Source organism: Benincasa hispida, chromosome 1, assembly GCF_027475165.1.
Source record: "Benincasa hispida cultivar pf3 chromosome 1, pf3_genome.v1.1, whole genome shotgun sequence".
Taxonomy (NCBI): Eukaryota; Viridiplantae; Streptophyta; class Magnoliopsida; order Cucurbitales; family Cucurbitaceae; genus Benincasa; species Benincasa hispida.
The window spans coordinates 78,180,968-78,253,056 of NC_143478.1; the positions used below are offsets into that span (position 1 = coordinate 78,180,968).

Genomic DNA, 72,089 nt, shown 5'->3' on the forward strand with positions numbered 1-72,089 from the left:
ATGCTTAACCAAATTTCAAAAATAAAAAATAAATTTACTTTTTGTAGTTCTCAAAATTTAGCTTTGTTTTTTAAATTGAAAAGTAGATAACAAATGAAGAAATTGGATGTGAAAGTAGTGTCTATAGGTTTAATTTTCAAAAACAAAAATAAAATGAAATGATTACCAAATCGAACCTAACTTATTTATTTATTTTATGATCTGATTTGCTTTAGCAAATTCTCTTTTATAAAATTATTATTAAATTTCAAAAACTAAAAATGATAACTAATAGAGTACTCTTTAATAATCATTTGGCTTTTGAAAATTAAGTTTACAAACCTTATTTATATCTATAGATTTTTCTTCGATGTATTTTCAAAATCCAATATAAATTTTTTAGTTTTTTAAAAATATTAGTAAAAATGGAAAATAAAACATAAAAACTCATGGGTAGGAACAGTATTAATCGGCTTGATTTTTAAAATAAAAAACCAATAAAGGAAAAAAGAAATTGAGTGGCAGATGGACTAAATAAACTACCATGCGCTCATTTAGGTCTCAATTTTATTGATGCATGAATGAAAGTATTGATAAATGGTTGTGATTGAAAGATATTTTTGAAACAGCTATATATATTAAAAAAATAGAAAAAAAATATTTTTGGTCCTAGGTTTCAAAATGTTATATATTTAGTTCTTAAATTTTAATTTTGATTTCAATTTAGTTCCTAATTTTCAAAATATTATAATTTTACTCCTAAAATTTGAATTTTGTTTCAATTAGTCTCTAAATTTCAAGATTTTATACTTTTAGCATCAAATTTTCACTAAATACTCACTACTCTCTAGTGTTAATAGTCTATTAGTTAATTTAAAAAATTATAATTAATTAGGCATCGTTTGGTAACCATTTGAATTTAAAATTGAGCCTTGTTAGCACTCAGATCTCACACACGTACATTGTTACCGGGAGCCCCTTGTGGGTTTGACCTCCAGCCTGCTTTTACCGGACTAGTATCACTTTATAAGCTGACTTATGTGAAAGATCCTCGCACCGGCATATTGCCAAATCTACCACACTCTCATGCCTAAGTTAGTACAAATAGTCTATAATTCGATCAAGCACACAAAAAGTAAGGGCATGACTCTCTTTTGGAGATTATTTACACGTTTCCTTTGGGGTCATCGAATGAGTTTATTTGTAATGTTTGACAGTCGTTTGTGGTTATGTGTAACTTTGGCGATGTTAGGGTTATTTCCAATGCTTGAGGTTGCAAGGTGCCAGATTGAGTGCAACTCGCTTATTTCTCGATTGGTATATGTTTATCGAATTGGCTGATCCCCGAAACTTTAAAGATTTGACCTTTTCCTTTTGGGACGCTAGTTCCCCTATGCATCCTCTTGGTTCCCTTTGGGCTTTGGGCTTTGCCTTGGGCAACACTCAACAAGTCTATTTCCTCTCAATTTCTTATAATAACTTGCATCATTTTTAAATAAATTAGTTGAATTTTTAGCCAAATTCTAAAAAGAAAAACAAGTTTTTAACTTTTTTTAGTCTTCAAAATCTGACTTGATTTTTAAAAACATTAATAAAAAATAACAAAACAAGAAATCTAATGTTGAAGGGGTGTTTATAAACTTAATTTTCAAAAAACTAAAAATCAAATGGTTATCCGACAAGGCCTTAAGTTTCAATATTATTTCATCACTTGTAAAATTAACTTTAAAAGTTTCAATTCATAATTATTTTAAACTAATTAACAGACCTTAACATCAAAGAGTGAAGAGTGTATTTAGTGAAAAATCAAAGTTAAAAGTGTAAATTTTGAAACCTATGGTCTAAATTGAAAATAATTCAACGAAGGTAAAATAGTAACATTCTGAAACTTAAAGATAAATTGAGGTCAAACTCAAAACTTAAATACTAAAAATGTAACACTATACAATTTAAAGACCAAATATGAATTATACCCAAAATCTAGGTTTTATCTGAAAATTATCGATTTTGACCCAAAAAGTTTTTTCTAATTCAAAAGTAACCTTATTTTTAAAATCTACTTTTTTTTTTTACCTCATTTTCCATCTTTTCAGACTTTAAGTGGGGGAACCCACCACGTCAAAATATCATTTTGCCCTCAATAAAAATCAATCTATTCATCTTCCCATGAAAACTTCAACCATTGTTGGACTCTCTTCTCGCAAAGAAGACCCATCTTTCATGGTCATTGGACGTATTTTGTTTTCCTTTCATTCGATTCCGATTTTGACAAAAGGTACACAAGTACCTTTTCCATTTTCTTTCTTTCTAAATGATTAATCAATTTCATTGTTTATATAGGGGGAGTCTGTGTGATTTCTGGTAGGAATCTGTAGTGAAAAACCCAAAATCCTTTTTCATCCTTTAAACTTTAACAAACTTAAAAGAACTTTATGAGACAAATATCCTATGTGGGGTAAGGAAGTAAATGTTTATCTGAGTTTGATTTTGCATTTTTTAGGGTGTATTGAACTTTATGAGACAAATATCTCGTGAAGTTGTTGTGAATATTTGTCTCATGAAGGTACTCGCAACAGTGGGAAGTTTGTAAAATAGCTTGAAAACTCTTTGTCGTTTGTCTCGTAATATTATAAGTTTGTCTTGCGAAGTTACTTCATGAGAAAAACGATAGACTATCTTATTTGTCTCGTGATATTATAAGTTTATCTTGTGAAGTTACTTCACAAGACAAAAAACTTACTTATGAACTCAACTTTACGAAACAAAAGACAGTCTATAATCTCATAAAGTTGAGTTCATTTTAGTCTTTTGTCTCGTGAAGACGTTATGTCTCCTGGTTTCTTTCTCATGAAGTTCATCCCTTTTAAGGGTCTTTTCTTTCACTAAAGATTTTAACATTGTACCATGTTTTGTGGCACGTATAGGTAATTATTATGGAGCCAAGGATTAAGCCAGTAGGATTCTTTAAGGCTTCATTATCTTCGTGTTCTCATATGGCTAAGACCTGTATGGTAATCCGTATGAAGTTAATGGAGGTCTAGTTAGACATGTTTAGGCATAACGTATATGGATAGAATGTATAACAGGATCTAAAAAAATCAGCCATATTAAGACCTATCTTAAATAGTACTCTCTCCCTCATGGACAACTAATACATCACCTAGACCAAACATAATTTCCTTTCATTCGTTTGGGTCTAGGGTGTCATTTAGTAAGGATGAGTTTGACCACATCACTAGGTTTAAGGTACGGACGCGAGTGGTAAGGAATAATCCTAAACCTATCAGGCTTAGAAACCTATACTTTAACAATAGGCCTAGATTGAAATAGACTCAAGCTGAAGAACATTTTCTTTCTATGAACTTTAGAAGTGACGAGGATGCAGTAAAAGTGGTGCCTGCCTATTTCATAGAGTTGGTCATGATAGGGAGGGAGAAGAAACAGACTTTTTACTATACCATCCTCGATATTATGGATGATTGGGAGATTTTTTGCAACTACGACTAGGGTAGTGTGATTTTTTAAAAGACAATTAGCAGCCTTAAGAGAGCTCTCACTGGTGCTATTGATCAAGGAGAACCCGAGACGTTAGCTAGATATAGCCAGTATGGATTCCCATTCACCTTTCAAGTTAGTTCACATACATATTCTACAGTGTTTCCTTCTCCATTATCTTCAATTGTTTTTTCATGATTTGATTCTACCTTCCTATTTATAGGTGTGGGTGTATGAGATGATTTCTACGCTCAAAAACCTCGTGGCAACTCATATTAATGAGATAACCATTCCACGTTTATCTCGATGGGAAAGTAGGAAAAACCCAACATACGCCTTACTGCATATAGATATTTTCAATCGACGATGGTAATGGATGTAAAATTCTTTTGATTTATTGTTGTAAGTTTATGTTGCTTATTACCCTAGGTTGTCACATGTATGGAAACCCCTTTATAACGGTACGACTGGTACCAACCAAGGACGATGTAGCTCACATGCACCGCATAGTTCCTACCCCTGAAGTATGTGTCCTCCCAACGCTTCCTGTTCGTGAGGGTGACGATTTTCGTGCTGAGGGTGATGCTGCCACGATCATGGTGATGCTAGCCATAATCATGGTGATTCTACCCAAGATCATGGTAATGCTGCCCACAATCATCGCGATGAAGGTGGGGGTCGTCACAACGAGGGTGATCATGACATCTACCATGAGGGTGATCACGGTGATGATGAGGTAATCATGGACACGATGGCCCTCATAAGTAGAATTGAACAAAAGAAGATCCCTCCCGTCCAAACATCGATGTTGACAATTCTCCACATTCGACACGTTGTAGAATATCAGATACCCAGGTGAGGAATGAGCTCAAATGGCTTCACACATATATAGATATATTTGAGGTTTGCGATCGATGCCTTGAAATCGGCATCTGAAGCTGTGGGAGAGATAAGATGATTGGAGGGTCGCTTGGATCGGTTTGAGGCCAGTGTTAAGTCCGAGTTCGATACCCTCCATTTCAAGGTCATTGATGTATAGCGGGATGTCTCTACTATGATGTGATATCTAAGGCAACTACTGAAGGTATGATTTCGATTGAACATATATGCTCTTTACAATTTGGTACGATTGCTTATAGTTTCTTTAACGCGCCTATAGGGAAAATATGTTGCGCTGTCTGATGATGTGGATGTAGAACCCGAAACTGATTTGTCTCATATCGTGACTGAGGATATTGGTGGTGTTGGGTTTTATGCCTTAAAACTCGTAGATAGATAATGTTATTAATTGGTTGTCATCAATAAAGAGTTATTGATGCTAATTCAATAAATGTTATTGCTTAAGTTGTATTCTATTTTGTCACCCTAAATTCAATAAACTAACATCCAAGATTGTCCTATGAGTCTTGAAATATATGTGGAGACATATAGAGATCAATGTTTAAGATACAACATAAAGGTGTCTATAGTATAAGGATAAGGCTGGATATCTTAACTTGGTGACACTATGGATACGACCCAATTTGTATTTGATACAAACGCAAGGATCCAATGCGTTCGCGTAGGTGACATGTGAGTGGAGGTATCCTATACAATGAGTTTTCATAAGACCGGACCGCAAAATAATAACCATTAGATGTAACACCGTTAACTAATTAGATTTCTATTTCAATTGGATGACCTAGGCAACTTAGTCTTAATCCTGAGTGTATTATGAACTCCTGTTCACGAGGGATCGTCCTTTGATTTGTATGGGTGATAATGGCCAGTTTGCTGACTTGATAAGCCTACCATTTTGGGGACAAGACTGAGTAGGGAGCTAGGAACTTAATAATACAAGATGGAATTCATTCCTTTTCGACTTCAGGGTAAGTAGATGAATGTTCCCTTAAGTGGTGTCTCTGAGACTTGAACAAAAAATCCTACCCTCTCTTTTGCCCGAGATGGATTTCTATTTATTGGTTGGACCATACATAGATTGTTCATTAGAGGAGCACTGGTACTTAAGAATATAGAGATAACCCAAGGGTAAAGTGTTAATTTGATCTAGTTGGTGTTATGGACACTCATGAAGAACTAACTTACTGTTATTGGTCTATAACCGTGGACATATAAATATATCTGTAGTGAGAAGAGTGTAACTGTGGATCTTTAATGGAGTGTACCCATAGTTAACGAATATTGATTAATTTGGTTAATGAATTTAACCATTTAATCTCATATTGTTGGAGCTTTTAGTCTGCAGGTCCACCAGGTCCCCTTGTTAGCTCACTAAAGGATATTAAAGAAAAATTATTTGAATTATTCATATCAATTTGAGGAAATTGTATATTAATGTGATTAATATGTAAGTGATTATGGATGTGATCAATAATTTAAATTAAGTTAGTGAGAAATATCTGAATGAGATTCAAATATTTAATTCAAGTGAATTAGATTTATAAAGAATTAATTAATTAAATTAATAGGCAGGTTATGCATATAAACATATGGTGTTTAATTAAATATATATGTTAAATTGGATTTAATGTAAATTTTTTTTAATTAATGTGCTAATTAATTAAATCAAAGTTATTTAATTAATTAAGCACAAGGATAAATAGGGAAAGACTTGGAGAAGGGGTTAACCCTTCTCCATATAAATTCTACCTTATGACCCTTTTAGGGCAAGATTTTCATTTTGGTGAGATTTACCCTACCACCAAAATACAAATTCTCTCTTTACTTTCTAAGAGAAATCTCTTTACCTCTTCCTCTTAGAATTAGTTTGATACCACCTACCATTCTATTGAAATCCTTGAGAATAACAAGGTTATTCTTGTGGTTGTGTTCAAGTTCGATTGAGAAGAAGTTTGTGCCAAGATCAAGAGGATTTTTCGTGGAGCTCGAGAATCTTCAAAGGTAAGAATGGTTCTCTCTTAGTTTCCCTTCTCCATCTCATGTTATTTCATATGTTTATCCTTCATATGTTCTGTTTTAGAACACTTCTTTTGTTTCTTCAAAAATCAATTTTCGAGATGCAAGGCATTCACATGCTTCTGCTCGGGATTCGATCCCTACACGTTAAATTATGGAGTCTCTCCAGAAGATGCTTGGACAACCGCCCATTCAGATCCGACATGAGGCCCTTAAGTACATTTACAATGCATGCATTAAGGAAGGCCAATCAGTGAGAGAATATATTCTCAACCTGATGGTCCAGTTCAATGTCATCAAAATGAACAATGCGATCATCAATGAGCATAGTCGGATGTCATTTATTTTAGAATCTTTTTTGAAGAGTTTTCTTCAATTTTGCAGCAGTGTGGTTATGAATAAGATACAATACACCATAACTATCTTCTTGAATGAGTTATAGACTTATCAGTCCTTTATGAAAGGTAAAAGACCAGTAGAAGGAGAGGAAAATGTTGCCCATTCCAAAAAGTTCCACAAGGGTTCATCTTCATGAACGAAGTCTACTCACTCATCTTCTGGTTGTAAGAAGATAAAAATAAAAAAATAAAAAAAAATAAAAAAAGGAAGGAAGGAAGGGAAAGGCTTCTGCTGCTGGAAAATGCAAGGGTAAGACCAAGGTGGCTGACAAGGGTAAATTCTTCCATTACAATGTGGATGGTCACTGGAAATCTAATTACCCCAAGTACCTCACCGAGAAGAGAAAAAAAAGGAAGGTAAATATGATTTACTAGTTCTAAAAATTTGTTTAGTGAAAAATGACCATAATGTCTGGATGCTTGATTCGGGAGTCACTAACCACATTTGTTCTTCTTTACAGGAAATTAATTCCTTCCAGCAACTCGAGGAAGGTGAAATGACGCTCAAGGTTGGAACGAGAGACACAATTTCAGCTCGTGCAATGAGAGCTGCTAAGTTATTTTTTGAGAATAGATATTTATTTTTAGAAAATTTATATATTGTTCCCAAAATGAGGAGAAACCTTGTTTCTATTTCCTATTTAATTGAACAATCGTACTCTGTTTCTTTTTCATCTAATGAAGCGTTCATTATGAAAAATTGTGTGACTATTTGTTCAGCTAAACTAACAGACAACTTGTATGTGTTAAGACCAATTGAATTAAAAACACTTTTAAATCATGAGATGTTTAAAATTGTAAATACTCAAACAAAAAGGCGAAAAATTTCTCCAAGTAATAATGATACGTATCTTTGGCATTTGAGATTAGGTCACATAAATCTCGATAGGATCGGGAGATTGGTAAAGAATGGACTTCTAAGCAAGTTAGAAGATGATTCATTACCTTCATGTGAATCCTAACTTAAAAGAAAAATGACTAAATGGCCTTTCTATGGAAAAGTTTATAGAGTTAAAGAGCCTTAGAGTTCATACATTTGGATATTTGTGGTCCAATAATTGCAAAAGCTAGAGAAGGCTATGAATATTTCATTTCTTTCATAGATGATTATTCGAGGTATGGTTTCTTATACCTGATAGAATATAAGCTTGAAGCCTTTGAAAAGCTCAAAGAATATAAGGTTGAGGTTGAAAACGTATTAGGTAAAACAATTAAAACACTTCGCTTTGATCAGGGTGGAGACTACATGGATTTAGAATTCAAAGACTATATGATAGAACTGTTGGGGTTGATGCCTTAAATCTCGTGGGTCTTGTAGTTTGTAGTTGTAATGTGGAGAATACATGGATTTAGAATTCTATGACTATATGATAGAACTGTTGGGGTTGATGCCCTAAATCTCGTGGGTCTTGTATTTGTAATTGTATTGTACAAACAATTTTATTTATTTAATAAAATATGAGATATTTTATTCGACATTTAGTAGTATTAACTCCAAATCAATAAACTAACATCCAAGATTATCTTATGTAGCTTAAACATGTATTTAGAGACATGCAGGTGGATCATGTTTATGTGATAACCTAAATGGTCTGTAATAGATGGATAAGACTGGGTACCTTATCCTGGTGACATTACGAATACGACCTGCTTTGTAGATATTATAATTGTTGTAAGGTGTTACAAATGTTATGATCCTGATCATTCATGTAGAGACATGTGAGAGGAGGTATTCTATACAATGGATTTTGTATAAGACCGGACAAAGAAATGAATAATCTCATTATATAATACCGTTAATAATAGAGACTTACATTTCACTAGGATGACCATAGGTGACATGACCTGAATCTTGAGTGAGTTGTGAACTCCTGTCTATAAAGGCGGTCCTTTGATTTTATGGGTGAGAGTGATGCCAACTCAATAAGCCTACCATTTTGGGGATTCGTTTGATTGGAGAATTGGGAACATAGCTACACAAGACAAAATTCACTCATTCCCTATGTTGGGGTAAACAGATAAATTTCTCCCTTAAAGACTGATTACGGGGCGTGAACAATGTGACACCACACCCTCTCTTGACTCGAGAAGGATTTGGTCATAGTTGGACTATGACTTGTTGGTACTTAAAGAGTTAGATGTAACTACAGGGGCAAAACGATAATTTTGACCTAGCTATACTTACAAGCAATTTGTGAAGGTCATCGTACTGTTGACTGGTTATATCCAATAGACATCGAAATATATTTGTAATGCGGAGAGTGCAGCTATCGATTTTTAGTGGAGTGACCAACAGTTAATGGATATTGAATAATTTAATTAAAAGAGTTTAATTAATTATTCAAGTACCATTGGAGCTTCAATCTACAGGTTCACTCTATAGCTTAACTAGGATTATTGAGAATTAATTTTGGATTAATTTAAATTGAGAGAATTAATTATATATGATATAATTAATTCAATCTAATTATATATGATATAATTACTATAATGTATTTTGATACATTATAATACAAAGAGAGGAATTAAGTATTTGAATATGATTCAAATATTAATTATATGGATGAGATTCTTATAATTATATTTAGTATGAATGTGATTTATATTAAATACCATACACTATTAAGAGAAATAAAAATTATAGGTTATCTTGTATTTGATACAATATAAAAACTATAAGTTATTATATTTGATATAACATATAGTTTAACATATAACATATGATAAGTTAATTATCATATATATATATATACACACATACACACACACATATACACACACATATATATATGTGTATATATATATGTGTGTGCATATAATTTAATAAATAATTGTTATTTATTAAATTATTTTAAATTTAATTAATTTTATTTGAAAATTAATTGAGGAGGGAGTTGTAACTCCCTCCATCTCTTTTCTCTCTGGTGGAAGACGTATAGGGATTGGTTTTTTATTTTCACATTTTCATTTTTTTTTAAAAAAAGAGAACAAATCTCTCTCTGTGTGGTGTGCTTCCTACAAAATACTTCCCTGAAAAATCCTCTTAAAAAAAAATTCTTCTCCCTATCCCAAAAATATTTAGAGCCCACAATTCCTGATATTCTCACCCTACCCTAAGGAGAATACAGAGGAAATTCTCGTGGTGGTGTCCAAATTTGGGTTGCTATAATTTTGTTCGAGATAATTGTGATTGTTCGTGACCTTTCAGAAAGGAGGATTATCGTGAAGTTTTTAGGCTTCGAGTGTAAGCATTTCTTCGAACCTTAATTATTCCTTCTCTAACAACATGTTTTCAATTCTGTTAAATTGCATAATTTTTGTTCTGTAAGTTTGTATTCTATGATAAAATTGAAATTAAGATAATCATCGCTTTCGTTATGGACCTTTGGGTTTCTTTCAATTGGTATCAAAGCAGTAGTTCTTGGTCCCGATTTTATTTTTTTTTCAAATTGATTTTACAGAATTGGTGGGTTTTTCGTTCGTATTTTATTCATATTGATGAATTTGTAGGGGATGTGAATGGTTTGCTATTTTTGGATGTTATGGGATTGGTCTGTTAATCCTTACTGCTTTATTTTTATGTTTAGTTTGTAACAACACTTTGTTTTTGGGCATTAATTTATGATAGAGTCTGTAGTTTGTTTGTCTTAAGTCGTTTGTGAGTTTTTCGATTTTTTCTGGAGAAAATGAGGCCAAAATCGAAGAAGAATTGAAGAATTTCACGACTGTATAATGGTTACTGTACAATAGTGTTGTAACGTCGCGAAGGGCGAAACAGAAATTTTCTATAGCATTGCAATCTAGGTCTCACAGGTTCCAACGCTTCGAGATGAAAATTTATCTCTATTTCGCCAATCATCAGACGAACCAGATGCTTGAATCTATCTCTACTTCGCAAGATAGCCCTCAAGCACCAAGACCTCCCAACCTCACTCCGAACAGCCCACAACGATCGCCCACGTAAAACATACGCCTCTACTCATGCCACATATAGTGACCTCGATTTAATTAAGAGAAGCCAGAGCAGCTTCATAATAGCAGCTTGGTTCTAAGAGGCCACATGCTTCACACCCAACCCCCCCCCCCCCCCCCCCCCAACGGCAAGCACACCTCATCCCACGCCACCCGAGTACCACCCCGACTCACCACACTACCTTTCCATAAATAACTACGTAACAGACGATCAACCTCATGAGTTACACACACAGGCAACACAAAGATGCTACACCAAAAAACCTGAAAGGACTGTAAAACAGACCTAACAAGCTGCAACCTCCCAGCAAAGGAGAGGGACCTCGTTGCCCAGCTTCTAATACGATCTGTAATCCTCTGTATCAAAGGCGCAATCCACAGCCCTCAACCGACCCGCCAATAAAGGTAAACCCAGATACCTAACAGGCACCGAACCAAGAGAGACACCCATATAAGCAGCTAGTTCCTCCGCCTCCCCCGACTCCACACCTGCAACAAACATGGAACTCTTCCCAACATTTGCAACTAACCCAGGCAGCTCTGTAAACTCTGTCAATACCTGCCTCACAAACTCCAAAGAATCTCTCTCAGCTGCACAGAAAATTATCAAATCATCTGCAAAAACCAAATGAGTTAGGCCCAAACGCTCACACCGATCATGAAACCTAAATCACACAAGAGGTTTATTCAACAACCTAGACAAGACCTCCATCACCATCACAAACAAAAAAGGAGACAGCGGATCCCCCTGCCTCAACCTCTTCTTACTAGGAAAAAACCCTTCAAGGGAATCATTAATCATCACAGAGAACTTAGGCGAAGTAAAAGAAGCCCTCACTCAACTCACAAACTGAAGGGGCGTACCTATAGCCAACAACACACCAAATAGAAAATCCCAATTCACCGAATCGTACGCCTTCTGAAAGTAAACCTTTAGCACACAACGCGGCTTCCCGCTGACTTCCTTATAGTTCCCCACGAGCTCTTGACACAATAAAATGTTATAAAAAATTGACCTACCTGGAACAAACGCAGACTGATTACCACTGATGAAATCAGGCAACCACAACCGCAATCTCTCAGCTAAGATCCTCAAGATACACTTATACATAACATTGCAACATGAAATAGGATGAAACTCCTCCATACGTTCAACTCCCCCCCCTCTTAGGAATAAGAATAATAGCAGTAGAATTAACTCCACCAGGAAGGTAACATGTCTAAAAAAAATTCAGCACAGCGTCACAGAAATCATCCCCAACCACACTCTAAGCAGCTCTGTAAAAATCCACTGAAAACTCATCAGGTCCAGGAGCCTTCCTAGACTTCATCAAGAATAAAGCCTTCTGAATCTCCTCTTGACTCACTGGCCGACCAAGTGCGTCCACCCCCTCTTCGGGCCAGCTGAACTACACAATATCCCTAATTCAGGCAGTAAGATCCCTATACCCCACATGCTGCGCCCTTAAGCAACCCCGAAAGAATTCTACCGCCACCCCTGCCACCCTATCATGCACTGTCTAGCGAGTCCCCCCAGCATCCACACCGTAAACAAACCACTATAGCTGCGACGAGAACGAACACAACGATGGAAAAAAGCTGTATTCATATCACCCAACTCCAGCCACCTGACCCTGGCCTTCTGCCAGAGCGACGCCTCCTCCAATCTCGCCACTGACCAAAACACCTCAGTGGCCCGAGCCGCCTCTGCACACACCAACTCTGAATCAGGATTCCTTTCTACCGCCGCCTGAGCAACCTTCATAACCTGCCTAGCCGCACGCACCTCATCAGCTAACACAGAGATACACCTACCAAACGAAGTACGAAAAACCCGCTTCACTACCTTCAAATTTCGCACAAAACTAACCATAGGAGACACATCCTTAGACCTTCTACACACTGATCTGATAGTACTAAGAAAACCTTCTGCCTCCGCTCAATGAGAGAAATAACAAAACGTAGAAGGTGGCCTACTCCTCGTCTCCCCTGTAGAAACCAGAAGAGGGCTATGATCAGAAATCCCCCACTGACCAACCCTAACCTCCGAATACAGAAAAGCTACCTTCCACGCCTCATTGAACAAGCATCGATCCAAACGCGCAAGATACCATTCCCTTGAAGTTTACTAGTCCAGGTATTACCTGTCACACCCAACTCAACCAGATCTGCCTCCAATAACACCCCATCAAACTCTTCCATCGCCCTCAAGCTAGGGCAACCACCAAAATCCTCCGAGCTACTACGAATAGCATTAAAATCTCCCAAAACAACTCAGGAAGCTGCCACAAGGCACACACATCAATCAACTGAGACCACAAGTTCCTCCTCTCGCTCACGTGATAGAGGCATACACAGCACCAATATGTACCCCTAACCTAGATACAATATCCACTAAGGTTCCAGAAATGAATTAAACCCCACTGATATCAATGGAAAAATCATAGACAGTCTTCCTCCACATCACCCAGATCCTCCCAACTCCCTGCACACTATAGCTACACACACAACTCCAAGAATCACCAAACCTACCTATCACCATACCAAAATTCTCACAATGAACCCTCGTCTCAAGCAAACAACAGAAAGTAACAGATGAAGAAGCTAGAAAGTTTGCCACCACCCTACACTTGACAGGGTCATTCAACCCCCTAACATTCCAAGAACACCAAATCATGAATCTTGTAAGAGATCACACCTACCACTTCCCACTAAGCTTTTGCCCAAACTCCCGAACATCCCATCCATAACAAACAACGGATCAGGATCTGCCTGCACTAGTGCCAATGCCAACGAGTCTCCCTTCTTATCACCTAAAACATCAAACTGATTACAATCATCAACATGTTTTACAAACCCCGTTATTCTGAGGGACCCATAAACTACTCTACTCTTCAATGGCGCCGTACCTGGTGACCCACTACCACCCCTATGCCCTACACCTTCTCTATCACGCCTACGCCGATTAACCATAGTAAATTCTTCAACCCTCCCCACGCCCTTAATCTCATCCACTGGGCCAGCTCCCCTCGCACCCATACCCAAGTCCTGCCCTTTTCCTCACACTCTCAATTCCCCCATTCTCCTCCAAACACCCCTCATTGACTGTAAAATACCCAACTCTTGACTCTTCTCCACTACCTGTTGCTCATACACCGCCCCAGTATGCCCAAAAGAACCACAACAAGAACACCTACAAGGTTTCCACTCATACATAACTGAAATAATAAACTCCTGACCTCGCATTCTAACAGTGACTGAATGGGGCATTATCGAATCAACATCCACTTGAACACAAACCCTAGCATACGATAGCTGTCGCCGCTATCTTGTTACAACATCAAAAGAGACAAGTTTACCCACGGCACTAGCTAACACTGTTAAATCCCTATCCGTCCACAACTCCAGGGGAACACGCTTCAGTTTAATCCAGATAGGAACAGAATAAAAAACAAAGGTTTCAGGAACAATACCTAGAGACCACTGTCGTAATAAGATGGACTTACCACCCAAGTGCCATGGACCATTCTCCAGCACCCAATCCCGTGACTCTACCTTTTGAAATTTAAAGATAATCAAACCGTTATCCAACAAGGTAATAGTTGGCATCTCTACACGTCCCCAAATTCTCTGAATAAGACGGAAAATAATAAAATACGGGAGTTTGGCATCCACAAACTGATCAACCAGAGATTTCTCCCACATACAGACACCCTCATCAATAATCTCTTCACAAGGTTCAACGATAACTTTGTCATTTTCAACTAATGAGGGAATGAACTCCAAATTACTCCTCAACTTAGACCCAAAAAGGCCTGCCCACGAAATTCCCCCTTTCACGCCAGATCCAGAACCACACCTCTCCTCCAACCGAACCACCTTTGGACCAAACCCTCTAGCTAAACCGATTTTAGGAACCGGCTCCTCCCACTCACAAAGAACCTGAGTGTCCACCGAACGATCCTCACTTCCACAAAGCTCAACTCGCAAAACCTCCTCACTGTCTGATTTCTACCCCCACGAGCCTCCCAACTCCGGCCCAGCACCACGCGGCCCACCCACCAAAGCTTCCACGCCTATCAACCCTTTTCCCTAGCTCCCCCTGCACCATTCCACTCCCTTCACTCAGCCTCAACCCACTCCTATCAAGCACGCTCACTCTAGCTCCCTTAAGGACCACCTCAACACCCTTCACAACCCGGTTTTCATCCGGGCACCTAACATCCTCAAGGTTCCCAGACACCCCCTTCACTTCTTGCTCATCAACTAACCCAATACCCAGCCCAGCCCACCCGTTCAACCCTCACAACCCGAATTTCCTTGTTCAACCCAACACTCCCTAAACCAGACCCTTCACCTTCCTCAGAGCGACCGTCAAACAACCCAAAATCCTTTACCTCCGAAGAACGAGCACCCACTCCCACATCAATCTTCGGTCTAAGCAGACGAAAGGGTTGACGAGTAACTTGCCCTCCATTCTTCTCCTACAGTCTTAGAGGCGACCGCTTATGCACCATCATCACCAACTCTCACCATTTAAACCCACACCTCAATAAGATCACCGTCTACCAATCAACAGAACCTAGCCCACCAATCGACCACGAACACCTCTACTAGTCGCCAACACAACCTGTACAGCTTCGAACCTACCAGTCAACAAGTTGTGAGCTCCTTTACCAGTCAGTCGATGGCGGTCAGACATACGGATCCAGGAAACTAGATGAACGACGGCACGACGGCAGGAATCCAGGAACGCAGCTTCTGTCAAACGTAGCAGCGGCGAAAAAGCTTTGCAGCAGCTTCTGTCAATCACGGAACAACACCAGTCGAAGACGAAAGCTTTTGCAGAAGCTTTTGGCACGAACCGATGATCGGCGAAGACGAAACAACGGCTCCCTACCCGTATTGAACAACGTAGCGACGGAATACCCTAGGCAAACCCTAGACGAAGCCAATCTTTTAGAGCAGTTATTTTCATTGTTATAATTTTATTATGTCATTCGATGCAATAAATGATTTTAATTTGTTTCATTTACTTTATAATTGTTATAATTAAATGAAATTAGAAATTAAAGTTAATAATTTAGAGTTGCATGCAAACTTAGGTTAAAGTATTTTTTTTTTAAAAAATAGTTTTAAAATATGATTCACATAGACCTAAGATCACAAAATCTCTAATGAGGTTAGAAATTAGTTTAATCTTTTAATAAATTTAATAGGATTAAATTGGTTTTAATTAAAAGATTAAATTTGTAGCAAATGTATCTATAAGGAGCCTTTTATCTAAGACTAGTTATGTTTAGGCTGGAGTATTTAAGTTGACGAAAACAGAACACCCTTACCTGGAAACTTACCTAGAAAGGTGAATTAGATAAATTTGTTACAAGCATGCAATTATTGATTAAAGTTTATGGTTAATGTACATTTATCAAAGTTGTTTAACTATCCAAAGTAAGTGTTGTTGGAACACACCAACACGCAGCGAAAGTGAGCAGGATCCATAAATACTCTAATTCATTAATTTTGGTAGAAATGAAAGCATGTTTCAGTAGAAATAAATGCGTTTCGTGACATACCTTTGTAGAACTTCCTAAAAGCTTGAATTCAACTGCTAATCTCCTCTGAATCTTGTTGTAGACCACCCAAAGATCTTTCCTACTATCCTCTTGGTGCTCTAGATTGAGTAGTGGGACTCAAAATAAGCCTGATTTAAGGAATTTGGAGATAAACTCACAGCAGCAACCCAAGAATGAAGAACACCCTTCTTCTCACGAATTTTTCAAAAAAATTCTTTCGGTTGCATTACCTCAAATTCACTCCAACTCTTCAATATATTGCAGACTATCATGCAATAAGAATGGTTGCATGAGATGCAACTCATGCTTGGAGTTAATGAAGACTAAGTTGATGGGTTTAGTGTGAGCAACTTGAAGAAGTAATGGAAAATACTTATTTTCCATTTTTGTGTTTTTTCTTCTTTTTCAATTTCGATAAATTGATTTCATAAATCAATTTCATTTAATAAAATTGAAAATAATATTAATTTTACAAAATTAATTTTCTTAACAAAATTAATAAATAATTATTTAAACAATTTAAATAATTCTAATTAATTTAATATCAAATATTAAACTAATTTTTACACAATTCCATCTTCAAATATTTAAATCATATTTAAATATTATTTCTCCAATTCCGTTTAATTTTAATTTGAACATTTCAAATTAACTTATCACACTACTCTAGATCTAATCCATTTACGAGCTAGTATGAGGACTTCACAGACCTACAGATCATGGGCTCCTACAATCCGAGATTAATTGGATAAACTCATTATATCGAACTAACCCCCATTCGTTAACTAATGGGTGATTCCACTAAATCCCATCGCTGAACTCCCCTCACTGTAGATATATTATGTCCACTCGATATAACCATGATTAGTAAGTTAACCCTTCACAGGTTGTTCGTAATAACAGCTGGGCCGAATCTCTGTTTTATCCCCGAAATTACCTCTTATTCCTTAAGTTCCACTAATCCTCTAATGAACAATTCATTTTTGATCCAATCCATAAATCGAATCCCTCTCGGGTTAATGAGAGGGTGAGGCCTCTTGTTCAAGACCCAGAATCAACACTTAAAGGGAACAACCTCTCTACTAACCCTAATCAGATAGGAGTGAATTTCGTCTTGCACCCTATGTTCCCAACTATTCATCCGGTATTATCTCCAAAATAGGAGGCTTATTGAGCAGAGATGTTGGTCTACTCTCACCATTTGCAGATTAAAGAATAATCCTAAACAAACAGGAGTTCATAGTTAGCTCAGGATTAAGGTCAAGTTACCTAGGTCATCGCTTTAAAATAGCCAGTCTTAAACAGTAAACAACGTTATAAAGTAAGAGTGACTGGTTTCGTGGTCCGATCTTGCACAAAACTCATTTGCACAGGACGCCCCCACCCCTCATGTCATAACATGCACGAATTAGGATCACTTCGTATGTAGCACTTTACAACTCTTTGTAATAACTCCAGAGTAGGCCATATCCAATAGTGTATCCTAAATAAGGCACCCAACCTTATTCATATACTATAGATCATTTTTTACTATTTACTCGAACTTGATCCACTTGTATGTTTACACATAAAGTTCAAGTACTCATGTAATAGTCAAGGGACTTTAGGTTTATTGGATTTCTAAAAAATAATATATTCAATAATAACTTATTGAATTTTTAGAATAAGTTCTATTGTTTACAAACCATGAGTTTTAGGACATAAAACCCAACAAGTGTAACTTTTGGGCAGATTTAAACTATCACTTAGTAAAAATAAGTAGTCGTATTTTTCTAAGTTAAATAACCCTAGGTAAAACACTAAGTGGGAAGAAAATAGGATATTTGATACTTCATTTTTCCTTTTCATGTTTTTCCCTTAAAGTTCACACCGTGAGATCTATGCTCGACCTTGAGGCACCTTTACTTGTGTCCTCCTACAGATGGTGTTTGTATAGGTCAATATCAAGGTGAATGAAGAAAGTGTTTATAGTAAGTGGGAGTGGGACGTGTGTTAACACATCTCACAGTCTCTCTCATTAGTTTGTAGTAAATTTTCATGCTCGGCCTCGAGGCAACTTTGCTTGTGTCCCCCTACGGATGACATTTGTATAATTATTTACTCAAACTCTAGAAATGGATAGGATTACTTTAGTTTTTTCCCCAATCAGTTTTCCCTACGATTAGCTCATTGAGGCGAAACTCTAGAATCTAAAATGAGCAGTTACACTTACAAGAAAATGTTAAGCAAGTTAACAGTTTCTGGACCAAAAAATGGTGACTAATAGTTATAGTAACAAGGAGTTGTTCTGTATATTGGTTAAGATGGTCTCATTTCAGTGAAGGGGTACATGATCACCCAACGGTGGCTTTTACCCTACCTCACTGAAATATCATTGCAGAACAGATGTCACATAAGGTGCATTAAGTTATTTTGCTAAATTTGATTGGTTTTTTCGAATGGGTAATGCAAGAATACTAATATAAATAAATTGTATGTTTCGACAATTTTTTACAAAATGACTTTCGTAACATTAAACATGCTTTCCACGATAAGTTAACAAGCAATAATTACATCCCTTGGAAAAAAACGATTAACACAGTTTTTATCATTGATGACTAGCGATTTATCCTGGTGGAGGAATGTCCTCCACTCTCAGCTCCAAATGTCGCTCGAAATGTTCGGGAGGCATAGAGCATTAGGTACGGGCAAATTAAAAGACTTGAGGGTATATCTTGGCAAGCCTTTCTGAAGTCTTGCCCAAGAAGCATGAGCCCATGCTCACTGCCTATGATATCATGGAGTCCTTACGGGGGATGTTCAAACAACCGTCTGCATAACTCAAGCATGACGTTCTTAAAGTCATCTTCAATGCCCGTATGCAAGAAGGGGCATTTGTTTAAGAACATGTTATCAACATGATGGTCCACTTTAACATGGTGGAGATGAATGAGTCTATCATTGATGAGGCCAGTCAAGTTAACTTCATCCTAAAAACTTTACCTGAAATTTTCCTGTAATGCCGTAACAATGCTGTTATGAACAGGATTGACCACAATCTGACCACTTTGCTTAAAGAGTTGCAGAATTCCCCGTCCTTAATGAAATTTAATGTATAGAACGGAGAGGCAAATGTTGTCTCATCCTCTAAGAAATTCTTCAGAGCTTCGACCTCAGGAACTAAGTATGTGCCTTCTTCCTTCGGCACCAAAAAGTAGTAGAAGAAGAAAGGTAGAAAGGGGAAAGTTAATCCACCAGCTGCTGCCCAGAAGGGTAAGAAGGCCAAGGCTACAAAGGGAATTTGTTTCCATTGCAACCAAGAGGAACACTAGAAGAGAACTTGCTCATGTTGGGGGTTGATGCCCTAAAATCTCGTGTTCTATAGTTTGTAGATAGTTTGACGAACGCTTGTATTGTATAATATATGATATTTACTTCACATCTTGTTTTTGCTCATTTGTATATTTTATTTACTTTACCAAAAACCAATAAACATAAAATCCCTAGTTATCTGTATGTAACTTAAGCATGTATGTGGTGACATATAAGTGGATCATGTCTTGAGTGATAACCAAAATGGTCTATAGTATATGGATAAGGGAAACCTTATCCTAGTAACGCTACGGATACGGCCCACTTTGTGGAATGGTCACAAGTGTTGTGACTTGTCACAGATGGTCTAATCCTGATCATTCATGTAGGGGATATGCGAGCGAGAGCGTCCTATACAAAGAGTTTGTATAAAACCTGACCACGAAGTGTTAACGTCTCGTTATATAACACCATTCATGACAGAGACTTCACTTCACTAGGATAACCATAAGTAACATGACCTCAATCCTGAGTGAGTTAGGAACTCCTGCCATTGAGGGCAGTCCTTTGATTTGTATGGGTGCGAGTGGCCAAGTCGCCGATTCAAACTTACCATTTTGGGGATTCGTCTGATTTGGGAGCTGGGAACTCAGCTACAAAAGATGGAATTCTCTCCTTCCTCGAAGTAGGGTAAGTAGATAGACAGCTTCCTTAAGGGTTGATTCCAAGGCTTGAACGATGTGGCGCTACACACCTTCTCTTGGCCCGAGAGGTGTTTACACATAGTTGGACTATGTTGTATTGTTCATTAGAGGAATCAATGGTACTTAAGAAGTGAGATGTAACTACAGAGGCAAAACAGTAAATTGGCCCAGCTGTACTTACGAGTATCTGTGAAGGGTCATCGTACTCATAATTGGTTATATCCGATGGATCAATAAATATATCTATGGTAAGAAGAGTTCAATTGTTGGTCTTTAGTAGAATGCCTGACAGTTAACAGATGGTGGATCTCGTGGCTAAAGAGTTTAGTCAGCTATTCACATACCGTTGGAGCTTCGAGCCACAGGTCCATTAGGTCCCCTGGGTAGCTTAGACAAAGTCGAGAATCAGTATTTGGGTCAGTTTGAAATGTTCAAATTGACAAGAGGGAGTTCAATTATATATTATATAATTGAACTGATTAATTATATATGATATAATTGACTAAATGTATGAGATACATTATTTTGGAGGAAATTAGATAGAAATATGATTTATATCAAGTAGATGAGAAATTACTATAGTAGATATGTGATATCAAACTATAGGGTAAGAATATAATATGATTATATTCATTAATTACATGATAATTGGCCTAAAATTTCTCTCGGTCGTGCGTTAGTGAGAGAATATGATATATCGGTCGTGCATTATATCATCTTGTTTTGGACAATATATGCGTTAGTGCGTTAGTGGGAGCTTCAATCTACACGTCTATAAGGTCCCCGTTGTAGCTCAACTACGATTATTGAGAATTAATTTTCGATTAATTTTAATTATTCAAATTAATTTAGGGAATTAATTATATATGATGTAATTGAAGGAACCGGCGAAGGTTCGCAGTAGAGAAGGATTGTCCCAATTTTCTAAATTTTTATAGAACGCAATTTATATAATAAAATTATGCAAAAAAATCAAAATTTATAGCATGCCAACACAATTAAACAGAAGAGAATTAGGGTTTCAAGAAACCCTTACCTTTGAAGAACATTTTCTTCACGTGAATCCTCTTCGATCTGGAACAATCATGATAAAAAACATAAACCAAAATGGACACCACCAATTGGATTCCTCTGTAATCTATAGGATGAGAATTCAAGGACTTATAGGCTCTTGAAATTTTGTGAGGGAAAAATTTGAGAGATGAGAGCAATAGCAAGAAAATCTTGGAAGGTTTTATCTGAGAGCAAAACTTCACACACATAAATTTTTTTGTAAATTATGTGAAAAACAAGAAAAATACTCCAACCAATTCTCCCCACCCAATACGTGGGTTGAGAGAAAATAGGGGATGGAAATTATTTCTCTCCCTTGATTTCAAAATATTAAAATAAATAAATAAATTTGATATATATATATATATATAAATTACTATATGTTAAATCATATATAACATATAACCTATGGTTTAAAATTGTATCTTATACAATATAACCTAAAGTTTTAATTCTCTCACCAATGACATTTAATATAAATCTCATTTATATTAAATTTAATTATGTGAATCAAATTCATATAATTAATATTTAAATCATATTCAAATATTTATTTCCTCTCAAATAAACTTTATATTATAATGTATCAAAATACATTATAGTAATTATATCATACATGATTAAATTAATTATACTACATATAATTAATTCCCTCAATTAATTTTAACAATTCAAATTAATCTAAAAATTGATTCTCATTAATTCCCGCTCAACTACAGAGGGGACCTCATGGACCTGTAGCTTGAAGCTCCAACGATATGTGAATAATTAATTAAACCCCTTTAATTAAATTATTCACCATCCGTTAACTGTCGAGCATTCCACTAAAGACCGACAATTGCACTTTTCGCGCTATAGATATATTTGTGTGTTCATTGGATAAAACTAGTCAATAATACGATGACCCTTCACAAATTGTACATAAGTACAGTTGGGCCAAAATATACCATTTTGCCTCTATAGTTACATTTAACTCCTTAAGTACCACTGATCCCTCTAATGAGCAATAAATCATAGTCTAACTATGATCAAATCCCTCTCGATCCAGGAAAGGGTGTGGTGCAACATTGTTCATGCCCTGGAATCAGCCCTTAAGGGAGCAATTTATCTATTTGCTCCGACATTGGGAAAGGAGTGAATTCCTTCTTGTGTAGTTGTGTTCCCTCCAATTAGACGAATCCCCAAAATGGTAGGCTTGTTGAGTCGGCGATCTGGCCACTCTCATCCATACAAATTAAAGGACTGCCTTCATAGGTTGGAGTTCACAACTCACTCAAGATTCAGGTCATGTTACCTATGGTCATCCTAGTGAAATGAAAGTCTCTATTATGAACGAGGTTATATAATAAGATTAAACATTTTGTGGTCCGATTTTATACAAACTCCTTTGTATAGAATATCCCCGCTCACATGTTTCCACATGAATGATCAGGATCAGATCATTTGTAGCACTTTATAGCAATTATAACATCTACAGAGTGGGTCATACTCGTAGTATCACCAGGATAAGGTACCTAACCCTATCCATCTACTATAGACCATTTAGATTATCACTTAAACATGATTCACCTGTATGTCTCTATATACATGTTTAAGCTACATAACCTTGGATGTTAGTTTATTGGTTTATAGTTAATGCAACTAATTTTGAAATAAAATATCACATATTTTATTACATAAATAAAATTTTTATACAATACAATTACAAACTATAAGACCCTACGAGATTTAAGGCATCAACTCCAACATCAGGTCAGTCTCATCCTTCTCAATTGTTGAGAGTGCCTCTATGTAGTGGAGGGGTTGTGATACAACCTAACTATTACTTGGGTTTAACTAAAACTCAGGTTGTCATACTAAATGATGGTATTGAGGATCCACTGTTCTATAAATAGGTAGTAAATGATGTAGACAAGAACCAACGGGTCAAAGCCATGAACCTTGAAATGGAGTCTACGTATTCCAATTATGTGAGCTTGTTGATCCACCTGAAGGGGTTAAACCCATAGGGTGTAAATGGATCTATAAAAGAAAGACAGGTATAGCTGGAAAGGTACAGACCTTCGAAGCTAAACTTGTAGTAATGGGTTATACCCAGAAGGAAGGGGTTGAACGAGGAAACTTTTTCCCCTGTTGCTATGTTAAGTCTATAAGAATTCTCTTGTCTATATTCACATATTATGACTATGAGATATGGCAAATGGATGTCAAAACTGCTTTTCTAAATGGTAGTCTTGAAGAGAACATCTTTATGTCTCAGCCCGAGCAATTTATAGCCCAAGTTCAGGAGCAAAAATTTTGCAAACTGTATCAATCCATCTATGGGTTGAAGCAAGCGTCTAGATCTTGAAACATTAGATTTGATACAACGATCAAATCTTTTGGTTTTGATCAAAACATTGACAAGAAAATCATCAACGATAAAGTAGCTTTCTTAGTACTTTATGTGGACGATATCCTACTCATTGGGAGTAATGTAGGGTACCTTACTGACGTTAAAGATTGGTTGGTAGTCCAATTCCAAATGAAATATTTGGGAGAGACGCAGTATGTACTTGGGATCTAAATCATTAGGGATCACAAGAACAAAATGTTGGTTATGTCTTAAGCAACTTATATCGATAAAATGTTGACTCGATATCCAATGCAAAAGTCTAAGAAAAGCTTATTACCTTGAGGCACAGGGTTCACTTGTCTAAGGAACAGTGTCCTAAGACACCTCAAGAAGTTGAGGATATGAGATGTATTCCTTATGCCTCAATTGTGGGCAGTTTATGCTATGCTCTGCACTAGGCCAGACATTTGTTATATAATGGGAATAGTCAGTAGGTATCAGTCCAACTCTGGGTTAGATCACTGAATTGCGATTAAGAACACCCTCAAGTATCTTAGGAGAACGAGGGGTTACGAGCTAGTGTATGGAGCTAAGGATTTGATCCTTACAAGATACACCGACTTTGATTTCTAATCTGTCAAGGATGCTAGGAAATCCACATCAGGATTAGTGTTTACCCTAAACGGGAGAACTGTAGTATGGCGTAGTATCAAGCAAGGATGCATTGTAGATTCCAATATAGAGGCTAAATATGTAGCTGCTTGTGAAGCAGCAAATGAAGCATATTGAGAGGAAGTATCACCTGATACGGAAGATTGTGCAATGAAAAGATATGATCATCATATAGATCGCCTTAGAGCACAACATTATGGATCCATTTATGAAGGTTCTCTCGACTAAAGTGTTTGAGGGTCATCTAGAAAATATAGGTCTACGAGACTTGTACATTGTATAATCTAAGGCAAGTGGGATATGTGTAATGGGTATTTGGATGCCCTAGTTTATTGTATTTATTTACCATATTTTCACTGTTTTGGATTTTGATATTATGTACAACCAACTGACTAGAGTTTTATTTCAAGTGGAAGTTTGTTGGGTTTTATGCCCTAAAACTCGTAGATAGTAAATGTTATTAATTGACCGTCATCAATAAAAAGTTTTTGATGTCAATTCAATAAATGTTATTGATTTTATTGTATTCTATTTTGTCTTAATAATCCTAAATCCAATAAGCTAACATCCAAGTTTGTTTTATGAATATTGAGCTGTATGTGGAGACGTATAGGGATTATTGTTCAAGATACAACCTAAAGGGACTATAGTATAGGGATAAGGTTGGGTATCTTATCTTTGTGACACTGTAGATACGATCCACTATGTATTGAATACAAACAAAATGATCCAAGATGTTCGTGTAGGTGACACACGAGTGGAGGTATCCTATGCAATGAGTTTGCATAAGACCGGACCATGAAATAGTAACCACTAGATGTTACCCCGTTAACTAGTTAGATTTCTATTTCAATTGGATGATCTAGGCATCTTAGTCTTAATCTTGAGTGTATTATAAACTCTTGTTCACGAAAGATTTGATTTACATAGGTGAGAGTGGCCAGTTTGCCGACTCAATAAGCCTACCCATTTTAGGGACAAAACCGAGTGGGACTCGGGAACATAATAATATAAGATGGAATTCACTCCTTCCCAACTTCAAGGTAAGTAGATGAGTGGTGTCTCCAGGACTTGAACAAGGGGCCCTACCCTCTCATTGGCCCGAGAGGGGTTTCTATTTATTAGTTGGACTATAAATATATTGTTTATTAGAAGAGCATTAGTACTTAAGGATACAGAGGTAACCCAAGAGTAAAGTGGTAATTTGACCAAGTTTGTGTTATGGACACTCATGAAGGACTAACTTGTTGTTATTGGTTTATATCCGTGGACACAGAAATATATATGCAGTGAGAAGAGTGCAGTTGTGGGTCTTTAGTGGAATGTACCCACAGTTAACAAATATTGATTAATTTGGTTAATGAGTTTAGCCAATTAATCTCATATCGTTAGAGCTTCTGATCTGCAAGTCCACCAGGTCCCCTTGTTAGTCTATTAAAGGATATTAAAGAGGAATGATTCGAATTATTCAAATCAATTTGAGGAGATTGTATATTAGTGTGATTAAAATATGTAATTGATTATGAATGTGGTCCATAATTTAAATTAAGTTAGAGAGAAATATTTAAATGAGATTCCAATATTTAATTTAAGTGAATTAGATTCATAAAAATTAACTAATTAAATTTATAGGGAGGTGGTACACATAAACATACAATGTTTATTTATGTTAATTAAATATATACATTAAACTGAATTTAATGTATAGATGTTTTTTAATTAATGTGTTAATTAATTAAATAAATATTATTTAATTAATTAAGTACAAGGGTAAATCGGAAAAGATTTGGAAAACAGGTTAACTCTTCTCTATATAAATTCTACCTTAAGACCCTTTTAGGGCAAGATTTTCATTTTGGTGAGATTTACCCTAGCCACCAAAACACAAATCCTCCCTTCACTCTCTAAGAGAAATCTCTTTACCTCTTCCTCTTCCAATTAGTTGGATACCATCTATCCTTCTATTGGAATCCTTGAGAATAACAAGGTTATTCTTGTCGTTGTGTTCAAGTTCGATCAAGAAAAAGTTCGTGCCAAGATCGGGAGGATTTTTCGTGGAGCTCGAGAATCTTCAAAAGTAAGAATGGTTCTTTCTTAGTTTCCCTTCTCCATCATGTTATTTCATATGTTTGTCCTTCACATGTTCTGTTTTAGAACACTATTTTTGTTTCTTTAAAAATTGATTTTCGAGACGTAAGGCATTCACACGCTTTCGCTAGGGATTCGATCCCTACAGGTGGCCCATTTAGAGCTGGAGGGATATTGCATCGGATCCCTCTAGAGGAGGAGCTGGGGGAGCAAAGGATATTTGGAGTCCTCTGAAACCGACACTTGGAGGATGAGATAATTACAGCTGACTCACAGGACGTGAGTATCATGGAGACTGTGCCTTCAAGTACCGATGGCAGCGATAAGGATGAGTCGACTGAACCGAAGGTACATGAAACTCGGTAAATTAAATTACTTTTTCGCAAATTACTATTTATGCTAATTTACATTGTTTTAAAATAAGAATCATATGTTCATCTCGGCGATGTGGAGAAACAGATGAAAACTTTCGCCGAGGATATTCATAGTCCTCTGGAATCGACACTCGGAGGATAGGAGATAATTATAATTGACTCACAAGACGTGAGTGTCATGGAAACTGTGCCTTCACGTGCCAGTGGCAAAGGTAAGGACAAGTCTACTGAATTGAAGGTACATGAAACTCGGTAACTTAAATTACTCTCTCGCAAATTCCTATTTTTGCTAATTTAAGTTGTTAATAAAATAAGAATCATATGTTCATCCTGGCGATGTCATCATACCTAGTTCGCGTAAAAAAGGCCCAAGAACAAAACGTAGACGTAAGGCATACAGTATATTAGTTATTAAGACCGAGTCAGTTAGTACTGTACATGTTTTACGTACGTTGTTATATTAAGTTTATTCATTTTAGTCAATCTGGTTTTGTAATTCAGATAGTACAAATGATGGACGATGAGGACGGGGACAAAAAGAGGAATATAACCAGTCGCAAGGACAAAACATCCATAACCTTAGTTATCGAAGTTGTTTGAGGTTAGTATTTTATGATGTCGATGTTTGCTTTTGGATTTCGTAGTACGTTTCTAATAGTTTTTTGGTAGGATACATCCACGAGAACATTGAATCGTTCGAAAATAGCTGAGGAATGCCAAAAGTGTTGGAATTGGTGTCCTAAATCTCTTGTAATCTCGTAGTTTGTAAACTTTGTATAAACATATTGTTGTTGATAAAATAAATGTTATTTTATAAGCATATACTCAATTCAATAAACTAAGATTCGAGGTTATTTCATGTAATTTAAACAAGTATGTAGAGACACACAAGTGGATCTTGTTTAAAGAATAACCTAAATGGTCTGTAGTAGATGGATAAAGTTGGGTACCTTATTCTGGTGACACTACAGATACAACCCACTTTGTAGGTGTTACAAGTGTTGTAAAATGTTATAAATGATCTGATCCTGATCATTCATGTGGAGACATGTGAGCGGGGGTATCTTATACAAAGAGTTTGTATAAGGCTGACCATAAAATGATTAGTCTCTTTATATAACCTTTATACAACGTCGTTAATAATAGAGACTTACACTTCACTAGGATGACCATAAGTGACATGACTTGAATCTTGAGTGAGTTGTAAACTCCCTCATGAAGGCGATCCTTTGATTTGTATGGGTGAGAATGACCAGATTCCCAACTCAACAAACCTACCATTTTGGGGATTCATCTACTAGGGAGCTAGGAACATAACTACATGAGACGAAATTTACTCATTCCCCGATGCAAGGACAAGTAGATAAATTGCTCCCTTAAGGGTTGATTCTGGGGCTTGAACATAGTTGTCACATCCTCTCCTGACCCGAGAGGGACTTGGTCATAGTTGAACTATGACTTATTGTTCATTAGAGTTATCAGTGATACTTAAGGAGTTAGATGTAACTATAGGGACAAAACGGTAATTTTGACCCAGTTGTACTTACGAGCAATTTGTGAAGAGTCATCACACTGTTGATTGGTTATATCCAATGGACTTAGAAATTTCTCTGTAGTGCGAAGAGTGTAGCTGTCAGTCTTTAGTGGAATGATCGATAGTTAACGGATGTTGGGTAATTTAATTAAAGAGTTTAATTAATTATCCGAGTACCGTTGGAGCTTCAATCTACAGGTCCATAAGGTCCCATCTATAACTCAACAGGGATTTAATTGAGAATTATTAGATTAATTTGAAGTGTTCAAATTAATTGAAGGAATTAATTATATATGATATAACTAATTAAATTAATTATATATGAGATATAATTAATATAATGTATTTGATATATTATAATATAAGGTAATTTGAGAGGAATTTGAATATGATTCAAATACTAATTATATGAATGAGATTCATGTAATTAAATTTAATATAAATATAAATTATATTAAATACCATAAATAAGTTTATAGGAATTAAATATTTGAATATGATTCAAATATTAATTATATAAATGAGATTCATATAAGTGAATTTAATATAAATGTGATTTATATTAAATGTCATGTATGGTTGAGAGAAATACATCTATAGGTTATATTGTATTTGATACAATATGTAACTATAGATTATGTGTTATATGGGATACAACATATAATTTATATTCATATAATAAGGTTGTTATTATATGTATAATTATTATTAATTTAGTTTTATTAAATTAATATTAATTAATTAAAGGGAGGGAGTTGCCCCCTAATTTCTCTCAGCCAAGTATATGGTGTTAGAGAAATAGATGGTTGTTGTTGGAATCATCTTTCTTTTTGGATTATTGAGAGAGAAGAGTTCTCTCTGGAAAAGAGACATACAAAGAAGAAAAGTTCTTCTCTTCTCTCTCCTCCTCTCCATCTCCTTCCCTCTTCTAAGGATTCAAGCAAAGCCCACAACTCTTGCTTGAATAATTTATCCTAAGAGAATATAGAGGGTTCTCAAGTGGTGGTGTCCCTTTTTGGAGAAGAAGACCAGTTTGTGACTTGTTCGAGGGATTCTTGAAGATTAGTCTTCAAAGATAAAGGTTTCTGAAACCCTAAGTTTTTCCTTTATTATTGCATACTATAATTTATGTAAATGCATATCTTATTCTTATTTACTGTAAAACTTATATCCAATGAAAAATAAAAATTTGGGTCGAACTTGCTTCCACTCAAGGATTTCTTCCTCAATTAGAGTTCCTTAAAAAAGAACCTTAGAGCCTTAGAGGCATAGTGGGAAATTGCTCGATTGAAGGTGAAACAGAAGGAAGTTGAGATACTGGATGACGCCATTCCAGTTCCTATTCCTATTCCAGTTACATTGCACATTCCAATGGCATCACAAGGAGGTCAATCCAAACCGGTTCATACACGTCAGGTTCCATGGAAACTATCGTCACCATATAAGGCCCTGGACAGCTACCAAACACGGGTAAGGGGAAACAGAAGGAATATAACCCGATGGTATTAATTTCAAATTAGAGTGAGAAGGACATGATGGAGATGGTAAATCATCCAAAAATAACACAAAAAAAACTCTTGGTGACTGTGCATTGTCTAGGAAAGGGAATGACTGATGAAAGTTCCTAATTCGTTCGGGTCAATGGTTGGATGATGAGGTAAACATCTTAATTTTTTCCTTCCTTACTTTTTTTTGGATAGACTTTATTAATATAGATTTTATCCTCCACATGCAGACTATGGATCTCTTATTCGTATTCTTACGAAACAAGATACTAAGTGATAAGTTTTCGACCTAGGGTATGCATTTTTCATGACAGCTTATCGAGGAGTAACTATAAGTTATTGTCACTTAAGTATAATAGTTTATCTTCGACTTTTTTTTATGTCCATCGTATCAAATTTTGTTGACAGAACTTCTTCGTGGATTTGTTAACCCTATGTTCAAAATTTCGGCGTATAGCGAAGAGGGACACTGCGAATGAAAGTTCTTCCTTTGAGAGATATATTTGCCCTACCTTAATATTAATGTCTTCTCTCTCAAACACCTGACCTAACATGAACTCAGAGGTTCCGCATGAGTATTTCCCACATACAAGTTAGTATCTTCCCTTTGACGGTTAACACACTCACTCTCCATTTAAACATTCCTGTCATCCTCTTTAGTAAGATCATCAGACTCATAAGACTCATTAGACTCATCATTCTATTCCTCTGGTAATTCTCATTCGTAAAGTTTGAATCGTCTTCAGCTATGTTCTACTCTTGGTTCACATTATTCTCTCCTACACCATGCTAAAAAACCCCTTCAAGATGTACTTCTTCATCTTCTATCTCATTCTCCTCACGTACATTATGTTCAGACACCCCATCTACACAAACATTATCCTCCTTACTGTAAATTGAAGATGATGGATTATTATCCTCGGGATTTTATGGATGAACAAAAAAACTGTCATCAGATAGGTTATATAGGGCAACATTAATATCTAATGGGGTTAGTGATGTAGCATAACCTTATGGATAATTTTGTTCGACGGAAGGTTGTAGGATAATAAGAGGATGAATATTCTTGGGCTAAATTGTATGGAAAGCTTGGTTGGTATGAGCAACTATGGTTCTTTAAGTCACTGTCGCCATACATAGGTTTCGACTTCATTAGTAAATAGATTAGGGGCCTACATACGTCCTTACCATTTAAAAAGAATCTAAATTCTTGATCATTTCATATCAAATACGTAGGAACCCTGGATCCAAAATTGTATAAATATCTTAGGGTGAGATCGTGGTTGTATGGGTTAATCCCACTTAGATTATACAACTCTAACAAGAAGTCCTGAAAGCAAATGTTATTCCTTACGTCCAAACCCCCTAGATTACCGCCTGCATATTCTCATTCATCCTTATTTCAAATACCACCGTAGAAAACCAACACGCGAGACATTCTATAAGTGAAGAGAAAACTTACTGCGCAAAAGAAAATGTATAAAAATTATTTTAAAAAACTAGGAGAAAGTTGACTTAAGTTGACCAAGTCAACTTTACGAGAAAGTTGACTTAGTCAACACGAGAAAGTTAACTTGGTCAACTTTACGAGACAATTTGATTGGTTCAACTTCACGAGACAAAAGTTAAATAAAAGAGTTGTCTCGTAAAGTTGAACCAACTCAACTTTTGCGTAAAGTTGGACAAAGTCATCTTCACAAGAAAGACAACTTCACGAGACATCTGCTTTGAATTATACGAGACAAATCACAGAACACCAATAATAACTTTCTCATGTTCAATCATGTTGCAATATTTTTCATTTTCAATTTTCTCTCCATTCTTTCTCCTAAAACCTAAGAATTTTCCTTTAAACGTAAATAAGTGAAAAAGAAATAAGAATTTCGGTGGTTACTGAAAATTTTCTTTAAAAAGTAATTTTTTGGCTCCATTTTGCCCATTTTATAAAAAATAATAATAATAATAAAAGACTATTTTTCAACATACCTGTCACTTTTGGATCTCTCAAAAAGGAAAGAAATTGTTGCTTTGAACTTGGGACCCCCTGAAAAAAATTATTTCTCTGACGTTGAGATCCCCCATTTAAAACATTTCTATCTTGAAAAAAAAATGTGAAATTGAAGATTGACGTTTCTAATTTAAGATATACCAGTCAAGAAAGTTGGTTGATTTCATATTCAAGACAATTGAATGACTATTTATTGAGAGATAAAATGATATTTTTACGTGGTGGATCCTTCCATTTAAAGACCGAAAAAATGGGGAAAAAATGTTAAGAAAAGTAGATTTCAACGAGGAAGTTACTTTTGAATTGGAGAAATTTTTTTGAGTCAAAATAGGTTGTTTTCTATTTTATCTATTAATAAAATATATAGAGGCTAAATTATAGCCACAGTCGGTCCAGCATGTGCTACCAACCCCAAAATAGTTTATATACTTGGGATACGTGATTGATTAGGTATTATATCAAATAATGATAATAATAATAAAAAAAAGTAAAGTGAACAATTTCTATTCAATATTTGGTTAATTACAAAGTTTGGTTCTAATGACTATTAACTTAAAAATATTATACAAGTATTGAGCCTTCAATTTAATAGGTCTCTATACATTTTTAAATATCCCTAGTGAGCGTTTAAATTTTTAATTTTATGTTTAATAAATCTTCAATTTTTAATTTTATGTCTAATAAAATTTTGAATTGTCAATTTTATGTATAAGAGGTCTTTGATCTATTTGAAAATATTTTAAATTCACAAACAAATAGACACAAAAATTAAAAATTTAATATCTTATTAAACACACATTTCAATTTTGTCTTATATTTCTACTTCGATCATTATGAAAAGGTTCATAAAATAATATTATACATTAAATAAAACAAATTATTAACAATAAAGTCTTAGGCTAAAAATGTTACGCAAAAAAAGTTTTTAGCCCAAAAATATACTAACTGGTCGCTAACCTTTTTAAGTGATTCGCAATCTGTATAATAATTTTTTAAAATTTCAGTTTCACACTTTATGCATTAAAAATGGTTTTAATTTTGGTCTAAAAAGATATGAAATTTTGTTTCTTATTAATATATTTGATGCAGGCCATTGCCACCAAGATTCTACTTGACAAAAACAAATACAACTTTGTCCACAAGAAAAATTGGGCCCACCCATTAACAAATTTATTTCTTAAAACTTAGCATATTTATTTTGCGCCTAAATATGATTATTTTATGTATAATAACATTAATTTTTATAGGTTACAAATCCCTCGTGGTCCTCAATTTTCATTAAAGTAACAATCTAATCCCTAAATTTTTATTAGTAAAGATTTAGTTCTTGTACTTTTAAATTTGTAATGGTTTAATCCTTGAAGTTTGATGAACAACAATTTGGTCCCTATATTTTACAATTTACAACAAATTAATCCTTATTGTGAAAAATATTTTTAAGATTTATTGAAATTTCTTACATATGTAAATTGTTAAATTAATCAAAAGCCATTTTTTTTTTTTATAAATTATAAAGATTAAATCTTTACATAATAAAATTTAACACTTAATTTTAAAGATGTTTTTCGTAATAGAGACTAAATTTGTTACAATTTTCAAAATATAGGTGCTAATTTGTTATGTATTGAAGTTTATGAACTAAATTGTTACAAATTTGAAAGAATAGAAATTAAATCGTTACCAAGTAAAGTTCATGGATTAAATAATTACTTTATTAAAAGTTCGAGGACGAGAAGTAATTTTTAACTATTTTTATATTTAGATTCCAGAAATTGCTTATAATTTCGTAAATCATACTACTAATTAGCCTTTTCAAGAAATATTAAATTTTAGATGTGGAGTAAGAATTTGAAGAATGAGAGATTTTAACCAATAAGCTAAAAAAGATCGAAAGTAAATATTTATTTTTCTTCTGTTTTTTTTTTTGTATATAATGATTTGAACCTTCAAACTTAGAAAGAGAGTATTTGTCCAATTACTTCAAAGTTAATTTTTCAGTTACTATTCTATAAAATTCAAATAAGAGAGAGATAAAGAAAGAGAAGAAGCAAGAAAAAAAGAAAAATAGGGATAACCCAATAAATCTCATTCCAAATCAGGACACTGTACATAGCAATACAAGACCACACCAACAGACTCATTCATCATCATAAATAAGACCAAAACAGAAACACCCAAAGCAACTACTAAAAAAATAATAAAATCCCTCAAAACCCATTTGCATTTCTAACTAAATTCCCTTTTCCTTTGATCAAAAGAGGTTCAAAAGGAACTACAATATGCAAAAAAGAATCAAATTCCCTCAAAAACCCATTTGCATTTCTAACTAAATTCCCTTCCCCTTTGATCAAAGAGGTTCTACAAATGCTTGATCATACAATCTTTTTAGAAGGTGTTGGATAAATCAGCATTGTGGATGAGATATGTCAGTGCCAATGCCACCATCATCAACACATAAGCTATCCCTTGGTCTATGGATGTCCCTGTCAATTTCCATTTCAAACATAACCACTTAAACTTCATTAACATGTAAGAATTTCATTCCTAATTTTCTATGTATCGTTTGATAATCATGTAGTTTTTTGTTTTTGTTTTTAAAAACTAAGTCTATTTTATCCACATTTCTTATGATAATTTACATATTTCTTTAGTACAATAGTTGAATACTTACTTGGTTTTTTAAACCATAACAAATAAAGAAATTTAGGATAGAAGTAATGACCATAAGCTTAATTTTCAAAAATAAAATAGTTACCAAACGCACATTAAAATTTTGCATTTCAAATAACATAACAACTACTTAAATTAAGTTTAAAATGGCATTTTCAGAAAAGAACTTCATGAATGAACACCTTTGTTCTGAAAAGTAAAAGTAATAATTGTCATGCCAACACAAATAGCTAACATAATTGCTAGCATAATAATTGACCATTGCAAGGACATGAATTTGATAAAGAATTTAGAGGAATAGTTCCATCATAGTAGTTAACTATTTAGGAGTAAATTCTTACGAATTAATGTTGTAGGACGAGTTCTCGGGACATTTAATAATCATTGAAACTATGAAATAATTTTATGCTGTTTTGATACGTCATTTCTAACATTTGGTCCGCAAATCGATGTCAATGACCTGTCGCTAGATTGAGAATACATGTAGGAAAATAGATCCACGAAAAGCTTGAACGAACGCTCAAACTAATGTGGGGAAAAGTGAAATAGATTAAGATTTGAGCTTGAACGAACACTCAAATCTAGAAACGTAAGTCGAAAAAAATGATTTGGTAAACTCAGAAACCGAAACTCTCAAAAGAATCCGGAAAGAAAGAATAAAGAAACAAAACCCATTTCAAGCCAGAGATCCACATTCCACCCAGATCTGCAACAGAAATGCAAAACAGAACGAAATTAAGAGGAGAGCTAACCGTCGCTGGTGGGAGCGGGTGCCGGAGCCAAGGAATGAGGCTGAGCAACCGGCAAGAAGATGGCAAAGATGAGGGCGGCGGCAGCCAAAAATCCAAAAGAGGCCGTAGAAACCGCCATTGGAGTCAGAATGGTGGTGGGTAAATTTCTCCTCTGCTTTATTCGGGGGAAGAATGGCAAGAAATGGAGTAGCAAGGGTCGATCTCTCTCGGCGATGGGTCTGTGAGATCAAGAAGCTTTCAGGACCTTCTTCTTCCAATGGCTTCAAGAGGGTCGCGGAGAGAGAGAGAAAGGAATCTCCCTTTCCCTCCTCGAATGAAGAAATGAAGAAGACGATTGAAGGAAATCTCTGAAACGGAAACAGAGGCAGTCAAGCGATGGGGGACGGACTGCCGTTTTAAAGGGTTAGGTTTTTCTTATTTTTATTATTTCCTTTTGGTTATCATTACCATGTTAAGTTATTACATTTTTTTCTTTTTTTTTTAATTCGATGGGGATATAGCTATTGAAACCCACAAGGCCACTAGGCCACAACCAAACTCAAATATTGAGGTTGGGTTCTCTATCTTACATTTCTATGGATGATGAACCTATGTCTAGTGAGAGATCCAAATTTTTTAGTCTCTACATAAGCAGATGTCTTAATATTATTTAAATTAATATTTTAGTCAATTTTATGCACATTTGTTTTTTTAATTTTAACCTTACAATTATAATGAACCTTCGATTTTACTCAAAAGGTGGTTCATCAACTAAAATGTCAATATTACTAAAATGAGCATAGATCGATTTAACAAAAAAAAACTAATAATCTTTTTTATCATATCATTATACTATATCATTATAATCTTTTTCATCACTTCTTTCTATCTGCCATGTCATGTAGTTGTTAGGGGTAAAATAATGACTTCCAATATAGAATTGTCTAAAAAAGACAAGTCTTTTAGTAGGATTACAACGTGGTATGTGAACATAACAAAGCAATATCAAGGTCATTTTTGACCTACTCCAAAAATCTTCGTTAAGTTGAGCTACCCGTGTTATAGAGTCATTATCGATGCAACACCTGTCAATAGTACATTTTGAGTTGAAAGGGTGCAAAAAGAGAATTATGATACTCTTCGTCCCATATAAAGGAAACTCTCCCAAAGATGCGCATTACACACCTGCTTAGCTCGACACTACTTTAGATCTAGTACTAATTTGAGCATTAGAGTATAGGTAGTTAAGGACCACTCTAATATAAGATTTTGTGTCAAGTCAAGTTCCGTCACTGACTACGACTCATTGGCAAGCACCACATCAACTACCACGTCGTTTAGAAAATGTGCATCAACAATAATCATCTTGTTGGAAGTGAGAATATTAATTAAAGAAAGAAAATGGAGAGTTATAGAAAAGACGTTAGGGACATAAAAGTTAGGAGAACAATTTTAGAAATAGAAAATTTTCGAGAAAATTTGAGTGATTAAAACTAGAGAAAAAACAATATGTCAAGTATATTAACAATAGAAAGAAACTTAGTGATTTGCAACGAAAAATTAAATTAGAAAGAGATCCATAAAACGTTATCATGAACTTAAATTTAGAGAGAGAGAAAGAAAAAGATAAATTAGTGAGAATAATATTTGAAGAAAAATTACATTTTAAAGTGAAAAAACATGTTTAGTTCACAAAATTTTAAATTTAATTTTTAATTGGTCTAAAGTTTGAAATATGTTTATGACAAATCAATGAGTTATAAAAATCAAATTATATACGTTTATCTTTCCAATAGATTGATGATCATCAACTCTACTAAAGGACCAAGTGAAAAGTTCTAGGAGGCCCATCAAAACTTTGGAAGGTGAGACTATCATAGTTGGTTTAGCTTCTCTCCTCCAACCTAGAGGAAAGTCGTTGTAGCCTTTGATTGTGGAATTCGACTCCGCATATATCATTTGTGCTCTTAATGAATTGTCAATTGATATCTCTGGAACGAAAAACATGGTGAATGTCTCATTGGTTTTTGCGCATCTAGTTGATGTACACTCTTTTGGTAAGTGTAATCGTGTGTGTAATTTTGTTGCTCATACTTTGATGCGTACGTAATTGATTTTGTTGCTCAACCTTCTTCTAATTTAGAAGATCACCAGACTTGTTGGCTTTCTTCTTATCTTAGTTGAGTATCCTCTGCTTTTAATGAGAATTTATGTTTATCTAGTCTTATTGAAGTACCATTTTATCAAAAAGGAAAAAAACAAAGAAAAAAAAATACTAAGTGAAAAGTTTGTGAACTCGTTTGTTTGTTTTTGTGTTTTTGGTTATTATTGAGAGGAAAGTAAAAGAAAAGTGGTCGAGAGAAACATGTAAAATGAAAAAGAAATGAACTTGGGAAAACAAAAACTAATTTTAAAATTTATATTTATATATATATATATATATAGTTTTTTTTTTAAAAAAAAAAAGTTTAATGAAATTACCAAAAAAAATAATAATAAATTACCCTTATCGAATGAGAGAGAGACAACCGGGAAAGCCGGTAAAGTGTATATATGAAATGAGAGAGAGAGAGAGAGAGATAAACCGGGAAAGCCGGTAACGGGGAAATGTGGTAAAGGTTTACGGCCGTTATGCGAAGATGGGACCCACCAGCATGTTTCCTGCCCACTGCTGCTTCTGCACATGCCGCCCATGCCGCCTTTGACAGTCTATTATTTGCCTTTTTCTTTTGTTCATCGGTGAATTTATTTTTTATTTTATTTGCAAAAAAAGGAAAAAAAAAAGAGCGACTCTAAGCTAAATTTAATATCGATTATTTTTCTTTCACCTAAATTGGTAGTCAATCAATTTGTCACTTATTGCAATGAAATGAAGCTTAACTAATAATTTCAACAATTATTGATGCTTCCCATGTTTTACAAACCACCATCCAAATTTGGACAAAATTTTCTATGTTACAATACCCATTAGAATTATGACAAAGTTAACTTTAATTTAAGTATAGTTGGGATTTGTGTACCTCAAAATATTGGTAGACTCGATATATTTATCATATAAGCTTACTACATTAACAAATAGATGTAAATAAACAAAATTTATAGTCAAATATGAGAATAGTTCAACTAACATAAAATTTTTGTTAAAAAAAAAATCAAATTTACTATCAACCTCAAGATCAAAGATACCACTCTCCACTCCAATATTATGACAAAAAAAAAATTATATAACTAAGGATAATTGTTTTAAATGATAAAACAACCGAAAATATTTCCAAAGGAAAAACAGCATGAAATATTTTCAAAAATAAAACAATTAAAAATATTTTCAAATATAGCAAAATGTTACTATCTATCAATGATAGACCTAGATAGACCCTAATAGACTAGTGATGAACTCTGATAGAGCTAGATAGATATCTACAAGTATCTATCAATGTCACCATTTTGATATTAAATATATTGAGTCTATCAATAGTTGATAGATACTGATATTTTGCTATATTCGAAAATATTCTCACCAATTTTCTATATTTAAAAACAACCCTATAACCAACACATTATACACTAATTTAACTATAGACATTCAAATCAAATTGGTCAACACAAGTTCAAAACTCTATAATTCAAATTATACAACACCAAGCAAGCTTCATGAACTAAACTAATAAAATCAACCTACATGAATATAATTCAACTGACATAAACTTGTACAATGAGATCTAAGGTTCGATCCCTCACCTCACATATGATAAAAAAAAAATTAAAAAAAATCAAACATCCTCTCATCCGAGGTTCAAAGTTTTATACCCTAATCTTTAAAATGATGGCAAACAAGATGCTATTTTAAATAATATTTTTCATACCATAATGTAGTTATATAAAATATTTCTTTTAGATGGTTATTTAACATTCTTTGTCATTTTCAGGAGACCTAAATACATTTTTTTTTGTACATAGACTACGAAAATAGAAAAAAGTGGGAGAAAAACAGAGAAAATAAGGCATGGATTTCCCACAACATGGTGGCCATTATGGAGAAAATCTCCATATCATTACCAGCTGCATCATTTTCTTTCCACCAAATCCCCTACAGACTGTCCAAAACTAGAAAAAAAGAAAGTGACAAAACTGGTAATGGAGATGAAATCTGGACCATTTTCCAATTCAAATCAGACTGAAACTTCCCTACCATTCAAGTAAGCTTTCTCTATTCGCAGTAATAATTTTGAAACAAGGTTGCTGGACGATTCAAAAGAAGAAAACTAGTTCTAAATTCTAAGTTCTAACAAACTAATTTGATGGTAATCGTATTGGCCTCAACCACATGCAACAACAATTGTAATGGAAGTTCTTGAATTCTTTATGTACCCTATTGATGTCTACATCTCTATCTGAGTCAGTAGTGTTCACCAAGAGATGTAATTATCTACAGTAAAGGGATAGACAAAAGATCTTACATTGATAATTAGCAGGGAAGAGGAAGAAGCGAAATGCATCAACAATCAGACTTCAGCATTAGATCTATCTTTGCATCAAACCTGTCCTCTTTTTAATGAAAAATGAATTGATCTTCGTTGTTCTTATATATTTCAAATAATTGCTTCAAATGCTGGATGGCGATTCTTCTGCAGTCAATAAGACCACTTATGTCAAATTTCTCCAGTTCCATCACAGATTTCTTCAATCTCCCATTTGGATCTCCGTTGGTTAGAAACAATGCCAATGTGGAACCCCTGGATTAAATTTGATCAGAATATTTAATGCCACACTAGTTTGCCTCAGCTAACTTTACAAGAACGCTCAAAGTTATGAAAAATTCCCATGTACAAACAATAGGCACAAAAGACAGGTACAAAACAGTAGAAATAACAGAAATTTTGTCATGCAACCGAGGTATAACTGAATATAGGTTAAAACAATGGAAAGAGATGTAAAGGGAGCTCAAAACTGAACATTTTGTGCTTGTGTCGAGAGATTCGAAACATCCAATTCCTCACTACAGAAAGTAGAATACACAGTTGGCGCATACTTTTTGGGATCAACAATTGCAGGGCGGATAATCGAATAAATCATTTTAAAACAGGGAAACTTCCTTCTTATTTTAGAACCATTTTATAATAATTTCAAGTACTTAGAGACAAATCTAGGAATGAATCGATCAAGATTCCTACAGAAGCTAACATAAAATCCAAGATATCAAACAAAAAATTTATGATGTAATAAATATGCATAGGTGAAAAAACTGATTAGATACCTGAGCAAATCAGCCTCATTAAATCCTCTATGTCTGGAAGGCAAATATGGACTGTATGGCTTTCCAATTAAACTTGCCTGTCTATAGAGAATACAAACAGCCTCCATGCAAAGCATATCATTTTCAGCAAATGCAGCACGCATTTCAGCTTCCAATTCCCATTTTTTGTTACATTTCTTCCCTTGATCTGACTTAAGATGACTTGAGCCATATCTATTTTGGATATCACCATTAGAATCTGAGGAAATGAAACATTCATCATTGAAATAGTCCATGCGAAATGTAGCATACTTGAACTTAGAATCAAGTGATCTACATTGTTCCCCAACTTTCTCTGCACATTGCCTCAACATGACTGCAGCAGCCCTTGAAGAAGTCGTGACGTTCTTGCAATCATCAGTACGAGGAGAAAAATGCATTTTCAAGGCATGTTTGTCTGCACGACCATGTGGAGGTGTTGAAAACATTGCCCCTACTTTCTTCAATGACTCCTTACCCTTGCTTACACTGGGCCAAATGGTCATCTCACCATCCTCCCTTTCAGCATCATAATCTTCACAATCATTTAACAATGAACCTCGTTTTCTCGTTTGATTTCTTTGTGATCGAGATAAATTTTCCGCTGGAGCATGGTCATCATCACTAATTATCTCAACAACGCATCCTCCAGTACCTAGGAAGGACAGTTACCTTGATCATGTGAAGAAATAATTGGCATCATACTTGAATAGACCCAAATTTGTTTCATGTGCATATGCATAAATTTAAATGTTAGTAACTTAGCTTGCCTAAACTAATCTTGTCTGGAAAATTGACAACCACCCAAAATGGTGTCATAAAATTATATACGGAGAAAAATACCATCAAAGCCATAGGTGAACTAAGCACACAATTGTTTTTTTTTTTTTTTTTTAATCTACTGTCATATCACAACATGATGCATGAGCATAGCAAAATAGCTATTTTCTTAAAACCAATAAATAAAGTAGAAATGTATCTTTTACTTTCTAATCAATGGTCTACAAAATTATAACCAGTTTTCAGTATTACCAAATACCATATCCTCCCAAGTTTCTAGGTCGAGTTGGGTGTCTTTAACTATCCCAAGCATTCTAGTCTTACTATTCCTTGCACGTAATAGTTGGTTACATTATCTGCTCAAGAGAAAACGAAATGATCAAACTTGTAACAAGTTTTGCTCAGACTTGCATAAATAAGCATCTCAAATGGCATTCATATATTCATGGATTAAACCTAGGTATTACATGTAACCATAGGATTTAACTCCAAGCAACAATTTATTCAATAAATAGACGAAGTTTAAGCTAATAACAAGATTCCCCTTGTCAATACTCTCATTCAGAGACACATATGTATACACACAGTAATGCATATTAAATATCTACCGAGCAAGTAACCAGCAGGGTGGGTAATGGAGTAGAGGGTGTTGGTGGGTTGGGATTAGACAAGGGAATAGGTTCACTGACTGGTGGAAGAGATGAGGAGGAAACTTCGCCTGATGCCATCAATAGAAACTAATGAAGAGCCGTAGCTCTGATACCATAAAGAGTTTAGAAAAAAAGAAAATAATTGCAGAGAATTAATATTGCTCTGTATATTGAATAGATGAATAGTACCAGCCTATATAGGCAAAATAGCATACGTGTGACGGTGTAGGGCTCACACTGGAGAACTTGTAATAAACTATTAAGGGGAAAATACAAGAGAAATTACCCAAATACTAAAATACAAGAATAGCATTCTATCAAGTTGTAAATACTAACTAAATTTGTAATGCCTGCATTTCCCAAACTTTCAATTTTCTAGCCAGTGGAGTGGATTTCAACTGGGCAATGTGATAGCCTTTTGACAATCAATCACATTCACTTAATATGCAAGTGGGAAACTTTCAGATGCTTACCTGTTCCATTCTCGAGTTTGTCATTTTCTGCTCCTCTCTTTCCAATCAATTTTCTGGAACCACCAAAGCAAGGGTCGTTTCTGTTAGGAGCAATGGGCTCCCCATATTCTACAACTGTGCTTGCATTATCCAACTGTGAGATTCGGCGCACGAGTTCCTCGAATTTCCTTCGACATAGCTCGTAATTATGTTCAACTTCCCTCTTTGCACATTCCAATTCTGAATTCTTGCATTTGAGGTCCTCTATGTTTTTTCGGTTATCTTCCTCTGTTTTCTTGACTAGTACTAATGCACTTTCTAATTCTGATTTCTTGAAGTTGAGCTCCTCCATTGCACATTCTAGTTTTAAATTCTTGCACCTAAGCTCCTCTATAGTCTTCTCATAGTCTTGCTTTTCTTTCTTTACCACTTCAATTGCTGATTGTAATTCTGAATTCTTGTGGTTAAGCTTCTCTATGGCCAATCTATCATCCTCCTGAGTTTTCTTAACCAATTCAAGCATTTCCTCAAACTTCTCCAAATCACTTTTTTTCTTCTCTCTATCCTCGTTTACTTTAACAATGAGTTCCTTCAGCTGTTGAATCTCACTCTCTTTCTCCTTCAACTCCTCATAAGTTTCCTTCCACTTCTCAAATCCTTTAGGGTCGACGTCAACCTTGTCTTGCTCGACCTTGGATTCACGAGTGAGACTGTCCAGTCTCAGAAACTCATATCTGCTTTGGAGCAACTCATACTCTTTGTTCTTGCTCTCAATCTCCTTCCTCATCTTAACTTCTCTAGAAACCAAAACCTCCTCCACTTTATCGAAATCTTTAGCCCTAAATGCCGTCCGTAGAAACGAAACTAACTCTGATATACTCCGACTCTCAAGGTTATCTTCATCAAAAGAACTCAACCCAGCACCCGACTCAATCGCCATTTCAAAATTCGAAGACATTGAAACGCCAAGCACCGGAACTGATAATCAAGGGCATAGAACGCATTAAAACAAAAATAAAAACGACTCATGCGATGCTAAACGAAAAGAAAAATGAAAAAAAGATGAAGAAACTAACCTGAAAACACAGAGTTGAAGAAGAAGAGAAAGGAAGTTTAAATGCTATGGTTGGTGAAGCACTGTGAAGAAGGAATCTGAAGGAAAATGCACAAGAAATGAGAAGAAGAAGAAGCTCACACTTCCAATATGGAACTTGAAGATGCAAATTGTGCCGGGAAATGAGAGCTGTATGATGATGAACCTCAATAAACCCAGAACCCAACCGCCGTACTGGAGAGTCTGTTGAAGTAGAAATACTCATCGCCGCCTTTTTCCTGATTTTTGAACTTAATGGGCCTGGGCCTTTTCTTAGGGCCCAATTTCATCTTTGAGCCTACAGAAAGCCCATCCCATCTTTGTCGAATTTATATATATATCTAATAAATCTAAAAGTTATTAAAATTATTAAAATTAAGGGAAAATTGCAAAAACCGTCTCTTAATTTTGGAGTTGGTTGCAATAACATTTTTGAACTTTCAATATGATTGATTATCCATGTCGTTTTTTATTGATTGCAATCAATCCCTCTTGTTAAATCAATTTGTTATTTATATATAGCACACATAGATAAAAGAAAGCAAACTTGTCATATATTAAAAAAAAAAAAAAAAAAAACATTTACATTGGAGTTGGGATTTACTTTAAAATAAGGGTGAATCTCGTTCATATACCTGTGCAATTTGGGACGAAGGATTTGCGTAGGTGACGCAACCAATTCTTTGGACTGAAGTGAAGATGATTCTGGAAGTCTAAAAGTGGCTGTAGCAAAAAACACCCAATAACTAACCACTTTGATTTGAGAATTTCAAATTCAGCTGTAGCAAATAATTTACATCTTAATTATCAGGTTTGTATGTTCTGCAATTCCAAAAATTTGTTTCTTCTACATTTTTCTTCTTTGAGTTATGGTAAAATCTATTTTTCTTCACCACTAAGTTGTTTGGTTACCATTTGTGTAAAATTTGATGAAATTTTGAGTTTGTATATTGATAGCTCTAAAAAAGAGCTATAATTCCTAATTTAATTTAGGCTTGTTAGTGGATTCTTTATGTTAATTATCTTATTTTGTAGGTATTAAGCATTGAGAATGTAGAATCGAACAACTAGAGTCAAACATAATTAATTTGAAGTAATTTGGAGGTGATTTGAGCATCTGGACTTCAAATGAGTAGAAATGACCAAAATGACCCTAATTGGAGTGTCGCAACCCTCACTCAACGCTCTAACGCAATGCTGTAAGGCAGAACTTGAAGATACAGGGTAGCGTTGCAACCCTGCGATAATTAACGAAAGCCAGCACATCTGCATCATATGTGCACGCATGCTCGCCAGAAGCGAGCGTCGCACACAGCGTTGCACCTCTACTCCAACGCTTGAGGGCTGCTGTCGAAAAGAGCATTGCAACACTCTTCCTAGCGTTGCAACGCTATGCCTATGGTATATATTTTTTCTTTATGAATTAGGTAAAGGGAGGAGGCTGATTTCATGGAAGCCAAAGTGGAGCTTCAATTTCCTCCTTCTCCCTTCAGATTTTAGCATCTTAGCTTAGGTTTTAAATTTTATTTTGGGTTGCAATCGATGGATCGGATCTTTATCTTGAGTTTGTCTATGAATTTTTTAGGTACTTCCTATCTAATTTTTTGAGCAAAAGTTCCTATGTTCAATTTCGTGAGATTTCTTTGACTAAATTTAATATTCTTCAACTCTATGCCTTCTTTTTTTTTTTATGTAATTTAGATTTGCTTTTATGTATTAGACTGACGACCCTATCATAATTGCATATCTCTACTAGTTAATTTCGAGCTCACACGTTTCCTTGTGATTGTCTATGCTTGAATTTAGCCCCGTAGCAGAGGATTGAATGTGAATGCTTAGATTTATAGGCTGGACTTGAATCTTAGTAATGCATGTTCAACCTAGGTTCAAAGAACAAATTGATTAATTGAATTAGGTTGTCCAATCAATTAGTCAACACAATTGAATCTCATTCTTCATGCATAGGAACTTTAATTTTATATGGACGCTATCGAACCCAATAAAATTAAAAGCATATAGTTTAGTTAAGGTTTACTTTTTGAATATTGATTAATAATTAGGATGCTAGATCAATTCGGTTTTAATTGGTTGTCAACCTTTGTAGAAACTAGTTATGCAAAATCGATTTAGTAGTTGTGCATGCATAGAATGGAATGTTTGTTTAGTTATTGAATCTCATGATAAAAATTACATAGGATTCTCTCTCTTGCTCTAGAAATGAGATAAACCCCTATCATAGATTACATTTACCCTTGCATTTTATGTTTCACATGTTTATCTCTTTCAAACCAAAACCCTCCATTTATCACTCTAGTTAGGAAACTGGCTTAACGAAACAAATCGTGCTTCCCTGTGAATCAATCCATACTTACCACTATTGCTACATCTTTATATTGATAGAAGTAGTTCGGTATTATAAATTTTCTTTTGATTTGTGGTTCTTTTCGAAAATTGAACAACACTAAAAAGGCTATGATAAAAAATGGCGTCGTTGTTGGGGAGGCAAGCTATTTAATCTCTTTCTTAGTTAAATTTGACTTATAAACTTTAAAACTCCCAAAAATATTTTTCTTTTCTTGTGTCTACTTGTTTTATCATGGTAGGTGATTTGAATATCTATTATTCGTTTCATGCGAAGCAAGCGGCTCAACATAGAGAACAAGAGGTAAGAGAATTTAATGAGCTTAGAAATCAAATATCTAAACTAACCTCTCTTGTTCAAGTTTTGGCTGCTAGGCAATTGCAGGAGCTTGAGCTTGAGATATGTCGAATATGTTCGTTTCAAGGTCATCCACTTGAAGCATGTCCTCAACTTTTGCATGGTCCTGAGCGCGATTACTATTCCCCTTGGGAGATTCCTAGCCCAAGCTTGACATCGAAGTGCACTTCTTCCGCCAATTCAGGTATGTCATTAGAAGATTAGTTTAGGGAACTTTCTAACTGCTCTGGTGAGTTTGTGCAAGAACCCTCCTTTATTCAATAAGAATTCTCGAGTTTCCAATACGATAACTTCCATTCTAGACCTAAAGCTAGAACTAAATTTTAGAATCTGGGTGACCTTGTTGCTCAAATTACTGAATCAGTTGGGAGAATTGAGGAGTCTCTGTTGTAGTCTTCTAAGACTACCGAGCTGAGCATTGAAGTGACTAGCATCGATTGTCAAGTTGAGTAACGGGTTACTTAGAGCACCGGTCAAGGTAATACTTTAGATTTTATAATGCATGAACTTGCTGATAGTCCTTCTCAGTGTGTGCATGATTCTATTGAGTCTCACCTGGAGACTCAAGCCCCCGTGTTTGTTGAGGTTGGTCCTGTTTCTTAATTTGTACATCTCATGCTTATACTGAAGAACCATTCAGAGATTTCCATCGTTTATACTACTAAGGCTGAGCTCGTGGAGGAATTTTACCCTTTCGACAGTGATGATGATGTTTACCTTATGCCATGTCTAGAACAAGTTAGTAAGGTTAAGTGTGAGCCCATGCCTCACTTCGAGGAGACTCAAGTAAAAGAGTTAAAGGCTTCCAAGCCTCGATCTATTCTTTCTCCTGACAATTCTTACATTTTTTAATATTGTTCATCTTTTCCTTATGAGTTAGTGTCAGTCGAGTCTGAGTCTGTTGAGTCTTTTCTTTATTTTGACTTTTTAGGGTCATTTGAGTCTTTTGATTCTTTCTTTTTACCTTTTTTTTTTTTTACTAATATGAAAAACATCAAATTCGACCTGTCTTGTTCTCTTCAAAAGATGCAGAGCCTTATAGCCTTACCGGGCTATATTGGCTTATCTAAGAAGGGACCAAAGAAATACATAAGTTAAGTAACTGATGTCACGTCAAGTAACTGATGTTAAGTCAAGGTAATATTTTTTTTTTGTATTTCTTTGTGCCTTGATAGAAGACATGTCACGTCAAGTAACTGATGTTAAATTTTGCGCTTCCTAGAGGAAGCTAGGTGAAAAAAGTTTACTGTTTTCTTTATTTGATTTTTAGATTAGATTTCTTTTTGTTTTTATTTTGCAGGCTCCTCTATTTGGTCCCTAAAGAAGAAAGAAACATCTTTTGAGAGGCAAGCCCTCCTACCACACCTCAAAAATCGTGCACAAAAATGCCTATAAAGGAGGTTTTCTATTCCCTTGCCTTTATTTTCATCGAGCTTAGACTAGAGATATATTAGGGACAATGTATCATCTTAAGTTAGGGGTGTTGGTGGTTAATTAAATTTGATGTTCTTCAACTCTATGCCTTCTCTGAATTTTGATGTAATTTAGATTTGTGTTTATATGGTGGATTGACGACCCTATCATAATTTCATATCTCTGCTAATAATTTCGAGCTCACGTGTTTCCTTGTATTCGTTTATACTTGAATTTACCCCGGTAGCATAGGATTGAATGTGAATGCTTAGATTTATAGGCTGGACTTGAATCTTAAACCTAGGTTCAAAGAACAAATTGATTAATTGAATTAGGTTGTCCAATCAATTAGTCAACACAATTGAATCCTCAATCTTCATGCATAGGAACTTTTATTCTGTACGGACACTATCGAACCCAATAGAATTAAGAGCATATAGTTTAGTTAGAGTTTTCTTTTTGAATCTTGATTAGTAATTAGGACGCTAGATCGATTCGGTTTTAATTGGTTGTTGGCCTTTGTTGAAACTAGTTAAGCAAAATCGATTTAGTAGTTGTGCATGCACAAAATGGAATGTTTATTTAATTATTGAATTTCATGATAGAAATTGCATAGGATTCTCTCTCTTACTTTAGAAATTAGATAGACTCTTATCCTAGAATACATTTACCCTTGCCTTTTATATTTCACACGTTTATCTCTTTCATACCAACCCCCCCCCCCCCTCCCTTATCGCTCTAGTTAGGAAATTGGTTTAACGAAACAAATCGCGCTTCCCTGCAGATCGACCCGTACTTACTACTATTGCTACTTCTTTTTAGTGATAGGAGTAGTTCGGTATTATAATTTTTCTTTTGATTTATGGCACTTTTGGGGCGACACTGGAAAAGGTTGCGATCTTACATGATTTTTTATATTTCCACCATGAATGAATAGAGTTTCTTATATTTTTACTCTTTATTCTTTTAAAATATAAATTTATGTTTCATATATTTAATAGAGATGAGCTACCTCTTCATTGTGTGTGTACATTATGTGGGCAATTTGTCTTCCATGGTAATGAAAAAAACATCTTATATTGGAGGGCAAATGCACAAAATTGATATATATAATTTTAGTATGATATCCATATCTGAAATTATGGACATAGTGATGGAGGTAGGTGTATTAGAATTAAAATTCATTATCTAGTTCCATGGATTGATTTTGGAGGGTTAAGACTTGTATGGAATGATAAAGATATCCAAGAGATGTTAATAGTTTTCTTTTCTTTTTTTTTTTTTTTTTTTGAAAGATATGTTAATGACTTTTAAACATGTGAATTTGATCCATATCTATGTAAGAGCACTTGGAAGCGACATTAAATAAAGTAAAACACAAGGTTTCAATGCATGAGAATACACAAGGTAAAGTGATTGAGAGAGTGATACTAGTGATAGAAGACCATCTTTAGTGAATTTTGTGGAGAGTGACTATGGAGGTGTAGAGGATGATGCCTTGTTTAAATCAAGAATAATTTATGTTGAAGGTGAGGAAGAGTAGGATAACAATAGTGAGGATGTTGATATTAATGAAGAAGTTTGTGAGTCTCAAATTATGGAGGAGTTTATCAATGAGTTAAACCTTATTAATGGAACCTTGGGTGAGTTGGAGTGTGGGTCTTTCAGTCACTTGAGCTTACTAGTTCAATCTGATGAAGATAGTGTACAATAAAAAAAAATATCTTGAATTTAACACTTCGACGTTAAAGGAAGAGATTTATCTTTAGAAATGATGTTAGGTACATTAGGTTAGTTAAGAGTTGCTTTAACAAATACTTGATAAGGAATGGTCATGAGTTGATATATGTTAAAAATGAGTCAGTAAGAGTGATGGTAAGATGCCAAGAGGGTTGTGCTTGGGATTATATGCCTCTAAAACAATGGGAGTACTTAGAGAAATTTTGGACCAATCAAAATTGTCACGTCATTTACTAATTAATGACAAAATTACAAATAATTGAATTTGGGACAAATTAAAAGTTGTCATGTGTCCCAAATTTGTCCCAAATTGAAATTGAAAACATTAATTGGCAAATTTCAATAATGACACATGTTTTCATCATTGGATTGAATAAAATTAATTTGGTCCAATTTAATATTATAATTTGGGTTAAAGTCAAATTGGGCCAAAAATATGTTTAATTTGACGCAAATGTCAAATAAGATCCAAGTCCAATTAGTTGGGCATAGGGGTCAAGTCCATGGACTAACGAAACCCATGCCCACAAAGCCCACCTAAAAACTCTATAAATAGAGGAGTTCTCTTCATTTTGGTGGGTCAGAAATTTTACCCTCTAGAAGGCCTAGAGAGAATTCTCCCAATAATCAGAAGACTACGTGTTCCATTTCCTTAAGTCAAGCTTACACATTACACTGAGAGAGAATCAGAGGATCAAGTATTAGAGATCGAACCATATCCACATTAAATCTATATCAACACAAGTTCAACTCCACGAAATATATTTCTCCGAAAACTTTGTGCAAACACTTACCAAATAAAGTCACTATAAAATACTCACTCAAGCTTTAGAAAAGTCAAAAACCGAAAAATAGATAAAAAAAAAAAAAAGGGGAAGAAGAAGATGATGACAGCCGGAAGAATTAATTCCCTTTCTGCTTTTAGTATATATTTTTACCACATATTTACACTGTATAGGGGCTCCCCTTTTATACACACAATGGGGAGAATAATGAAAAAATGAATAAAAGAATCTTTTCTTTGCAGGGAGAAGGACGATCGTTGCAACCGATTTGTTATGGAGAGAGGAAAGCCACGGTGGCAGGGAGGTTGAGCTCAGCATCCTTGTGGCACCTCGTTAGCTGCTGATTGGGCTGGACTTTTATCCTTGTCATCCCCCTTCAAGCGAGAGGGTAAGGCAGTTTGTCCGAGCTTACTTCGAAGGTATGTAAATCGTTCATGAGGGAGAGCTTTGGTCAGGCAATCGACCAACTCTTCATTGGAGGGAACCAGACATCTAAGTGGCCCTGAAGAACTTGATCATGGACATAGTGCACATCAATTTCGATGTGCTTTATTCTCGCGTGAAAAACAGGATTGGCAACTAAAGCTCTGACACCCATGGTGTCACACTAGAGTATAGGGACACTGGTTGGGGAGAAGCCAATTTCAGAGAGTAGATTACACACCCAAGTGATTTCTGCAGTGGCGTGAGCAAGGGCTCTGTACTGGACTCAGTGCTCGATCTGGCAACAGCCAATTGCTTTTTGGATGACCAGGAAATAAGAGTAGAGCCAAGGTACAGACAATAGGCAGCGGTCGATTTCCTATCATCAAGATTAGAGGCCCAAATAGCATCCGAGAAGGCAGTTATGGTGAGATTGGAGTTGGATTTTATGGTGAGTCCATGATCAAGAGTGCCGACGAGATAACGGAGTACACGTTTGACCGCTGATCAATGTATATCTGTAGGGGCTTTGAGAAATTGGCTGAGCTTATTGACAATGAAGGCGATGTCTGGTTTGGTATTGGTGAGATATTGAAGGGCACCAATCGTACTTCGGTAGGTAAATGGATCAGGTAGGGGATTTCCACTATTTAGGGAGAGTAGAGCATCGGGGATGGTTGGGGTTAGACAAGGTTTCATATTCTGAAGATTGAGTTTAGATAGGAGATCTGTGATGTATTGAGCTTGGTTGAGGTGAAGACCGGAAGGTAGATAGGTGATTTGGATACCAAGGAAGTGATTGAGTTGGCCAAGGTCTTTGAGAGAGAATTGGGTGTTTAAGGTGGAAACAAAGTGATTTATTTGGGTTGTGTCACTACCAGTGATTATGAGGTCGTCTACATACACAAGTAGTATAGTGATGGTGGTGAGAGTGAATATGTAGAAAAGAGAGGTGTCAGGGGTGTTACCTTGAAGCCGGACCAGCAAAGGAAATTTTTCAGTTCATCATTCCAAGCCCGTGGAGCCTGTTTGAGGCCATAGATTGCACAGTTGAGATTGCATATATAATGTGGGCAGGATAGGCTCTCAAAACCAGGAGGCTGGGTCATATACACCATTTCTTTCAATTTGCCATTCAAGAAGGCATTATTGAAATCGATTTAGCGAAGAGGCCATTTATTCGACACTGCCAGAGTGAGGACAATTCGGACAGTGGAAGCCTTAACAATCGGGCTGAAGGTGTCAAAGTAGTTAAGACCAGAGTATTGGTGGAAACCTTTGGCAACCAGGCGGGCCTTGTGCCTCTAAATCGCTCCATTCACATTGTGATTTAAGCGGTAAACCCATTTGCAACCAACTACATTTTGATTAGGATTAGGCGACACTAATGTCCAGATGTCGGTGCGGTGCAGAGCATCAAGTTCTTCGATCATGGCAGCCCGCCACTATGGAACGACAAGAGCTTGAGAGACATTTGTGGGTTCAAGTTGAGAGAGATCTGTGTTGAGTTTGGCAACCCAAGCTTTGGGTCGAAAGATACCAGGCTTGCCCCTGGTTATTATAGGGTGAGTATTTATGACAGAGCAGGCAGTAGTCGTCAGGGGCAGCTGGGGTGAGGGTGATGGTGAGTTGATTGGGGAGACAGGAGAGCGAAATTGAGGGTCAGGGACAAGTTCAGGGGAGGTAGTGGTGGATTGGGAGAAGATGGAGAAAGGAAGGGTAAGTAGGGTGAATTTAAGTTTGAATGTGGTGGTGAAGTAATTAGATCAGGGTCAGGTATAGTTTGGGTCGGTAGGGATTAGGCTTGAGAATCGACATTGGGTGGATGTTAGGCTGAAAGGTATGAGGGTGGGTGATCGATAGTGGATGAACGTTGGGAATTTGAGGATTAGGGCAGAGGAAACCAGGTTGTGATTGGTAGAGTCGGAGATGAAAGGACTTGGGTTAGGTCGGATCCAAAACCCGACTGAAATGGAAAGTCATCTTCATTGAACTGGACATAGTGGTATATAATCATTTGTCGTTGTTGGTCAAACAACGATATCCTTTATGAATAGGTGATGGTCCAAGATAGACACAATTATTACTGTGAAAGGCGAACTTGTGAGCCTAATATGTCCTTAGATTTGGGTAGCACGCACAACCAAATACCTGAACAGAAGAGAGATCCAATATGCTGTGAAGAAGAACTTCCATGGGGCTTTTGTCTTGAAGAACAGGAGAAGGAAATGAGTTAATTAACATAGTAGTAGTTTGAAAGGCGTACCACCATAGATGTAAAGGCATTGAGGCTTGGGCGAGGAGTGTGAGGCCAGTTTTAACAACATGTCGATGTTTGCGCTTGGCACCACCGTTTTGAGCTGAAGTATATGGGCAAGAGACTCTGATCTGAATACTCAGATGCTCACAAATGTATGTTGCTGCTTTAAATTCACCGCCACCATCCATTTGTAGCAATCGGAAGGTTTTGTTGAATTGCGTGTGTACAAAAGATTGGAAGTGCTGAAAGGAAAAGGCTATATCACTCTTTTGTTTTAAGGGATATAACCATGTGAATCGACTGAAATCGTCTACAAATAAGACATAATAACGAAAGCCATCGGCTGATGGCTTTGGAGCAGGCCCCCATAGGTCAGTGTGAACTAAATCGAATGGTGTTTGTGCATGAGAGGAAGAAGAAGAGAAGGGTAGATTGTGAGATTTTCCAAATTGACATGCCTCACAAAAGAAATTCTCATTATCAGAAATTTTCAAATTACATCCACTAATCAGTTTTGCCAAAATTTTAGAGGATGGATATCCAAGCTGCTGGTGTAGAAGAAATTTGGATATGGTTGGGCTGGTTGTGAAGACAGGAAGAGAAGATGATAGGGAAGACTAAGTGGTTGAGCTAGCACCCGATAACCTTGATTTGGTAAGTGCATTATTTATCAACGGGCTGACACTATCCACCTGATAAAGTTCATCCTTAAGCTTGCCTTGTCCTTAACCAATAGATTCAAGTTGAGAATCAGTTCTTGGGGTTAGTTTGAAGTGTTCAAATTAACAAGAGAAAATTCAATTATATATGATATAATTAGTGTGATGTATGAGATACATCAAGTGGATGAATTAATGTAAATATGATTTACATTAAGTACCATAAAATAGAAAAAGAACTATGGTTTGTATGATTCATGAGATGAAATATTAAAACTATAGATTATAAATATAATATGTTAAGTTGGTTATCATATTCATTTATAATATATTAATTATATGATCATTAATTTCTTTTTCTCTCATAACCGATTGAGTGGGAGGTTATTAGTAGTTTTATGGTAACCGTGAGATAAAAAAGAAAATAGTTTTCCTAAAATTAGGAGTTACTTCATTCGGAAAAGAACACGCGGTGATAAGCTATCAAGTGAAAGAGTTTCACTAAGCGATAGATGTTGAGAGACTAAACGATCATGCAGCTTTGACTATGTGATAGTCGTTCAGCTGATCGTAGCTAAACGATCGAGTGGCATAGTCTATACGATAGGCTGCCATTTACTACACGATCGGGCACATCGTTTATACGATAGACGCTTCTTATCTCCCACTTGCTCGATCGTCTACACAATCGTAGACCTCCAGTCTCTTCCTCAAGCCAAGATCATACAGAGCCCACAACTTCTGGACTCTTACACCGAGAATACCAAGGTAACCATTGTGGTGGTGTCCTCACTCAGTTCGTGGATCGAGTTGGACTTGATTGGTTTCAAGAAGTTGTTGACCATTCGTTGTGTTCGTGCTGTTGGTCGTGGTGTTCTGGTTGTTGCTTTCAAGTGTTGTTGTGGACGCGTTTGGACTGATCGAGGGATTCGTGAAGAATGTTTCTTCAAAGGTACGCATACTCTATCCTTTGAATTCTATCTTAACATGTTGTAATTTCTTATTGTGCATGACCTGTTAGTTTCCGTTTTTAGACTGTAATTGTTTTGTGTTCAACTAGAATGAAATTTGGAACGATCCCTTCCACTGCTCATGGAAATCCTCATGCTTGATTTCCTTCAAAAAATCTATTTACCTTTGTAGAATTCACAACTTTCACGAATCCTCTCCCAATTTCACAAACGGAAAGGATCCTTTCTCGGTATCTCCAAAAAAACACAACAATAGAAATGGGCACCACCACGAAGGCTTCCTCGTTATTCTCAATGTTGAGAATCACAGCAGAGTTGTGGGCTCACTTTGGTTAATTTTGGGAGAATGGAGTAGATGTTTTTGTGAGAGAAATTCACTGTAAACTTTTTACACAGAGCAGAGTTGTGGGCTCGTTTTGGTTAATTTTGGGAGAAGGGAGCAGATGTTTTTGTGAGAGAAATTCACTATAAACTTTTTACTGAGAGATTCACAAAAGGAGAGACCTTCACATGAATCCAGAGAGGGGAGGAAGAAGATAAACTCCCTCTGTAAAAGATGTGGAACTAATTTCACGTATTAGGATTTTCTTGTTGAGAGATTAATGGGGGAAGTTATAAAAATAATTTCCTCCCTACTTAAATAAAATATATAATAACTAACTTTATTATATATTAATAAAACTATATATTATATCACATATAATATAACTTATAGTTTATTAATCTCTCATACAACTTATAGAATTAATATGAATCACATTCATATTAATTTTAACATATAGTTTTTACATGAATCATATTCGTATAATTAATATTTGAATCATATTCAAATATTTCTTTCTCTCATTAAAACTTTATATCATAATGTATCATATACACTACATTAATTATACCTTATATGAATCAAATTCAAATATTTATTTATCTCATTAAAACTTATAATGTATCATATACATTATATTAATGATATTTTATATAATTAATTAATTCTCTTTAATTAATTTGAACAATCCAAATTAATCCAAAATTAATTTGATTCTCATTAATCCTAATTGAGCTAATGAGAGGACCTTACGTACCTATAGATTGAAGCACCAATGATACTTGATTAATTAATTAAACTCTTTAATTAAATTAATCAACTTTCATTAACCGTCAGTCACATCACTAAATACCGATAGCTGCACTCTTCACACTATAGTTATATTTATGTATCCATTGGATATAACCAATCAACAATGCATTGACCCTTCACAAATTGCTCATAAGTACAACTGAGCTAAAATTACCGTTTTGCCCCTATAGTTACTTCTAACTCCTTAAGTATCACCGATCCCTCTAATGAACAATTAGTTATAATCAAACTATAATTGAACCCTAGCTCCCCAATCAGACGAATCCCCAAAATGGTAGGCATAATATGTCAACGAAACTGGCCACTCTCACCCATGTAATGATACAGTGAGCTTGAAGAAGAGATTTACATGGAACAACCTGAGGGTTTTGTTGTCCATGGTCAAGAAAATAAAGTGTGTAAATTAGACAAATCTCTCTATGAACTAAAACAGGCTCCTAAGCAATGGCATGAAAAATTTGATAACCTTATCCTTTCTAAAGGTTTCATGGTCAATGAAAGTGACAAATGCATCTACTGTAAGTTTGATAATAACCTCTGTACTAACTTGTGTCTATATGTAGATGATTTATTGATCTTTGGGTCGAGCTTGCACGTCATAAATGATGTAAAATCAATATTGAGTGTGAACTTCAACGTGAAAGACTTAGGAGAAGCTAGTGTAATCTTAGGCATAAAAGTAAATAGGTCTGAAAAGAGAATTTCTTTGGATCAATCTCACTATATAGAAAAGATTCTAAAGAAATATAATTACTTTAAGTGTAAACCAGCTTGTACTTCTTATGATCCTAGTGTCAAGTTGTTCAAGAACACTAGTGACAGTGTTAATCAATCTGAGTATGCGACCATCATAGGCAGTCTTAGATACGCTGCCGACTGCACTAGGCCTGACATAGCTTATGGGAAAAGTTTGCTATCAGAGATTCCTTTATGGGAAAAGTTGGTACCAGCCATATTGATCCATTGCGATAGTACTGCAGCAATCGCAAAAGTTCAAAACCGTTACTACAATGGAAAGAGACGTCAAATACATCGTAAGCACAGTACCATTAAAGAGTTTCTCACTACTGGTGCAGTTAGAGTGGATCACATATGGACTGATGTAAATTTGGTAGATCCTTTAACGAAAGGACTGGCCAGAGAAAAGGTTTTCAGAACCTCAGAAAGGATGGGACTCATGCCTATAGAAAGATGAATCACAGTGAGAAAAACCCAACCTGTAGACTGGAGATCCCAAGAAACAGGTTCAACGGGTAATAACTGATCACGAGTGATATATAGTGAATCATGCTAAACCAAACACAGAGTTCCATTCCTATGACTTAAAGTATGAGCATGATATCTTGAAGCGTAAGAAAGGTTGAACTTAGTTCTTAATGAGATGTATACTTGATGACAAGTGGGGTACCTAGCTACAAGAGTACTCTTGATAGACTCACCTGTATGAATGTGGAAGTGAGGGCCGCTTCCTATGGAGTTATTAGGCAAACTCTCTAGAGCATTCACTAAACTGGGATTCACATGTTAAGCCTTAAAGCACGGGCTTTCGTACTACAACCTAATAACACTTTGTGTGAGATATTATTAAAGATAGAGTTCAAAACCAAGGGTTACTCTAGTATATTCTGAATCATCTACACTATGTAAAGGTTCAAGTCGTAAGACACCTTTGCTTATGCACGGTGTTGTATAAAGTGAAACTGCTCGATGAAAATCTTTTCTCTCTTTTTCTTTTTGTATAAATTTCCAAGTGAGGGATTCTTGGGTGAAAATTTAACTTTCAAAACTAGAGGGAACCAACTTTTTTTTGTTGGAGAATCCCACATTGGAAAATTTGGTGTTGGAAGTCTCCTTTATGTACTTCAATCTTGTGTTTTGGGCTTGGGCCCCAAGGGATACCCATGTTTTGGAGAGAGTGAAGAGATAGACCAATGTGGATTCGGTGGACGTCCCACACATATGCCACCGTCGTCCATCCGGTCGGGCGAGGCACAGCGTGTGTGTGATTATTAATTTTAATAAAATATTATTATTTATTTATTTTTATTTCTTTAAACTGAAAAAAAGAGAGGAAACAGTCACTCCGTTTGACGATCGCACGTTCTGTGGTGGAGAGCTTTTTCTGCATCCTACGGTTCTATGCTGAAGGCCTATAAAAGGCGTAGCCTTCAACAGTTCGAGGGACAGAATTCATTCTTCATTTCCCACTTCATTTTTCTTCTCCTCCTCCATCTTAGCTTTCTGAGCAGTGAGTTTAGAAAGGATGTATGTCCAGTCGGTAACGGTGCATTTTCGATCGGGTTTCATTTGGCTGTTTTATCCTGGGGACGACGTGGCATTTTTCAGACCTACTTGCACACTTGGGCAGAGCCGCGAAACGTCTTAAAGAGAGCGAGCTCCGCGACACATCCTATAACGAGTTTCTGTTTTGCAGGTTTTGCTCTTCGCTAGACCGTCGTACCTTGACGGTTTATTGTTCGTCGTTCTGAGGGTCTTGCCATTTCCAACAGATATATATATATAATCTGAACAATGGATCCAAATTACCATAACCTATTCCTGAAGAATTTCAAATAAATGTAGATGCAAACATACGATATTCAGAAGCATTTATTTGGTTAAAAAAAAGTATTCCTTCTCAACCATCTTATCCGCAAAATTCCCAATTCTTATATATAGATTTTTTTTATAGAAAAAAACACTTTACAAGACAAATTGACAAGCCACACGAAGGGAGAAAAAACAATGTTTACAAGATTGAGAATGAATGCTTGGAGCAGATGTTGCCACAACGGCCAACCTACAGCTTCAAAACAATCACTGACGAGGAATTCCCAAATTTTTTTTGCTAAGACGAAGGCCATCCAAAATTGCTAATAGTTCAATCAAAGGGGATCAAAGATCAATTTAAATGATTTGCTACAGCCGCTTTTAGTCTTCCATAATCATCTTCACTCCAGCCCAAAGAATTGGTCACTTCGCCCAAATTGATAGCATCGAAAATATACTATCTTACTTTGCTTAATTTAAGATTGCTCTTGTATTTTATGTGTTTAATTTTCTATTTTGTAGGTTTCTAATAGTAGAACAGGCCGTTAGTGACAAAATTGAGCTAAAACGAACCAAAACGGAATTTAATTGTATCAATTGAGAAAAGAATGCCATAACTATGAAAATGCCCCTGAACTCAGTGTTGCAACCCTTCCCTTATGTTGTCCTTTATGCTGGAAGGCAGTAGCATTACATCGGGGACCGTTGCAACGCTACATTGGAGCATCACAACTCTCCAGACATTGACATACAAGAGGTGCGCACGACTGCTTGAGTGTAACACTCAAAGTCGCAATGCTGAGCTGTTACACTCCCATTTGAGCATTGCAACACTGCGTTATTTGTTATAAATATCTTATTTGCCAAATTAGATCAGAGTTCTGCCAACCAACCGACTCCCACACGATTCCTCTCATCTTTTCTTCTCTTTTTGGTCAGTAGGATATATCAAAACCATTCCTTGGCGTTCATGAATATCATGGGCTAAAGTATTCGTTTCTAGCTTAGGTTTAGGATTTTTCTACTTATTTTCGATGTATTTGTGAGTTTTCAAACTAGTTTATTATAATTGTTGGATTTGATTTTGTTCTTGATTTATTATGATTATAGTATTGGAGGCTTGAGAATTTTATAATTATCATTTAGAAGCAATATGTTAGGTTAGCTTGCGAATAAATTTGGATGAGTATTGTTCTAACCAACTTAGAATTGAATCACGAATATTTAGTTAAGGTTGTTCCGGTTAGATGTTCAACCTAACTTTGCCCTAAGTTTTAATGCAATTAGGTCAACTTCATGTTGTTCATCGATTTAAACTGGGCTAATTAGTTGATAGGTCAAATTAACTAGTTGTTCCAATTAATTTGATTAGGTATAAATAATTACTCAACTCTAGTAGTGGGAATTCTATGATCGAATGCATTGAATAGGAGAATTTTGTCATAACCCAAGCTAGGCTTTCTCAAATTGAAATCCATCACTTTACTTTTATTTTATGCTGATAACTAGCAGAAATACCAGTTATTATAAACCTTTTATTTATAATTAGGAGGGCTAACAGGTAGAAAACGCAGTGATAATACATAGAATTTATGAAAAATTGAGTTTTGTGTCGATAAGCACCTAAAACCTCACTGGCCCAATATTATGCGCTAGTCTGTGCCAAAGTGTCTATTTTTGTAGCTATCGCATGAATCAAACGCATGCGTTTGTAATAAGCAATCACAGATAAACGCATGCGTTGAAGCCAGGCGACCGCAAAAGGCGAACACAAACGGCAACTCCATGCGTCCAACGCATGGAAGTTGCAGTAACCTCATGCGTCCAACACATGGAAGTTGCAGTAATCGCATGCGTCCAACGCATGGAGAACGCGGTAAACAAATAGAGATTGCGGCCACAGAGTGACAACCATAATAGAAGATCGTAAGATGGGTAGAACGCGTTAATAACTTCAGCTAAATTCAGCTCGAACGCATACTTTGGGAGTATCAACAAGATAAGGTGATGTGACAATGCCCATACCGCGACAAAAGCAGCAGTGAGCCATACCTCCATCATTACAGCTGTCGGCGTCCAAGTTCTAAAAATAGCCCTTGAGACCTTCATTTTGAGACATCTGAACTTCTGCCTTAAGGCAGAAGTTTGTGATCACAGATGAGAGCTTGAAAAAGATTTCCAGTGAGAATTCTTCATCTTCATAATCCAAACCAAGTGATGATTGGAGCATTCACTGGAGATAGAGCTCGAGAGAAACATCTCCACCATTCAACCATGGCACCATCGGCAGCCTTGACGCAGAATCCTTCATCTCCCTTCTAATCTTTGTATTGTATTACATTTTAGCTTGAGATATTAAGATATTTTGTGATCAATGCAAATCTTAACTCCTTCGTTACCGTCTTCTTCATCATCTTCATCTCTATCATAGCTTATCTTCAGCGTTTATTTATCAAAGTCAATCGCATGCTTAATTGTGTAGTCTAGAGATAGGACGCATGTAGCAACCCACTGAGAGGCGTGCGTTGTGCGAGTATAGTGAGTTGATCCTCTTTGCTTGGTGAAAGGTTGTGGTAGCACCTGTCTATGGGATGCTACATTGCTTGTCTATAAGTTAAGTAGCCGCGTCTAACTGCCTGAGAAGGTAAGGGCTGGAACGCACTAAGCAAGGTTCGTATTGTTCCTGGAGATAGGTACAATCTTATGTTTGACGCAATCATGCACTATAAAGATATAGTCATGTGGCTGACCACCCAGAGGTGTGATGCGTTAGTGCAACAAGCTGGGATTACTCGGGCGATTTAAGATAGTAAACATTACTATGCGTTAATAGTTGTTGTGTCTCTACCTATTCTTATTGCAAGTCTTCTATTGCTCAATCTGTTTAGTTAGGAGTAGAGTATTGTGTAAATCATTTTAAACCTTCTTCGCTTTATTGTTATTCTTATTTATCGCCTCAAACGCATCACCTCACAAATATTATTGAGTGACAAGTCCCTATGTTCGACCTCGGATTACGAGAAACTTACGTTTTTGTTATACTTGGTGCAAGCGTAAGAAAACTTGTGATAGGAACACGCATGACCTCAGATGCATAGGAGCATCATCATTCTGACGCATGACCTCAGATGCATAGGAGCAAACCCATCAGTTATGTCTAACGCATGATTTCATGTTCAAACCCATCCGTCCTTAAATGATAAAAATAAAACAAGACAAAACGCGTCCCTAAAATATTCCCAACATATGCATTTAAATTTCATTTGCTACAAAACAATTTTCAAAAACTCATTTTGGTTACCCTCACCCGGGCTTTAAATCGTTTAATTGAGAAATTCTAGAACTTCCTGCGTTCGATCCGATCTTGCTACTAAGATTAGTAGTTTGTTGTTACAGTATTTAGTCCGAATTTAAGCTATGAAATCCACTCCAACCACAAATCTTTCATCCCAAAGTGCTGAGATAACGGAATTTTTTCAGAATAGGGTCGCTGGATATGAACGAGATTCACCCTGATTTTCTAAAAGTAAATCCCAACTCCAATGCAAATCTTCATCTGCAAGCTTCTTTTTTAATATATGACAAGTTTGTCCTCGTTTATCTATGTGAGCTATATATAAATAACAAATTGATTTAACAAAATGGGCTAATTGCAACCAATAAAAAACTATGTGATAATTGATCAAATTGAGAGGGTAAGGGTGTTATTGCAACCAACCTCATAGTTCAGGATGGTTTTGTAATTTTTCCTAAAATTAATAATTAAATTATTTTAACTTCAAAACTAAATTATGGATGTAGTATATATCTTTCTATTACTTAATAAATGATTTTTTTTTAATGTTTTAGGAGTATTTATCAATTAATAGTTAATATTTTTAAAAAATTTCACATATAGAAAAAATATCAAATTATTTACATAAATAGTAAAAAGAAAAAAAAAATTCTAATAGACATTGATAGATTTCTATCAACATGGCTTCGATCAGCTTTGACTGCATTGTGTAAATAGTTTCTTTTATTTTTCTATTTTTGAAAATTTTCTAATATTTAATATTGATATTCAACTGTATTGATATCAGTTTTTTTCACTTTATTTACCATTTTATCGGCTATGAAATACAAACATAAATTTAAATTTTTTTTGTATTTGATTATTCAATATTTAGAATTTAAAAGTAACTAGTCAATTAAAAAAAATAAACGCAATTGACGTTATTTTAGATTTTGCAGGGTTTCAAAATTTGGAGTGAGAGAATATTGCTACAATGGCAAATCTGAAAAATTAAAGTTATATATAACTGAGAATTGACCAGGAATATGGCTGGTACCTAACAAAATCTACAATTTAATTTACAGAATTTATAGTGGATTTATGCAACATAGCTAAGTCAACCATAACATATTTGTTCTCTGAAAAAACATATTTGTTTCGTTTTTTTTCTTGAGAAAGTTTCGCATATTTATTTTTTTTAATTCTTTAGTGTCCATTTTTTAATTTTCAATTTTGGTGCACATTTTTAAAGAATTTTTTTAGTGCATAATTATATTAAAAAGAATTAGAACTCTAGTTTTTTAATAAAAATAAAATATATAGGATATAATATTATAAAATAATAATAATATAGAAATGTAGAATATTAAATATTCTTAATGAAATGTAACTTTTTTTTAAGTACAATAAGAACATAGGATTTTGAACCGATAATTAAACAAAACTCACTTTTTAGTTATTGAAATATATATATATATATATATATATATATATATATTGTAACAATACAAATTTACATCAATATATAAATATTTATATTGTAGACTTGTAAAAAGAAGCATAAAAATGGGAATCTATTTATTTTTTGTGATACTTTATGTAGAAAAGAACATAGATACCAAAAGTCATAAAATTGTTAAGTTAGATGACAATATGGGAGTTGGCTAATAAACAAGACAAAGAAAGCCACATGTAATTAAAGCCAAAAAGAAGCACAAAAAATATTCCTAACCAAAAAGAAAGAAAAGAACATGGGCCTTTCATGATAGATACACCAGGAGATTACAGGTTACATAGTGAAAAAAATATATACTTATTTTGGAGACTTTTTGTATAATAATGTACTTGACAAAATAGATAGATATACATATGTAAATGTTTCTAAAATACCTGCTTTTAGCCGAAGTCATTGCATTATAAACACTTTAATACAAGGAATATATACTTGGTAACAAATTACTTTGAAATTTAAGTATATTTATTGGTCCATATGTCGGAATAAACATAGCTCAATTGATATATAATATATGTTAGTAACTAAGAAATTCGTGGTTCAAATTCCTCCACTCTCTAAGAATAATAAGAAAAAAAACCACTCTATATAATTGTCAAAGTGAACATAGTTCAACTGAAAAATAATCAGGTTGATAACACAACCACTATGTCAATTGAGTTATGATCATTTTGATACAAGTTTATACCTTTTCTTTAAAATAAATTTATGCCCGTTAAACATTGAGTTATACTTTTCTTGGGGTATTGTACGAATACATATTTTATAAGAAAAGGTCAAAGGCATTTATAACTTCTTTTTTTTATACTAAAGCATTTATAGTCTAGTCAAAAGGACTCGTACGTACGTACATATGTACATAAATATATATATGTATGGTACATACATATATATATGTTTAAAAATGAAAAAAAAAAACATTTTATTTCTTGAAATTTAAGGAATGGAAATAAATGGAGATAAATTTAGAGTATGTTTAGAGAGATGTCCACGAGACGGGACCGGGATGGGATGTCTTCTCTTTCTTCATTTCATTCCCTATCCCGACCAAATTCTCCACGAGAATCCCCACAAGAAATTTATGGGAATTAGGTTCAAGCAGTGAATTCTTTCCTTTGATAGTTTTTAAAAGAAAAATTATTACTATAGAAAAATTTTAATTAAATAATTAAATTTCTCACTAATTTTTTTTATATGATTAGTTCCATGTGAGCAATTTGAATTTAAAGAAAAATTACTCAAATTTTATAGTAGAAGAAAATAATTAACTATCAAATTATTAATATATATAATCTAAATTTAATATTTAATTTAAATATATTCATTTTTTTTATAATTCAATTTTTATTCTTTAATAATCAATTTTTTAAGTTTATCATCATGTCAATTTCGGTTGAATAAACTGTAATGTATGTATGTGCTCCCTATAAGTTTTATTATTTCCCATTTTTTACTTCCGTATATTTTTTTGTTATGGAATTCGTTTTGACCAAAATAACAAAATAATTTATTTTAAAAAGTATAATACGATCTTAAGTCAGCTACCATTACGTATTTTTTTTTTTTTATTATTTAATCCTTTGTTTACAATATTGTTTGGTCATATTAGTCTCATTCAATCTTAACACTCCAATTAATGTCAAATGAACATATCTCAACTAACATAATACTTGAACTATTAATATCAACTTTACTTATAGAGGTTTGATTTTCAACCACACATATTATCTAAAAAAACATTCCAATTAACCATCATTTTTTTAAAAAAGGTTTTAACTTCTAAACTATACTCGTTCAAAACTTCAACACCACATTCAAAAACTTTGGGCTTGTTTGATAGAAAATCTGAAAACATAAATTTGAAAATAGTAAATTCAATGAAAACAAGGTTGTATTTCATGTTTTCAAATATGTGTTTGGTGATAGATTCAGAAAATTATATTCAAATTTAAGTGTTTAAAATGTGTTTGATACTATATTTATGGATCATAAAACTAGTTGAAGTTACCGACTAATATTTAGTTGACAATAAACTATTATTAATTTATTTATGAATATAGTTTATGCTAATTTATTGTACATTCATAATACATATCTTTTTTTAAAAAAAAATAATCAAGTTTATAATATGATATGTTGTATTTTTAAATGTTTTATCATTATTAAATATAAATTCAAAAATATGATATAATAAAAAATATAAAAATATTATTTTAAGAATTTGAACGATTTAGATCACCTAATCTGAAAATAATTTTCAAAAACCAAATCTAAATAAATAAAAAATAGAATTAAGATTTTGTACCAAAGAGGCCTTAACTCTTTTGTTGGTTTGTTTTAGCTAACAAAACTTTAAAACTCTCAACTATATGTTTGACTCATTCATAATTCATATAATATTTGATTTTTCTAAATTATTTTGAAAAATCCGTTGAATAATTTAATTTAAAAATGTATTTTTAATAATAAATTTAATTTAAAAATAGAGGCCACAGAAATTGCGCCAAAAATGCACAAAAAGCAAATGCCGAATATAAATCCAAAACAACGTAACAGGGAAAACAACGTGGCCATAATTACTTTCCCATAGTACTCACACACACTTTTTGTTTCAAAATATCGCCAAACAAAATATCGTATCACGTTTTTTCCCCGATAAAATCACCGAGATCCGATTCATTGGCCTTCTTCGTAATTCTATTAAAATCCGAGGGCAACTGGGCGAAAGAAGCGCCAAACTTTCCATCCCCCCCGGAAAGACAGAGGACCAGAGGATCAAAATATAATTAAATAATTGATAACAAAATTAGAAAATTAGAATTTTCAAATTTTCGTTTTCCATTTCGTTTTCTGTCCCTATTTAAGTTCTATCTTACGTTTTCTTCTGTTTTCCTTTTTTTTTTTCACCTTAAGAAAAAAAACATATATTTTTCCATTTCTTCTTTTTCTTTTTCATCAACAGACCCACTACGTGAAAAGGCAGAATCAAATTCCAGGTAATTTTAACTTTTTTTTTTTTAACCGAATGAGTTTCTATTTCTTCTTTGTGAAATCTGCAAATTTTCTTCTTTTTTTTTTTTCTTTTTAAATTCTTTAATGGCTCTGGAGATTTGATGGATCGGAAGGTTGAATTGAAATTGAAGAAATGTTTACGATCAGAATGAATCTAAGGTCAAGAAATTGTATTGGAAATTCTTTATTTATTTTTCGGGGAATTTTTACTGTTTTTCTTTTTGCATTCAATTTTCTTTGTAGCCAAACAGAATCCAAACTCAGTTTTCCATTTTTCATTGTGACTGATTGGCTTTTGATCTGTCATTATAATTGTTTTTCCATAATTGATGGTTAATATTAACCTCCCCTATTTTAGAGTTTTTTTTACTATTCATAAAATTTAATCTCATTTACTTGTGTATCTGGAAAGTTCGAGTACTTTAAAAAAATGAATGGAGCCTTTGAGTTATTAAAAACATTGTTAGATTACAGCGTCGTCCTAATTAGATGTTTACGTTGACACCGAGACTTATAAATTTTTAAATAATTAACTCCAACATTGATTTCAGATGTGTTTAGTTTAATTGTTTAAGTGTTTAATTTTAAAAATAAATCATTTAAAAAAATTGAATTGTTTGATAACTACATTTTAAAACAATTTTTATTAAAAAAATAAATAAAAATTACCTTTTTGAAAAATATTTTATTCTCTTCAAATGGTTAGAGTATCATACTCTCAATCAAAATATTTTAGGTTGGAGTTGTTTCACCCTACAAATTGTTTGAACTAAAAAAAGAAGGCTTTTGAATAATTTTTTTAGGTGATGTTTTTCCCCCTTTATTCTAGAATTCATTAATGCCATTTTCACTTGTCTTAATATCATATTTTATTTGTAAAAAGAAATTTAATTAGAACCTCAATATATGGTGAACTCTGCCAGTAAATATTTATAAGTAGGCCTAAAGATTTATCATGACGTATATAACTTTTGTATAGAAATTTTGGTCCCGAAATATCATTTTTCTATTAGAATGTATTTCTTCAAACTATGTAATAATATTTACACTTTATAGCAAAAAGTTCTAAAAGTACATAACGCTTTTAGAATTTTTTACTATAAAATGTAAATATTTTTTGGATTTTTCTATTTATAAGAATTTTTCTAATGGATATATACTTGTCACTTTTGTACTACTCTATACTTTGCTATTTATCTAAATTTTTAACAATATATTATTTCAAGAAAGAAAAGAAAAATAAATAAAGGGAACTTTAGTACTCTATTCGATGCTTTCTATTCTGCTGTGGGCCTAGGTTATGGATATGGAGAGTGGGTTGGTATGTTTGGGGTGGGTTATTGAATTATAGAAAATCTGAGGTACAGTTCGGCCAACATCTAATAAGATTGTGGCAAGTGACAATTTTTTAAATGATATATTTTTTAAAATCCTTTCTTCTTCTTCTTCTTCTTCTTCTTCTTCTTCTTTTTTTTTTTTTTTTTGAGTGAAAGAAAATGATAATATGAGGATATGTGCAGCCTAGCTGGAGAAGTGATTCCCCTTGGAGAAGCGATTCTTATTATTTTTTAACAATGAGAAACTTTGAGTTATTATTAAGAGGGTAGGGGAACCACACTATAGTAGAGAAAGTATTCATTAATGAATTTGAATATATGGCATAGCTAGGCCTATTATGATTATTATTATTTATTTATTTTATTTTGTAGAAAAAAATTGTGCAGATAGTATCCAGTGGGAAAGTTAATAGCACAATGAAAAATAATGCATCAAATAAGTTACCATTATGACTTTTTATTGTGCAAGTTTAATTGGTTTTTAAAACCATGATCCGAATAATGTTGGGAAATAGTTGCTTCATCATTAGGCAAAAAAAAAAAAAAAAAAAAAATTATAGTCATGATTTCAAGATGAGGCACATTGTAATACAACTTATGTAGCTTAAGTTTGTTCTTTAATTAAAAAAAATCCACAACCACAGATGCGAAAAAGTACCTTAGATTTGGAATGGATGACTCACTTGATATCAGGAATCATAATGTTAAAAGCATAAGAATACTTGCTAGTATGATTTATATAAATATCTTTCGATTAACATTATATCAATTGTTTGTCAATCCAAACATAATTCAATAGATAAAACATCTATTATCATTTTAAAAATTATTGATAGTTTCATCCAATAATTACTCCATAATTATTGAACTCAAAAAAAAGTTTTGTTATTTATTATTTTTTTAGTTTATGGTGAAGTCTACAGATCTACCACTAAGAATAACATCTACTTTATGTTTGGACAAAGGGCTTTTGTTTGTTTGTTTGTTTTTAATTTTTTATTCATATTAGGCTATTTAAACATTTACTTTATCAAAGGTAATTTTTAATCCAAGTGTAAAATCCTAATTTTGAAAAATTGTCATTGTGATGTAAGAATCGAGATTTTTTTTGGTTAATTTAATATGACTTCAAATCGTGTTTAAAGATATTTACATTTTTTTTTTTATAATTATGAAAATTAATTTGAAGAAAAAAAGAGAATATTGATATGACTAGCATAACAATAGCCCCACTCTTCGGAAACTATCCACTATACTCTAAAATGAAGATTCTAATAATTGAAAATTAGGATTGAGTTTTGAAGGGATGGTGAAGCATCGACTGCGAAAAGGATTAACAAACTCTAATGGGATTGATCTAAAAGCCGATGAAATTGCTGAACAGCAGAAGACGACTAAAGCAGGTACTTTTTTTTTTCTTTTTAATTGTTTGGTCAGCATTCCATTTCCAGCGGCATTATTTCGTTCTTGAAAATTCAATCTCTTGGCGCTTTTTTTTTTTTTTTTTTAAAAAAAAAATTTTTGCTCTCCCTTTTCTTGGCAAATTGTTGACATTTGCTCGAAGAGGATTTTTCAATTGTTTCAAACATGGATGATAAATAAGATTTTCAGGCTCCACAATTTGGCCCTAGTTTAATAATCATTGCACATTTTTGTTTTTGTTTTTTTTTCTGATATCTTTTAAATATAGGAGTTGAATTTTTAACCAAATTTCAAAAATAAAGATAAATTTTAAAAATTATTTTTTTAATTTTCAAATTTTAGTTTGGTTTTAAAAATATGGGTAAAAAAATAAATAACAAAACAACAAATCTAGAAGTAGTTGAGGTGTTTATAAGCTTAATTTTCAAAAACAACAAATCAAAAATATTTTTCGTTTTTTGTTTTTGACTTTTTTCAATTTCGTTAAAAATACTTGAAATTACTAATCAACGTTTTAAAATAAAAATAAGGTTTTAATATAGCAGTTTTTAATAGAACATCAATATTTCAATGAATGCATAGAGACTAAAAGTACTTTTAATATTTTATTATTTCTACTTAAGATTTTGGTTAAATTATAAAGTTGGTCTCTATACTTTTATCTCTGTTTCAGTTTGGTCCTAATTTATTTCATATAGTTTGAGCTTAATTTAAATTTGAACCCTATAATTCTAAAAATTTCAATTGAGTCTCGATGTGGTAAAAGCTTATCAATATTAGCATAATATGTTTTTCCTTTTTATCTACTCAAGAAATTCATAAATTTCACTCTATTTGGACTCATATCTCAACCTTAACACATATATAACTAACACAATCGGTTAGATTAGAAAACACAAGCCAATACTATATCCATAGTCAATAATGATAAATTTGACCTAAAATATAAGGACTACACTGAAATTATTAAAATAATACCGACTAAATTGAAATTAAACTCAAAATCATAACAATCCAATCAAAAGTTTCGAAACAACAAGTATTGAATTAAGAATTAGTCCAAATCTAAATACCAGTTTTGCAACTCAACCCATGAATTATCTTTCAAACAAATAAAATTGTAGATTTCGTTTGGTAACCATTTCGTTTTTTGTTTTTTGTTTTTTAAAATTAAACTTATAGACACTACTTCTAACTTCGAATTTAACTAAAACAAATTTTAGAAGCTAAAAAAATAGCTTTTAAAATTTTATTTTTATTTTTTAAATTTGACATTATACTTAAGAAAGATTTTATTGTAAGAAATTGTGAGTAAATAGGCTTGGTTTTTTAAAATAAAAAACAAAAAACGAAATGGTTATCAAATGAGTCTAGTATTTATTTTTTTTATTATTTATTATTTATTTTTTGTTATCACAAGTTCGTAACTTATTTATTTGATAACCGTTCTTCAAACTATAGTGCATGAAGTGTGGAACAAAAAAATTCATCGCTTATGTTTTTTTTTTTTTTAAGAATGTTGTAGATTTGTTAGATTTTCTTTTTAGAAAAAAAAATAAATTGTTCAATTTTCAGAAATGGAACAAAAGATGACGAGAATCTTGAAGCTAATGAAGAACAAAGATCAAGGAAAAAGCAGAGGAATGGCAAAGGACTCGAAGAAAGAAACGGAAGTTGTAGGTCTCGTTGAAGATCTATACAACAATTACCAGTCGATTTATGAACAATATGGACACCTACGAGATGAGGCTGAGAGAATAGTTAAATCCAAAAAGGAAAATGAAAAGGATAACGAAGATGTCTCTTCTTCATCTTCAAGCTCCAGTTCCGACTCCGATTCGGAATACTTTTCGTCTGAGGAAACAAACACCAGTTTTCATAATTTACAGAATGAACACTCGAGCAACTTGCATGTTCAAATTCAAGCCGGTGAACTAGAAAAGCAAATTGTACAAAAGAATGAAGCCATGGCTAAGGTTGATTTTCTTCATCGGGAACTAGATAGCGTACGAAGCCAGAAACGCGAATTGGAAAATAGGAAAAACAAGGAGATATCCGAGAATATGGCTTTGATAGGAAATTTGAAAGAACAATTGGCGGAAAAGATTGGAGTTGAAAAGAAGATGCTGGAAGAGAAAGAGAGAGTTCTTGTTCAGATTAAGGACCTGGAAACGGAAGTAGACACTCTGCATTACCGAAAAAGGGAAATAGAAGAACAAAATATTCGGATGAGATCCGAAAATCAGTGGCTCAACACTAAGAATTCCGAATTGGAGATGGCATTGACGAGTAAGGAAACAGAAGCTTCTTCTCAGATGATCGCGTTAATGGAGCAAGTCAAGAGTCTGAAACAGAAAGTGGATGGATCACAGGCTGAAAAAACCAAATTAGGGCAAGAAATGGAGCGGTACAAACAGGAATTTTCTCACAAATTCTCCGAACTGGAGGCAGAAAACAACAAATTGAAAAGCAAAATCGTCGATCAGGAAAGAATCCTAAAAGAAAAAGACGAAACAATAATTACATTTAACGAGAAATACAAGCAAGCGAGGAACTGCTTACCTGACGTCGCTTCGAGTCTGATAGGCGCAGAGAGGAAGATGGAAGAATTAGCAGAAGAGCTCCGGAGCGGCCTGGAAGATAAAATCCGTCTGCTATCGCAGAGAATCCTCGTGGCAGAGCAACTACACAACGAAAGCAGAGAAAACTTCAGAGCAAGAAACAAAAGATACGAACAAGAGAAGAGACAGTTCGAACAAAAAATAGAAAATCACGAAGCGGAACTGATGAAACTCAGCAACATGAACGAATTCGGAATGGACAGAATGGCAAGAAAATTCGAAGAAGAGAGCGGGAAGCTTCTAAATCACATATTATGGATCACAAAGGAGCTTACCTTCGCGAAATACTGGGTAAGAACACGAAACAACGAGTTAAAACAACTGAAAACAAATTTAACTCGATTCGTAGCTCAGATGGAGGAAAAAGAAGAACAGGAATTCTTGCTAAGAGAGAAACTATGGAATCTAGAGGCGAAGATAAGCAAAGAAGGAGGAGAGAAACTGAACCTGATCCGAACCTTGGGCCAATTCGAGAAGAAGATGACAAAAATGGAGAACATACTGAAGGAGAAAGATGAAGAAGTGTTCCGACTTGCAGAAGAGAAGAGAGAAGTGATTCGGCAACTATGCGTTGTGATTGATCACCATCGCAGCCGCTACGATCATCTCAAGGACGCCATGCTTGGGAAGAAGGTCAGAAACAGAAGAATGATTTGATGCTGGGTTTTTCTGTTTTGACAATCATAACCTTTTTTGTTCCTTCATTC

At 34.4% G+C, this 72,089-nt stretch overlaps 3 protein-coding genes across 5 annotated transcripts in view; 1 reads left to right on the forward strand and 2 right to left on the reverse strand.

Moving 5' to 3' along the window:
* Positions 1 to 33,955: 33,955 nt before the first annotated feature.
* Positions 33,956 to 35,573, reverse strand: LOC120073509 (arabinogalactan protein 22-like). Its single transcript, XM_039026352.2, has 2 exons — positions 35,323 to 35,573; positions 33,956 to 34,383 (listed from the first exon to the last, which is right to left on the reverse strand). Exons 1-2 carry the CDS (start codon positions 35,438 to 35,440, stop codon positions 34,286 to 34,288), a joined length of 216 nt encoding a protein of 71 aa, XP_038882280.1. The 5' UTR covers positions 35,441 to 35,573; the 3' UTR covers positions 33,956 to 34,285.
* A 3,996-nt stretch (positions 35,574 to 39,569) lies between these two features.
* On the reverse strand, positions 39,570 to 43,737 carry LOC120090576 (uncharacterized). Of its 3 annotated transcripts, none has more exons than XM_090311750.1 (5): positions 43,532 to 43,737; positions 42,477 to 43,433; positions 40,872 to 41,228; positions 40,556 to 40,793; positions 39,570 to 40,034 (listed from the first exon to the last, which is right to left on the reverse strand). In XM_090311750.1, exons 2-5 carry the CDS (start codon positions 43,411 to 43,413, stop codon positions 39,851 to 39,853), a joined length of 1,716 nt encoding a protein of 571 aa, XP_090167876.1. In that variant the 5' UTR covers positions 43,414 to 43,433; positions 43,532 to 43,737; the 3' UTR covers positions 39,570 to 39,850. The 3 variants fall into 3 exon arrangements, with proteins under 3 accessions (XP_090167876.1, XP_038904233.1, XP_090167873.1); XM_090311747.1 differs by having other exon boundaries at positions 39,627 to 40,034; positions 40,556 to 40,768; positions 40,847 to 41,228; XM_039048305.2 differs by having other exon boundaries at positions 40,556 to 41,228.
* A 22,164-nt stretch (positions 43,738 to 65,901) lies between these two features.
* Positions 65,902 to 72,089, forward strand: part of LOC150038741 (uncharacterized) — a 6,257-nt gene continuing 69 nt past the window's right edge. Inside the window, exons 1-3 of the mRNA XM_039047267.2 lie at positions 65,902 to 65,986; positions 68,629 to 68,742; positions 70,337 to 72,089. The exon at positions 70,337 to 72,089 is cut by the window's right edge and continues 69 nt beyond it. Coding sequence (XP_038903195.1) covers positions 68,646 to 68,742; positions 70,337 to 72,039 — 1,800 coding nt within the window. The 5' untranslated portion in view covers positions 65,902 to 65,986; positions 68,629 to 68,645 and the 3' untranslated portion in view covers positions 72,040 to 72,089. The remainder of the gene's footprint in view (positions 65,987 to 68,628; positions 68,743 to 70,336) is intronic.

Coding starts and splice junctions, on each gene's coding strand:
- LOC120073509 (XM_039026352.2), bottom strand. CDS start 35,440: ATGGCGGTTTCTACGGCCTCTTTTGGATTTTTGGCTGCCGCCGCCCTC. Junction 34,384..35,322: donor ACCCGCTCCCACCAGCGACG/GTTAGCTCTCCT, acceptor GGAAATTGACAG/GGACATCCATAGACCAAGGG.
- LOC120090576 (XM_039048305.2), bottom strand. CDS start 43,413: ATGTCTTCGAATTTTGAAATGGCGATTGAGTCGGGTGCTGGGTTGAGT. Junction 41,229..42,476: donor CAAACTCGAGAATGGAACAG/GTAAGCATCTGA, acceptor TGTCCTTCCTAG/GTACTGGAGGATGCGTTGTT. Junction 40,035..40,555: donor AATGAGGCTGATTTGCTCAG/GTATCTAATCAG, acceptor AATTTAATCCAG/GGGTTCCACATTGGCATTGT.